We start from the raw sequence: 72,089 nt of genomic DNA on the forward strand, positions 1-72,089 counted from the left end.
GGATGTGCTACTTATTATCTGAGGGGTGAAGCTGACCTTTGGTGGCAGCAAAGCCACCATTAGGGCATTATCTGGATTCAATTAGACTAAGTTCCAGGAGAAAGTGAGAGATAAGTTTTACCGTATCTTCTTACAGAAGCAGAAGGCTGAGGAGTTTTCAAACCTCAAGATGGAGGAGGTGTCAGTCACTGAATAATACACAAAGTTTATCAAGCTGTCTTGTTTTGCTGAAAAGTCTATTGCTACAGAGAAAGCAAAGGCTAGAAATTTTGAGAGTGGTTTGACTACTGATTTGCAACTGAAGTTGTGTGGGCAAGTGTTTGAAACCTTAGATGAAGTGTATGGGAGAGCTGCACACCTTTATGCACCAGAAGTGAAAAAGAAGAAAGAACTAGCTAAGATAGAAGGGAAGGAGAAGAGGAAAAAGGTGAGACAAAGTTCTGGAAACCAACAGGGTAACCAGAACAACTCTAAGAAGTAGAAGTACCACCATAACAACAATAACTTCCACAACAATAATAATTCCCAAGGTAACAATCGTTAAGGAGGACGAAACTTCAATGGAGGAGCTAGAAACTATAACCAAGGGAATACCAAGAATGAGAAGCGTTATTTTTGCAAGAGGTGCAAGAATAACCACCCTGGGAGGGATTGTGAAGGCAATCTGGTTACTTGTCGTGCTTGTAATAAGGTGGGGCATAGGGAGTACGAGTGTTTCTCCAAAAATCCTAATGGGAATAAGTAGAATAATAATTTCGGAGGAACCCAAAGGAACTTTCAAGGGAACATCAACTTTTCTGGGAGTAAAGGAGTGCAGCAGAATGGAGCGAAGAGCAACAACAATAGTAGTGGGAATAATCAATAGAAAGGTGGAGCTACAGGGAAACTGAATGTGTTGAGTAGGCATGAGGCCGATTCCACGAAAGATGTCATCACTGGTACTTTTCTATCAACTCTATTCCTGTTAAAGTTTTGTTTGATTCTGGTGTAACTTTTTCTTTCATTTCAAAGGGTATTGTTTCGAAACTTAAAGACTGTTTGAAAACAATAGAAGTAGTAGACCTACCTATAACCATTCATACGGGTGGAGTAGTGAAATGTACCAAAACCTTTAGAGACGTGCCTATAGAAATTAAAAAGAAAGTGTTCCCGTCTGACCTCATCGAGTTTGGGTTGAGTGACTTTGATCTCATTCTGGGAATGGATTGGTTGAGCAAGTACAGTGCAGAAATCAGTTGTCGATTGCAGAAGGTGAAAATGAAAAGAAGTGAGAATGAGTCAGTGACTTATTGGATGCATGGTGAAACCAAGTACCCAAGGTTGATATCCGTGCTAAAGTGGGCAAAGCACATTAAGAAGGGACATCCAATGTACTTCTGTAGTGTGAGAAACATGGATCATGAGGAGGCAACTAAACCAGAGGATATAGAAGTGGTGAATGAGTTCTTAAATGTATTTCCAGAGGAGATTCCTGAAATGCCACCTAAGAGAGCAATTGATTTCATAATAGATTTAGTCCCAGGGACAGCACCAATATCCAAAGCACCATATCGTATGGCTCCTGCAGAAATGAGTGAGTTAAAGGAGCAACTGCAGGATTTATTGGAAAAAGGGATACATTAGACCGAGCGCATCTCCTTGGGGAGCGCCAGTCTTATTTGTTAAGAAGAAAGATGGAAGTATGAGACTGGGTATTGATTACAGGGAACTGAATAAGGTAACAATAAAGAACAAATATCCATTACCAAGGATTGATGACTTGTTTGATCGGCTAAAAGGTGCAACGGTGTTCTCTAAGATTGATTTGAGGTCTGGATATCACCAATTGAGGATTGCAGATGAGGACATTCCTAAACTGCATTTAGGACAAGATGTAGACATTATGAGTTTACAGTGATGCCATTTGGATTGACAAATGCACCAGCAATCTTTATGGATTTGATGAATAGGGTGTTTCATCAATTTATGGAAAAGTTCCTCGTAATGTTCATAGATGATATATTGGTGTATTCAAAGAACAAAGAAGAGCATGAAGAATACCTAAGGGCAATTCTACAAACACTAAGAGAAAACAAACTTTATACAAAGTTCTCTAAGTGTGAATTCTGGTTGGAGAAGCATTCCTAGGTCATTTTGTGTCTAAGGAGGGAGTAGAAGTAGATCCAGCAAAGATCGAGGCAGTGAAAGGTTGGCTTACGCCCAAAACAGTATCTGATGTTTGGAGTTTCTTAGGTTTAACAGGGTATTATAGGCGTTTCGTGAAGGATTTCTCAAATATTGCTAAACCTATGACTACTCAAATGAAGAAAGACAAAAATTTCGAGTAGGATGATAAGTGTGAAGAAGCATTCCAACTCTTAAAACAGAAGCTGATTACAGCACCAGTGCTTACACTGCCAGACGATAGTGGAATCTATGATGTGTATAGTGATGCATGTAAGAATGGATTGAGATGTGTGCTTATGAAAAATGGAAATGTAATTGCATATGCATCAAGGCAATTAAAGACTCATGAAGTAAATTACCCAATTCATGACTTGGAAGTAGCTGCAATCATATTTGCACTAAAGATTTGGCAGCATTACTTGTATGGAGTGAAATTTAGGATTTATACAGACCATAAGAGCTTGAAATATATTTTCACTCAAAAGGATTTAAACTCACGCCAAAGGAGATGGTTGGAGTATACGACGGATTATGACTTGGACATACAATATTATGAAGGGAAAGCAAATGTAGTTGTGGATGCTCTAAGTCGTAAGACCAGTCATGGATTGAATATTTTAGTAGTGGCTAATGAGTTATGTAGAGATATGAGGAAAATGAATCTAGAAGTTGTAGAATGGGGAGTGCCAGCAGGTATACTTGCGAACCTAACCATCCAACCGACAATATTCGATGAAATAAGGGAGAATCGGGCAGGAGATGTGAAGTTGGATAGGATTTGTGAGAAAATAAAACAAGGCAAAGCTAAAGATTTCAAAATTCATGAACATGGGAGTTTAAGATATAAAGGTCGATGGTGTGTACCACATAATTGTGAGGAAGTTAAAAGAAAACTAATGGAAGAGGGTCACAATACACCATACTCGGTGCACCCAAGAGGGGGTAAACTATACAAGGATTTGAAAAAGGTGTATTGGTGGCCTAGGATGAAGAATGAAGTTGCGAAATTTGTAGCAAAGTGTTTGACTTGTCAAAAGGTGAAGATAGAGCATAAGAGACCCCAAGGGACTGTGCAATCATTGGAAATTCTTGGATGGAAGTGGGATTGTATCTCAATGGACTTTGTGACTTGCCTCCCAAAGTCAAAGAGTGGAAATGACACCATTTGGGTAGTAGTGGACATACTTACAAAATCTGCACTGTTCATACTAATGAAGGAGACTTGGATGATGGAACAACTTGCAAAAGCTTACATCAAAAATGTTGTGAGGTTACATAGAGTTCCAAAGGATATTGTGTCTGATAGAGATTCCAGGTTTCTTTCAAAATTCTGGAAAAGTGTACAGGAAAACTTTGGTACAACACTTAAGATGAGTACAGCGTTTCACCCTGCCATAGATGGACAAACTGAGAGAACCATTCAAACCTTGAAGGACATGTTGAGAGCTTGTGTTATAGACTTCCAAGGGGGATAGGAAGATAGCTTGGATTTAATTGAATTTTCCTATAATAATAGTTATCATGTGAGCATAGGTATGGCTCCATTTGAGGCTTTGTATGGAAGAAAGTGTCGTAGTCCCATTTGTTGGAACGACATAAGTGAAACAATGATTCTAGGGCCTCAAATGATCGAAGATACAGTGAAGCAATTAAAGGAAATTCAAGCAAAAATTCAAGCAGCTCAAGATCGCCAAAAGAGCTACGCAGATTTGAAGTGTAGAGAAGAGGAATTTGAAGTTGGTGATAAAGTGTTGCTAAATGTGTCACCAATGAAGGGAGTGATGAGGATCAGAAAGAAGGGAAAGCTTAGTCCAAAGTATATTGGCCCATATGAGATACTGCAAAAGATAGGCAAAGTAGCTTATAGGTTGGCCTTACCTATGGAGCTAAGTAAAGTGCATGATGTATTTCATGTGTCTCAATTGAGAAGATATATCCGTAATAAGTCTCATGTGTTACAACCTGAAACCATTGAGTTATATCAAAGCTTAACCTATGAGGAAAGACCCGTCAAGATTCTTGACAGTAAAGTGCGTAGTATACGCAATAAGAATGTTAAGATTGTGAAAGTGCTATGGTCTAACCAAGAATATGAGGAAGTCACTTAGGAAGCTGAGGATGAAATGAAAAAGAAATACCCAGAGTTGTTTCAGGTATGTTGAGTTACGGGGACGTAACTCGTTTTTTTTAAGGAGGGTAGAATGCGGTAGAATTTCGCGCTATTTCTCTATATTTTTTAGTTATTTTTGTGCTTTTTGCACAATTTTAATGAGTATTTTGAGTAACTTTGTTCTCAAATAGACACAAAAAGGTAAAGGTATAACAAAAAGTACAGCAATATTATACAAAGTGAGGAAAAAGTTTTAATTTCGTTTCCCAAGTTTCAAGACGAAACTTCTTTTATGGGGGTAGACTGTAATATCCCGTATTTTTTTACGTATTTTATTTTAAATAAGTATTTTGTGAGGTATTTAAATAATTTAAAATGAATTATTTATGGCATTTTAATTATTTATTTTAAATAAGTTTGGAAATATTTTATAAAAGGAAAGTTTTATTTAATTAATTATTTTATTAAGTTGGAATTTAATTTAGGAAAGTTTTATTTTAGTTAAGTTTTATTAAGAAAGGGATTAGGAAAGATTAAAAAAGGAAATTTTAGGTAAGAAGGGTTTCTAGAGAAAGGGGTATAAATATTCAACACTTGGGCAAATTAAACTTTGCCCAGAGTGTAAAATACCCAAGGTAAACTTTCTCTCCCTTCTCTTTTATTTCTTTTTCTTTTTCTTTCTTTTCCCCTTCCCCTTTTTGCACGGTCGGCCACCACCACACACCATCGGCCACCACCACAGCCACCGGCGCAACGACCAGCAGCCGCGGCGGCACCAGCAGGGCGCGACATCAGCCCAGCCATGTCGTGGTGGCTGCTGCTGTTCAGCCTCCCTTTCGAAAAAAAAATTTATTCTATTTATTTTTCTTTTGTTTATTCCTAGATCTAATTATAAATTATGAGTTTTATGATGATTGATTTTAAGTATGATGTGAATTAATTTTCAGATTTTAAATTTAATTAAAAAGCCCCAATTTTGAAACCCTAGATTTATAAATAATTGGTCATTGAAGGAGTATGATTTAGGGTGGTTTAAACCTTTAATTTGGGGGTTTTAAAGTATAATTACAGCAAGTTTTCATGAATTAATATTGCTGGAATTTTTGTTAATAAGCTAAAATTTAAGTTTCTTGAAGGAATTTTGACTACCCATTAATTGGGACTAAAGTATGAGGTTTTAAATTAATTTTCAGCTTGTTTTAATTAAATTATGAGTGGTTTAATAAGAGTATATATTGCTGGAAATTTGTGTGGAGTAGATTGTAATGCCATATTATGATTTTGGATTGTAGGAGATTTTGAAGTGAATGATTTCTATTAGTCGTGGAGATTTTAAGATCGTATTCAAGGTACGTTCGCGTACTTAGCATATTTTTGATGATGTAGTAACATGCTAGGCTTGATTAATTAATCCCAAGTAGTATCATGCTAGATTATAATTGGAAATTGTGATTTGGTTAATATTGGTGATTGAATTATGAAGCATGGTTTATTTGTGATGGATTAATGATTGAAAAATAATTGTTTGGCATGTTGTATATGAACCACACTTTTATTTATGGCATGACAGAAAGCATGTTTAATTAAACTACATGTTTAATTGAGTTTGGAATATTGAGAAGGAATTTTATTATGGTTCATATAATTTTTATTGATGCTTTAACCATGAGAAAAGAGCTATTTAAGTGTCTTTGAAAACGAGGAATAAATTATATTTTGGTGCCTTAGTGCACTTAAGGTGTTTTCAACACCGATGGATAGGATTTGTGGTGTATTATGTGTTTAAGTTGTCTTTGACACCAAGGTATATTTAGAAAGGGTTCAACATTAAATATTATGTGATCACTAATTATTCAAGAATTAAATTGGTATGTTTGATTGTTTGAATAATTATTATGATTGAATGATTATGGTTTGAGAGTCATCACCAAGTCTAATAATATATAAATAACGTAAAGTGAAAGAGATTACGCACCAAAACTCTTGGAACGTATATACCTTGAGTATGAACATATGGGGGGAGTTATGCGACTTTATATTTGACCATAACTTCTATTGGGAGTACAGGACGCTGTATTTTCCTTTTATTATTATGCGCAGGAATTCCTCCACTTACGAGTGGTTCTTTTATACTGGCACGGTTAGCTCTCGTGTTAGTACCCATTTATTGGGGCAGGTTAGGGGAAAACCCGTCCGATGCGTAATCAATACTAAATTAATTATTTAGTTACTTAGTTGAGAAGTCTTGTTGTATGTTTTGAGCTTGTAAACAGGTGCAACGAGGTAAGTTGTGTGTTGATAGGTGAAAGCATGTTAGTGTGTTTAATTACGCTTATGTACTCAGCTTTGCTGATTGTGTGTTTGTGAGTTTGTTGGCCTTGTCTTTACCTTGGCCCTATGATGACCCATTTTTAATGGAGAGTAGTGGAAACAAGTAGAGAGAAGCTTTTCGGGTGATGAAGCATATTCATGATGGGCATGAGTGAAGAGCGAATCATGCTAGTTTCCATAAGTTTATGATATGTTTATTGCTTTTATTATTTTATTATATTATGATTGTAAGACTAACGCAAATGTTTTGAATTGGTTCGGTTTTGTTAAGGGCCTACAATGGTTCCAAGTTGTAGGTTGACTTTGTTTTACTTTGGTTTGACTTTACTTTCGTTGGTTGACTTTTTAAGTTGAGTCGTTTTGAAGGTTTTTAAAAGTAGTCTTCCGCTGTGTGTCTTTGATAGTTGCCTTAGCCGTTTTCACGATGGCGGTAATATATTAGATTTTCCTATTTCGAGTTTTAAACAGAGCAAAACAGGTATTTTAAAGGAAAGGAATTTCTAGGGTGTTACAACAAAGCATTGCAAATCAGCTGCCTGATGCATTTATAGATACAAAGAAAGTGACAAAATCACATATACTAGCTGAAAATGCTCCAGTACGTATTGAAATTCCATCTAGTGATAAGATTTTCGTTGAAAATGAATCTCTAGCATGCCAAAAGCGTGGAAGACCACTTGGTTCAAAAGATTCTAAACCAAGAAAACTAAAAAGACATTATGAGGTTAACAATATTCCCTTTACTAAAGGTCAAGAAATACAAAATACCGATGAGAATCCGAAAGGGAGTGAACAAGATGATCATGACATCGATAACAATGAAATTTCAATGAATTATGTTTCTAACAAGAATTATTATTGAAATAGAAATGATGTTATCGTAAACGAAACATTTGCATATTCCATTGCAATTGAAGTGGCATCTAATGAAAATGATATTGAACCAAGAACAGTGGAAGAATGTCGTTGCAGGCATGATTGGCCAAAATGGAAAGAGGCAATGCAGACAGAGTTAAAGTCACTTGAAAAACAAGAAGTATTTGGCAAAATAAATCTTACAGCAGAAGGTGTAAAGCCAGTTGGATACAAATGGGTATTTGTGAGAAAAAGAAATGAGAAAAATGAAATTGTTAGATACAAGGCAAGACTTGTAGCCCAAGGTTGTTTTTTCAAATTCCTGGGATTGATTATGAGGAGACATATTCTCCCGTAGTTGATGCAACTACGTTAAGATTTCTGGTAAGTTTACTAAAGATGAGATTGATGGATGTAGTGACCGCATATTTACATGAGTCACTTGATACAAACATTTATATGAAAGTCCTAGATGGACTAAAATTACCAGAAAACCACAAGCCTAGACATTTACTTTCCATAAAATTAAAAAGGTCACTTTAGGGGTTGAAACAGTCTGGAAGGATGTGGTATAATCGTCTTAGTGAATACCTTATGAAAGAAGGGTTCAAGAATAATAAAATCAGTCCTTGTGTTTTCATTAAGAGATCACAATCAGGATTTGCAATTATAACAGTTTATGATGACTTGAATATCATTGGAACTCCAAATGAACTTGAAAGAACTGCAAAATACTTGATGAAAGAATTTGAGATGAAAGATTTTAGACAAACTAAATTCTGTCTTGGGTTGGAAATTGAGCACTTAAATAATGGTATTTTTGTCCGCAGGTCTAACTACACTGAAAAAGTGTTAAAAAGTTTTTTCATGGACAAAGCAACCTCAATGAACACCCCAATGATCGTTCGGTCTTTGAACATGAAAAATGATCCATTTAGACCTCGAGAAGTAAACGAGGAAGTTCTTGGTCCTGAAGCACCATATTTAAGTGCAATTGGCGCTTTAATGCATCTACATAGCTTTTTTTTGTGAATTTGTTAGCTAGGCATAGTAACGCACCAACGAATAGACACTGGAAAGGAGTAAGACACTTACTACGAGATCTACGAGGAACGAAAGATCTTGGTTTGTTTTACCAATCAAGGCAAGATGCCATCCTCATCAGATATGCAGATGCCGGATATCTATCAGATCTGCAAAATGCCAAGTCACGAACTTGATTTGGCTCACTTATGGAGGAACCGCAATTTCTTGGAAATCAACAAAGCAGACCCTGACAGTAACATCATCAAATCATGCTGAGTTGATTGCCCTCTATGAAGCCGAACGCGAATATGTATGGCTAAGGTTAATGTTCGGCAATATCCAAGAAGAATGTGGGATGAGAAGAGTAACTGAGGATTTAACTATCATTTACGAAGACAATACTGCATGTGTTGCACAAGTACCGAAAGGATACATCAAAGGTTATAGGACTAAACATCCATCCCCAAAATTGTTCTTTACATACGATTTGCAAAAGGAAGGGAAAATAAATGTCCAACAGATCCAATCAATCTTGCAAACTTATTTACAAAGTCCCTACCTTCGAAGAGTTTTGAGCGGTTGGTCCACAAGATTGGGATGCGTCGTCTTCGTGAGCTACTTTAAAATCAGGAGGAGTATTATATGCACTGCACTCTTTTTCCTTCGATCAGGTTTTTATCCTAATGGGTTTTTCCTGACAAGGTTTTTAATGAGGCAATACACTAAAGCATATAATAAATTATTGTTGTACTCTTTTCCATTAGCTATGCCTTTTATCCCAAAGGGTTTTACTTAGTAAGGTTTTAATGAGGCAACAAATACCATATTTTGTATGGACATTCAAGGAGGAGTGTTAAGAGTTAATTAATTTGATGATCAATTATGGTGTGAATGTGCACACTCTAAATTTTTTCATGCCATTAAATGTAGTAGCCAACCTTGTTGCACCTTGTATGTTTGTAGCTCACAATGTAATAGTAGTTTTCACTACTATAAATACCCATGCATGTTCACTTGTATGATGCACACAAAAAATATTACCAAGAGTAATATATACAAGTAATAATTCTACTTCTCTTATTACCTTCTTCTCTTAATCCTCTAATTTCTATATATTTCATAACATTATGTTCATTTTTGCTTTGCATTTATCACATCTTTTTGAGTTTCTTATGTTCATCATTGCATGATTCTACTTACAGTATGAAAGGTTGACAATAATATTAAGTTACCTAAGAACTATGTCTCTATTTATATGTGTATTGGAAAAAATAATACTATTGTGCGTTCAATGGCTAAACTAACCGATGCATGTTTTAAAAAAAAAAAAAAACCGATGCATTTATATATAAAAAAAATTGATAGTTACTATTTATCACAATATAATTAAATGGATGACAACTTTCACATTTAATTTCTCAAAATCAAAACAAAAGAATAAAGACAACATTTATATAAAAAAAGTTGATAGTTACTATTTATCAAAATATAATTAAATGGATGACCACTTTCACATTTAATTTCTCAAAATCAAAATAAAAGAATAAAGACAAAATTAAAGGATGCTAAGTTATAGCAAAATGCTTGTATATATATAACATCAAAAAAGTCCTCTTAATGTTTTTCTTTTTTCATACCTTATAAAAAAATACAATAATAAAAAAAAAAAAAAACTTTCAACTAATATTTAAAAATCATTTTTTTTTTTCATCACAGCCTCACAATCTTAAGTAAAATAATAACAACCTCTAAATGAAACTAACCAAAATTATCGCGAAAATTTCCTTTTCTCAAACAGCATCATCAAGAACTAAGCTTTATCATCGCCAAAATCCATTTGGTTTTGAGTTTCTTTATCTTTCAATTTATGGTTATACCCAAAAAAAAAAAAAAAAAAAAAATATTGATGCTTAATCAATCAAAAGGTTTTACATATCAATAACAAGATGTTTAAACCCAAATTTTGTAAGTCATCTCCAAATTTAACATTAAATTGTCCGATCCCAACCTTAGGGATCGAAAACACAAAAAATGTAAACCCGGCGGAAATTATCATGTTTGAAGAGGATAACTTTATGATTTTTACTCCAAAAGAAGGCAAAGACATTATTCATGATTTAAAGGTTTTGATAGAATCACTTGGATTAATGGATGATTATAGAGTTACTCAAAGGAAGGAAAGCCAAAACCTTGTTCGACGAATCAAGATTATGCACGTTCTATTGGAGGAGATTAGGGACATTAATGATCCTCTTTCAAATTCAGCTCATGCCTCTTTTTGTAATCTGCGAAGGGCTCTTTTATCTGCTAAAAAATTGTTGAAAACTTGTTCCGAGGGTAGCAAGATTTATTTGGTTAGAACTAATTCCAATTAATTATCTTTCTACATATATACATGCACGTGTGTGCACATACACTTTATATTGTTATAAGAGGGGGTCTCGTAATATATGATTCATAATAATGCATGTATATTTATTTATTGATTGATCTATTTAAAACTGTTTTCTTTTAATTTGAAATGTGGATCTTGTACGTTAGGCCCTTGAACGTGAGGCAATTACAGGAATATTTCATTCAGTGAATTCGAAATTAAGTCAAGCTTTGGATGACATTCCTTACCAAGATCTAAATATATCAGAAGAGGTGAAAGAACAGGTAAATTTTGTACTATCACAAAAAGTTAAATTTTCTTTTCTGTACCAACATTTGACCATAAATTATCAATTGTCAAGGTTAAGCATAATATAATACTCTATATAATCATATTTGTAACAAGAATTTTGTTATTGTAACTTTGCATGATTTAGTACGGTAGTAAAAACATTGATAAAATATTAACAAGAAAAAAATTGAATATGTACAAAATATATCCTAAATTTGCGACAAATATTAAATTATCATAATATAGTATCTATCATGTTTGTGAACAGACAGAATTAATGGGTCACCAACTAAGGAGAGCCAAAAGAAGAACAGACACACAAGACTTGGAGTTGTCCATGGATATGATGATTGTGTTTAGCAAAGAAGATGAACGAAACGCGGACATTGCAATCTTAGAGAGGCTAGCAAAAAAGCTCGAATTAGGGACATCCGAGGAATTAAGGGCAGAAACTAAAGCTATTAGAAGACTTGCAAAAGATAAAAGAGCTGAAGAACATATGCAAATTATCTTAGATGTGCTTAATAAATTCAAACAAATTGCTGGAATTGAAGAAACCAATCTAATGCTTGAAGATCAAACTATAAATAAGCCCTTAGAACAACAACAAATTATCAAGAGTCCTACTACAGAAATTCCCCAAGAATTTCTTTGTCCAATCACTTTAGAAATTATGACAGATCCTGTTATTGTTGCCACTGGACAGGTAATCCTATCTTTTTGTTAGTTTCATTTTGTTTGCTTTTCATTTAAAACATAAATTTTTCTCTACCTTGTATAATATATACTTCGTACGTGATGATTTTCTTGCAAGAAAAAGACGGTCATGTATGTGTGATCTTTCTAGATTCATCTAATTGAGTATATTAAAATATATCATTGTTTAAAACAATTTTACTTGTATACATGTAACTAAATATATGGATGGTCTTAGATATGGTTCAATTGGTATATTGTTGATTGGACTAATACAATACAGGAAACAGGGTTTTATGTTTTAATCTGAAGTCTTATTTCGACACAATATATAGTAATAATCAATCAAAATATAGTGCTTTTACATATATTTATGAAAAAAAATCCTGTGTTTTTGTTTGTACTATATAATTAATCAAAATGATGTGTTACAGTTAAATATAAAATCTCTAAATACAATGTGTAATATTAGTTTTAGTTATTGTTATTTTTGTCTAAGCTATTTTTTTTCACTTCTTGTGAAAAATGTAGACATATGAAAGGGAAAGCATCCAGAAATGGCTAGACTCAAATCACAGAACATGCCCAAAATCAGGACAAGTATTGGAGCACCTATCCTTAGCCCCAAACTATGCACTTAAGAATCTCATCATACAATGGTGTGACAAGTACAAGGTTCAACTACTGCGAAAAAAAGATCAATCCTCCCCTGACATAGCAACCGATGACCCTTCCTCACCCGAACACAAATCCACCATAATTCCACTCATCCAAGATCTCTCCTCGACTCATCTAGATGTTCAACGGGAAGCTGTCCACAAGCTCCGATTGCTCTCCAAGGAAAGCCCTGAAAACAGGATCCTTATTGCCGAGAGTTCAGGGATCCCTCCCTTAGTCCAACTCCTGTCAAACCCGGATTCAAAGACCAAAGAACACGCAGTTACAACACTACTTAATTTATCAATCGATAACACGAACAAGCAGCTTATAACTAAACACGGTGCAATCCCTACAGTCATAGAAGTCCTGAAAAATGGTAACGTAGGATCTAAGGAAAATGCAGCAGCTACTTTGTTTAGTCTCTCAATGTTAGATGAAAATAAAGTGACTATTGGATTATCAGATGGGATACCTCCGTTGGTAAACATGTTAGCTAATGGTACAATTAGAGGGAAAAGAGATGCAGCAACCGCGCTCTTTAACTTAAGCTTAAACGCAATGAATAAAGCTCGAGCTGTCGAGGCAGGGATTGTTAAGCCCTTATTAAATTTGCTTGAAGATAATGAGCTAGGCATGATCGATGAGGCCCTCTCGATTTTGTTGCTTCTTGTTTCACACCCTCAAGGGAGGCAAGAAATCGGACAACTTTCGTTTATACAGGAATTGGTTGATTTTATGGGGGGTGATGGTACACCTAAAAATAAAGAAGGGGCTGCAGCTATATTGCTCGAGTTGGGGTTGAATGGTGGATCATCATTCTTGCTCGCGGCGCTTCAATTCGGAGTTTATGAGTGTTTGGTTGATATCTCACAGAATGGAACTAATAGAGGCCAAAGGAAGGCTTGTTCCATTTTGCAACTTATGCGCCAGTATGAACAAATTCCTTGATTATAAATATGCAATTATGCATGTTAGGTAATTTTGAAAAAAAAAAACATACATTCTAGCTATTGTAAGTATTAGTATATCATAATGTTTGATCCTATAATAGTTAGTCATTGTACATTTCAATTATCTTATAATTTTTCCTTCTTTTTGTATAGTATATAGAATGCATTCCTTGTATATTGTAATGCTCAATGATTATTGAATAATACGGAGTACTGTACTAATTTTGGACAAATAAATTAAAGGTAATATTACTAATATTTCTTGAGATTTATAAGTCAACTTGACATACATTATTAATGGGTCAAATCGAACTTCATTTAAAGGTAATTAAGGGCCTATTCATTTCAACTTAATTTCAGTTCAGTTTAGCTCCGCTTCAATCAGTTCAGTTCAGTAAATGTGAACAGACCCTAAGCTAAACACCTTTTGTAAAAAAAAAAAAAAAAAAAAAAAAAGCTAAAATCCTTGAAAAAAAATTATTTCAATTACGTATGCTAATTTCTAAACCTGACGAATTTATTGTATAATAATATACTACCTTGAATTAAAAATCATTGAAGAGCCTTAAATGTTTTATGTCTAGTTTCATTATCAAAATATCTTAAATTGTTGAAGCAAACTTGTACGTAAACGGTGTTATTAACAACTAACAAGCAAAACAAGGTAGAAGAGGAAAATAATTAAACAAGGTCATATAATAAGGGGTAAATCGTTGTTACTCAATACTTGACTCATTTATTGTAATATTTCCCTCTATAAATTGGTACCACATTCAACAGTTTCAAGAAGACACTACTACCACTTATATTTTTGACAATGAGCTTTATTCATGGTTGGGTTTTGTTGGAAAATAAAATCTATTTTCTCTTATTTTAGTTAAAAAATTTAAAGGTATATTTATCATTAACTTTGGATTCTAGCCGTTATTAATTTTTTTGATTGTTGAGTACTTCTCCTACAATAAAGGAAGCAGCAACTAAGTTAATGTTAGTGGGTTGTTTTGCATGACATGAATAGTGGAATAGTTAGTGGAAATATTCAAGGAGAATAACCTCCATCTTGTAACAACCACAACATACTTCAAACGGTTATCTATTATTTTCTTCTATATATACATGATGTTTTAGTCAAGAAGAACATGGAAGAAAACAAATAAAATATTTTTACAAAATACTGATTACAAAATCCTCCTTTAAAAGCAATATTATAATTATTACAGAGCATTATTGGTGTAATTTGGTTCGGGGGTTTTTTGCTACACACAATTGATCCGACGGGTTGTCGTATCTTGGGAGAGGAGCGCATAAATACATTCTACCAGTGCAGTGGGGCATTTTCTCTCTAAGGATAGCGCATTGCGTGCTAGGCTATTTTAAACTCATTCTTCTACTATTGTTTTACTACAACTTGCTTGTTATTTTAAGTGTTGTGCTTTTTGACTATTAAGAAATACTACTACTGCCTCATATTTAAATTTATTATTTTTGTTTTTATTTTCTAACAATTTTAGAGAGAAAAATCTACTTTAATTTTAGTATTAGTATATCCACTAGTCAAGATGTCAGCCATGGATATGATTAAATCCTTGTCTAGCAAGTCCAAAAAGTTTAATGGTGAAAACTTTTTTTGTTGGCAACAACAAATGAAATTTTGTCTTACGGAATTAGGCTTAATATCTGTTATTCTTGATCCTTAGACCAAAGTAAAACCAACTAGCTCCTCTAAAGATATCGCCCAAGAAGTAGCTGTCAAAACTCCTAGTACCAATTCTATAAGTGATAATGATATCTTGTCATGGTCGTATTTTGAGTGCTCTATCTGATAGTGTGTATAAAATATTTTGTCACACTAAAACTGCTGTGGAACTATGGGAAGCACTTGAAATGAAATATGGTTCGGCCTAAAAGGGTCTTAAGCATTATTCTTTTGAAAAAATGATTGAGTTTCAAATGGTTGATCAAAAATCAATTTCTAGTCAAATTCATGAGTTTTAAAGTATTATTTATGATATGAAATTAAAAGGAGTTAGTTTACTTGATATTATGCTTGTTACTTTTATGATTGCAAAATTACCTCCTTCATGGTCTGAGTTTGCTAGGAGTTTAAAACATAAGCCTTAAATTTTTTTTTTTTTGATGATTTTCTTGTTTGCTTACGTATTGAGGAAAAACATTGTCTTTCTCAAAAGAATTTGCAAAAATCTGAATTTCAGGCTACGGCTAATGTTGTTGAGAAATCCAACAAGCCTAAGTCTAAACCTTTTAAGAAAAATAGTTTTAAGAAAAACAAGTTTGGTAAAAATAATTTTAAAAATAAAAACAATGCTCATAATAACAAGGCAAATGGTAAGAGTCAGGGGAATGAGTTCTTTTGTTATGTTTGTGGGAGAACCAATCACTTTTCCAAGGATTGCTACCAACGTTGTAAGCAAGCTAAAGATAATAATGCATCAAGTTCTGCCCCAAAGTTATCTTATAAGCCCCAAGCCAATGCTGTTACTATGAGTAGTACAAGCTCCGATCTCCCATCTAACAGGACTCCAGCACACGTACCGTGAGTATGGGAAATGGGAGTTTGGCTCGTGTTATTGGACAAGGCCAAGTAGTATTAAATTTATCGTCCAGAAAAAGTCTAGTATTAGATGGAGTCTTTCATGTTTCTGATATTAGAAAAAATCTTATTAGTGCTTCTTTATTAGTGCAACAAGGTTATAAAGTTGTATTTGAGTCTAATCGAGTTGTAATTTCTAGACATGGTGTTTTTGTTGGTAAAGGATACGTTTGTGATGGTTTATTTAAGCTTAATCTTATGTCTTCTTCTGTGAATAATATTTCTATTAATGCTACTTCATCTATCTCCAATGTCGAATGTTGTGATACTTGGCATGCAAGGCTTGGATATGTGAATTTAAATTCTGTTAAAAGAATGAGGGTGCTTGATCTTATTCTCAAGTCTTCTGTTGATTTAAAACAAAAATATGGTGTATGTGTTCAAGCCAAGCAACCAAGAAAGCCTTTTAATAAAATAATTGAAAAGGAAACCAACTTGCTTGAATTAATTCATAGTGATGTTTGTGATAGTAATGGCTTGTTAACTTGTGGAGGTAAAAGATATTTCATTACTTTTATTGATGACTTCTCAAAATATTGCTATGTGTATTTGATTAGTCACAAAAGTGAGTTGTTTGATAAATTTAAGATTTATAAAGCGGAGGTGGAAAATCAATTGAATAGGAAAATAAAAATACTTCGTTCCGATGGAAGTGGGGAATATGCTCCTACCGAAATGGGTGAATTTTGTGAAATGCATGGTGTTATTCATGAAGTGTCTCCGCCTAATGCTCCTCAATCAAATGGGGTGGCCGAAAGGAAAAATCGTACTTTGTTAGATGTGATTAATGTTGTGCTTGTTAGCTCCAGTTTGCATGATAATTTGTGGGGTGAGACTTTACTTACGGCATGTCATATTCTAAATAGAATACCCTACAAGAATTCTGACAAAACCCCGTATGAAATGTGGAAAAATAGAAAACCCAATTTGAAATATCTCAAAGTGTGGGGGTGTCTTGCGAAGGTAAATATTCCTATAAATAAGAAAAGGAAAATTGGGGCTAAAACCGTTGATTGTGTGTTTATTGGTTATTCTTTGCATAGTACTACTTATAGTTTTCTTGTTATTAATTCGGAGATAGTCGATATTTCTAATAATACTATTATGGAATCTAGAGATGTCGTTTTCTTTGAAATTGTTTTTCCTTTAAAGAATGATGTGCCTAAACCTGTTGGTAATGTTTCTCATTCTCATTTACCTTCTAGTAGCATACTAATTTAGAAATTGACTCTGAACCTAGAAGGAGTAAGAGGTCAAAGAAGGCTAAAGATTTTGGTCTTGACTTTTGTACTTTTCTACTTGAAAATGATCCTAAATCCTATAGTGAGGCCATGAGGTCTATAGATGCACCTTTTTGGAAGGAAGTCATTAATGATGAAATGAATTCCTTAAAATCCAATAAAACTTGGTTTCTAACTGATCTTCCTCCCGGATGCAAAAGTATAGGATGTAAATGGGTTTTTAGGAAAAAGCTAAGAACCGATGGATCTATAGAAAAGTATAACGCTAGACTTGTTGTTATTGGATATAAGCAAGTAGAAGGTGTGGATTTCTTTGATACGTATTCTCCCGTTTCTAAAATTACTACTATTAGAGTATTGATTGCACTTGCTTGTGTGTTTAATTTGGAAATTCACCAAATGGATGTTAAAACCGCTTTTTTAAACGCTGACTTAGAGGAAAACATTTACAAGGACCAACCGGAAGGTTTTGTAGAACCCAGAAAGGAAAAGAAAGTGTGCAAGCTTGCTAAGTCTTTGTATGGTTTAAAACAAGCACCAAAGCAATGGCATGATAAATTTGATCAAGTTGTACTTTCATATGGGTTTGAAATAAATAATACTGATAAATGTGTGTATGTTAAAAAAGAAGATAATGGCTCTTGTGTGATTCTTTGTCTTTATGTAGATGATATTCTTATATTTGGTAGCAATTTATAAATGATGTGAAATCCTTCTTGTCTAGCAACTTTAATATGAAAGACCTTGGTCCTGTGGATGTTATCTTGGGCATAAAGTTGATTAAAAATAAAGATGGCATAGTGTTGACACAATCTCATTATGTGGAGAAGTTATTGAGAAAATTTAATTATTTTGATGTAAAACCTGTTTCGACACCGTATGACCCATCTTTTAAGTTAAATAAAAATACGGGTGAAGGTGTTTCTCCACTTAAATACTCTCAAATTATTGGTTCTTTGTTGCATTTTCCAAATTACTCTAGACCCGATATTGCATATACGGTAAGTAGATTGGGAAAATACACTCATAATCCTAATCTTTCTCATTGGAGTGCTTTAGAGAGAGTATTAAAATACCTCAAAGGAACTATTAATTATGGTATTCATTATATTCGTTTTCCTTCCGTTATTAAGGGGTTTAGTGATGCAAATTGGATTTTTGATTCGAATGAAACAAAATCCACTACTGGATATGTATTTACATTGGCAGGTGGTGCAATTTGTTGGAAATATTCTAAACAAACTATTATTTTTTGTTCTACTATGGAGGCTGAAACAATAGCCTTAGACCCTGCTAGTAATGAAGCTGAATTTCTAAAAAATCTTTTATGTGATTTGCCTATGCTTAATAAACCTATTCCTGCCATTTCTATGCATTGTTATAGTCAAGTTGCTATAGCTAAAGTTACTAGCAAAGATTTTAATGAGAAAAGAAGGCACTTAAGAGTAAGACATAAATCTATTAGAAATTTAATTTCTCATGGTGTTATTTCTCTTGACTTTGTCAGGTCAGAAAATAATCTCGCGGATCCGCTCACAAAAGGTTTGGCGCGTCAACAAGTTATCGAGTCGTCGAGGGGAATGGGACTAAAGCCCATAATATAGTCACAACAATGGACACCCAACTCCTAATAATTGGCGATCCCATGAAAGGAGTTCAATGGGTAACAACGAAGTTGTTAGTTGACTAAAATACACCACATTATAACTTTATATGTCCCTTTCCTATGGCAAGGTGTATTTTAAACCGCGACAATATTGAGGTTGAGGTATATATGTAAATAGTGTTTAATGAAATACCTCTTAATGATCCCGACGATTGTAAATTGTGGGGGTGGAGGTCACGGACCACCCTTTGAGGGCTCTCCTAGTGAGTGTGGTAGTGGGGCCGCTACTGTGAGACATGGAGCTAGTCTCTAAGTGACACTCACGATACAAGATACATGCGCATGGTCGTAACGCGCAACCACTGGTTAGAGCCTAATTGAACACCTATGTTGTATGTGTTGTGCACTAAAACTCGGTTAATGAAGGTATAGCTCAAGGCTACCATGTCTCTATATCTTCTCAGGTGGAAGTTCATGTACACTAGGTATAAGGCTCATACCCGGAAGGTTCCTTGTACCGAAAATGCAACATTATATGCCCCGTCTTAATTATTATTATTATTTATGTTACATCTTGAGATTTTACAATGTTTTAAATTTTAAATTATGTGGGGGATTGTTGGAAAATAAAATCTATTTTCTCTTATTTTAGTTAAAAATTTAAAGGTATATTTATCATTAACTTTGGATTCTAGCCGTTATTAATTTTTTTGATTGTTGAGTACTTCTCTTACAATAAAGGAAGCAACAACTAAGTTAATGTTAGTGGGTTGTTTTGCATGACATGAATAGTGGAATAGTTAGTGGAAATATTCAAGGAGAATAACCTCCATCTTATAACAACCACAACATACTTCAAACGGTTATCTATTATTTTCTTCTATATATACATGATGTTTTAGTCAAGAAGAACATGGAAGAAAACAAGTAAAATATTTTTACAAAATACTGATTACAAAATCCTCCTTTAAAAGCAATATTATAATTATTACGGAGCATTATTGGTGTAATTTGGTTTGGGGGTCTTTTGCTGCACACAATTGATCCGACAGGTTGTCGTATCTTGGGAGAGGAGCGCATAAATACATTCTACCAGTGTAGTGGGGCGTTTTCTCTCTAAGGATAGCGCATTGCGTGCTACAACCCAGGCTATTTTAAACTCATTCTTCTACTATTGTTTTACCTTTGTACAACTTGTTTGTTATTTAAGTGTTGTGCTTTTTGACTATTAATAAATACTACTACTGCCTCATATTTAAATTTATTATTTTTGGTTTTATTTTCTAACAGGTTTTTTGCTTTAATAATAGTTATAGATCAATTACAAAATACACATTTTCTTAAATTATATCAAATTACAGAGTATCAAATTATATAATTTTCTAAATCTTTATTTGTTTATTAGTTTATTACTTTGCATAATGTTATACACTTATATTGTGTACTTGACGTTTTCTAAAACGAGAATCTCTTCTAAAACTATGTGTTTCGGGTGAAACTAATGGGACCTTCGGACAGGTCCTTTCTGGTGAGCTGAAGTCTGGGCTCGGTCCAAGTGATGGTTGGGTCGAGGATTTCTTGCACAACAAACACACGTAAGTTGGTCTGGGGGGTTGTGCCGAGGAAGGCCCCTCCGATACCGAAGTCAGTACGGTGGTTTTAGAGAGAGAAAGTTATGCAAGAGCATTAATTGCTTGAGGCTCTAATTGAATGAATGTAAGGAGAGAGGAATGAATGTATTTATATCTTGACATAAGGGAGAACATGGGCCTTAAATCAAGTGGGCTTGCCACATTGACTGGACCTTTGACTGACTTGGCTTGAATTGAAAGGTTAAACCTTGACCTTGGGCTTTGTAATTGAATCATTTATGGTTGGCCCAATTGAAGTAAATTGGACCCAAATACTATATTATCAAAAGATGGGTCAAATTTCTAGTCAAAATCCATAAAATAATGAAAAAAAAACCATTAACCACAACCTCACGTTGTTCATCCCCACGGACTGATTCACCAACATCACGTTGTTCATGATGATGATTCCCCCATGGAAGAAATCCATGGAAGCTTCTGGTAGCTTTCCTCTCCAAATAGACCTCCCTCAACTTAAATGCAAATTAATGAATTTATTCATCCTTACCATCAACGTTAAATTCATCAATTATACATCCAAATCCAATCCAATCCAACCTCGTTTATTGTTTTTGTTTAACATTGATTCAACTATAAATGCAGCAATAATTCAGCTCATTTCAATTCCAATTTAATCACTAATCACACATTCAAATTCATTGCATACAATAATCAAGACTACAAATAAACATTGCTAAAGAAAATAAAAATGGTGATACAATCAGAGAGATTGAGGACATTTTTCAACAACAGATGGCTGGTATTTGTAGCCTCAATGTGGATCCAATCGTTTGCAGGAGTTGGTTATTTGTTTGGAAGCATTTCACCAATGATCAAGAGTACAATGAAGTATAACCAAAAACAACTTTCTTACTTGGGTGTTGCTAAAAATTTAGGTGACTGCGTCGGATTCTTAGCTGGTGCAGTCTGTGAGATTCTGCCGTTTTGGGGTGTTTTGACTGTTGGGGTGCTCCATACTTTTCTTGGATATGGATTTCTTTGGCTAATTATCGCCAAACGTTTGACTTATTTGCCTCTGTGGGTGGTAAGTTGCTGGTTTTTTCTGCATTTTAATGACTAATTTGGTTCATTTGGTACTTAGGCTTAAATGCACCTGTTTCTTTATCAATTTTGTCCTGCTATTTATTCAATTCAGTAATCTAATGATGTTTTGCTCAAATTTAATTTGATGTGATCAAATGTCACAAATCCTGACAATGAAACTAAGATGTTTGCTGAAATCTAATGTTATGATATACAAGTACTGTATTTCTATTTTTTATTTCTTTCCTCTTATTCCCCTCCTGGGTTGTAGCTTTAGTTCTTGATGATAAGTCAACTTTTAAACTCTTCAATACTGGTTTCGTCAAGTACTTTAGGCCTTGTTTGGTAACTAACTTTTCTTACGGAGTAATACGTATGGTAAAGCCCAACAAAACGAGTTAGTCAAATAAGTGAAGTGAACTAGTCAATAAAACTGATTGACGAATAACTGAACAAGACAATAATAACAGATTTTGTCATAATTTATTTGATGTTCAAGATTTGATTATGAGCATGTCATAAGTATAGTTTATGACTATGATGTATGACATATGGTCTTCCTCCCAATTGTTGCAGCTATTCATTGCCATATTTGTGGGAACAAATGGTGAGACTTATTATAACACAGCTGCTCTAGTATCATGTCTGCTAAACTTCCCTGATAGCCGAGGCCCTGTCGTGGGGATACTAAAAGGATTTAATGGCCTGAGTGGAGCGATTTTAAGCCAAATTTATCACTTCTTCAGCACTACTAATCGTGATTTCCTCATATTAACTATAGCTATTGTTCCCTCGATTGTTGTTCTTTCTCTTATGTTTGCTGTAAGGTACGTTGAGGGTCATCGACAAAAAAGGCCTTCTGACAGTTTAAGCTTCTCTTTTGTCTATGGTGTTTGCCTCATCTTGGCTGCTTATTTGATGGGTTTTTTGCTCTTTGAAGAGTACTTGAACCAATCTTTGATCATAATTTGCTCTGTAATCTTGCTCATTATCTTGCTACTTCCATCAATAGTGCCCATTCTGCTGTCATTCTCTCCACAAGTGAATGATCCAGTCAAAGAGAGCCTGCTACCTGTTGAAACTATCATTAGCGAGGATGAAAGTGAAGCTGAAGGTAAAAGAAAAGATCCTCAACTAGGGGAGAATTTTACCTTGCTACAAGCTTTAGGAAAAGCGGAGCTTTGGCTTACGTTTGTATCCCTAATCTTGGGTTCTGGATCTGGTATTACAATCATTGATAATATGGGTCAGATATCTGAGTCTGTTGGGTATTCCAGTCCAAGAATCTTCGTCTCAATCATCAGCGTCTGCAACTTTCTTGGCCGTGTTGGTGGTGGATACTTCTCAGAGATAGTTGTCAGGTTCAGTAATCTATCATCATAAAAATCATATAATCACGCACTCATGCTAATGCCACTTGATATTTATTTGATTCATCTTAGGTAGTAATTAACCAGTTTATTTCAGTTTTTCATCAAGTTCATAATTACTGCTGATATAAATATAACGCTACTGATTTTGGCTTAAGCATTTAGGCTCAAAATCAGAATTTCCTGCTGATATAATGCTACTGATTTTGCTGCTGTTATCAGAAAATACGCATATCCTAGGCTTTTGGCTTTGGCGATTGTTCAAGCCATCATAGCAATCGGGCTCTTATACTATGCTTTCGGATGGCCTGCAGCAATTTATACATTAACTGTGTTGACTTCATTTGGCTACGGAGCACATTGGGGGATCGCCCCTGCAGCAGTTTCAGAGATGTTTGGCTTAAAATGCTTTGGTTCTTTATACAACTTTATTATACTTTCAATGCCTACTGGATCATTTATTTTCTCCAGCATCCTTGCTAGTCGCATCTACGACTACTATGCAGAGACACAAGGTGGGATTGTAGATCCCAAACTCGATTTGCAACTAGGAGATGAAGGTTCACATACTTGTATAGGTAGAATATGTTATTCCATCACTTGTGCTATATTGACAGGAGTTGTTTGCATTGGTGTTGTACTTAGTTTGATTGTTGTTCGACGGACTAGGAGTGTTTATACTCATCTTTATGCGAAGTCACAAGCTTAATTAAAGGCTTGTGGTTGTAATTGAAGAAGACTTGAAAGTACAAAAATTCACTAGTGGGTTCATCCTCTCTCTTTATTTTATTAGTTGAGATAATTAACTAAGGAATATTAAGGCTTGTTCTCCAAGTACTGTAATGTTGTACTTATATTGTAACGTGGTCGAATATTAGGAATGAGATTCACATCGAGAATTATTGAGACTTAAATTTAATTTATTAGAACTTATTTGAATATATTAGATCTAGAATAAGTGAAAATAAAGTGAATAAAATATGTTTGTAGTCTAATAATGAGTGGTGTTGAGTGTGTGGCTAAGTTCACACACAGGAAGGCCCATTGTGATTATAAAAAATCTTATCGAATGGGTATATTCAAGGTTTCACACTAGTCAGCAACAACTTCCAAAAATATGGTGTAAAATGTGCACACAATTCACACAACATTGTTTTACGTGGAGTTAGTGTAATGGTTCATTTTAGTTCTAACAATGAGTGATAAGTGGCTCTCGTTTTCTTCTCAGTTTTTTTGGCAGAGATCTTCGCATAAACCTCCATGGCTCAATGCCTTAGGGCCCATAGGAAACATCCTTCTCGATGTTCTCATGTTATTTTTCAGTCAAAATCATTATCGTCAAAAAAAAAAAAAAAAAAAAAAAAATAGAAGTTTTGTGAATGTAAAATTTACTAAATTAATTTTTTTATTTCCAAATAATTTATTTGGAAATCAATTTTGTCAAAACTACTATACTCATGAAGACAACATATATTCAAGCATCACTTCACTTGTATATCTTAATTATTGCAAATAATCACAAGGGTAACTTGAACCGATCAAAGTGGAGTAATGTAAATTGGTGTAACTAGTAAATTAAACCTCTAATAACCACCATTAGTATTAGTATATGATAGAATTCTCAGTGATGTAATTTGGTGTAAGTGTCTAACTAATAATGTAATTTGGTATACCATACATTCGAAAATATAACGAATGTTTGTATATGGGTTCATTTTTTTTAATCTTGATAATTCTTCGATCAATTCGTTTGCTTATTAAGGAATTTCAATTATAACAATAACATGTGTAGATTGATCTATTTAATTTTTCATTATTCAATCAGTTTATCCTTTTTTTTAACTTCCTATATATCATTCTTAAGTTAAACATTTTTTAATATAAGAAATTTAAATTAGATCAAAGTTAATAAAAATTAGATAAGATTAGAAAATTAACATTATACTCTATACCAAATAAACAAAAAATAACAAAAGTTTAATATAAATTAAATAAAAACATGTTTATAGCTAATCAAATAAAACATACTCCGTAGTAATATACTACGTATAAGTTTAGACAAGATCAGATAATGAAGATTACGGAAACTAAACATAAGCTAATCCAAATAGATATAATCGTGAGGGGAAAGTAATAACAACCCTATATTAATAGGCTTCGATCTGTCTTATTATTCAAAAAATGAGTAACAGCTAACTTGTCAGATTATTATTCAGAAATTTAGTAGCGGCGACGATAATTTCGGAAATAAAAATATTTACTCTTCCTTATCAATATTATCCACCTCTGACTCATTTTACGTCACACTTTTTTTTATTTATATATTTATACACCTATTTTTATTTCCTAATTAAAATTTGTGTGTTCATCACATTCCCTTCTCCTTCATCTTTATCTCTTCAATCTATCTCTTTCTCTCTCCTCGGCAAGATCAACTCTTCGTTTCTCTCTCTACCGCCATGGATCCTTACAAGGTTACCACTCAATTACTGCTTCAATACTCAATTTGAGACGCTTTCTATTTCATTGATTTATTGTATTTGGAGTATATTTTTTTTTTATTTTGATTTGGTTTTCTTGTTTGATTTAGTTTTTGAATTTGATGTTTGATTGAATTTGTTTGATTTCAAGATTGATTTTGAATTTGTTGTTTGATTGAATTTGAATTTGAATTTGTATTTGTGGTGTAGTTTCGGCCATCAAGTGCGCACAATTCATCACACTTCACCACAAATTCTGGTGCTCCTGTTTGGAACAACAACTCTTCTTTGACTGTTGGCAACAGAGGTTATTTCTTTTCTATTGATTTTATTTTCATTAAAGATTCATTATTAGTTTTAGACTGGATATTTTTTGCTTTAATTTTTCTTTAAATGTTGTAGTTGATTGCTTTAATTTTTGATGATTTTAGCATCTGAGTTTCAGTTTTAGGAATTTTTTTATTTTTATTGTGATTATTAAAAATTATTCATTTAAAATTAGTTTTAGTTTTTTTTTTTGTTTTTTATTTGAACCAATCATCTAAAATTAGTTGAATCAATAGGAAAGGTTCGAAATTGGTATTGGCTCGAAGTTGTTGAAACTAGTTCAAATTGGTGGGAACTTGGAACCGCCATAAAGTGTGGAAATAAATTTTTCGAAAATTTTAATTGAAATCACAGTTAGATGTATCTGATGATTTCTTCAAATTATAGATGTATCTAATGATGTTTGCTCTCAAATTAAAAAAAAAAAGTTGGCAAATGATGTTTGTAGGAGTATTTGTTAGAGTGACTAGCTGTATCATAGTTAGAGTGACTAACTTCTCATTGCTAACTAAATGAATTCATATTTGTAGAAGTATTCACAATTATGGAGTAAAGTTAGCTTTTTTCATAATTTAGATAATTATAGAAATTATGCAATCTACTAACAACTTACGGAGTAGTAGATATCATAATAGGGTGTAAGATTCTACAAGAAGCAATTTAGTTCTACTTAATAAAGGAGAAGAAGAAAACAAAGATAGTTTAAACAGTTTTAGCTTAGTTTGTTGCATACTGATAATGGATGCCATTGTTTACGCATTGCTATTGACTAATATATAACAAAGTTAATATGAATGGTTGATATCTTCCTGCTTTATTACTAATTGCAAAACTTAATCAGGATGTGACCTAGATGAGTTTGTTAATGGTTGCGTATCGAGTAGTGAAAGGGTTGAAGTAGTTGGGATATATAGATAAGAGTCATGAGTTTGGTGGAGAGAATTGAGGGAAGAAATAAGCTGACAATGCTGTTACCAAGAAAAGGCTATTGAAGAGAGAGAAGGTATTAAGTTCCCGGGTTGACTAAGTGTTATCAGTGTAAAGGAGGTGTCTTACTAACAAAGGATATATGAGTTATTGAAAGATGGATTTAGGAGTTGTCAATTTTAACTAAAAAGCAAGTCTATTAAGTTGCTTAAGGGAAGTGAGTTCAAAAACAATTCTTTGCCATATGTAATTTGTGCATCTCATGCTTAATGTTGGATTACCCTTTGTCGTACTAAATTTGTTAGGAAATGAGATGAAGTTGAGCATGTAAAAAAAATTATATAGTGCAATGTTTTGATTTCTAATGTATAAAGATACTATTTGACCTCAGAGACTAGATCTCATTTTAGGCATGTATGTCAGAACATATTCTGCAACTTACAAAGTGGTCAACTTTTCCAAATGTTTTTTTTCTATTGACCATATTACTAGATGTGTAAAGATGTTTACTATAGAATTAGTAATATAGTTTCCTGTAAAATTAGAGCTAGTGATATAGCTTGGATGAAGTGAGATTGATTAGGGGCTTAGGCGCCTCCATGTAATTTGTTTTTTTTGTGATTAATAAATTTTTTTTACCTTTTCTCAAAAAAAAATATTACTAGATGTGAATTAGTTTTAGCCAATCGAAGTATAGTGAATTTAGTGATTGCTAAACTGCGTGGTAGAGTTGTTTATTGGATCCACAATAACATGAGAAGACATGTATAATTTACCAGTAATAAGGCTATGTTCTGCTCAACTTAATTGGACTTTTTGAAAAACTACATATAGGGAATTCGAGATTGAATTATAAAGAAATTCGTGCCCTGTATTTAGTTTAATCTAGCTTCATTAGTTATTTAGGTACACTACCTAGACCCCAAAACCAACATAACCAATTACTTCAATTAGGATAAGTAGCTGAGTGAGACTGCTATCAGCTTAGGCACTTCTAATTTTTCCTTTTTTTTTTTTTGTTGGTCTAACCTCAGCACATTAGTGATGTATTTGTACTGTGATGACATAGTTTATAGAGGATGTGTCTGTAATGGGTATGGGCTATGCTGATGTATCTTTCTGAACAGGCCCCATTCTTTTGGAGGACTATCATCTTGTGGAAAAGCTTGCTAACTTTGACCGAGAGCGTATACCAGAACGTGTTGTTCATGCCAGGGGAGCGAGTGCTAAGGGATTTTTTGAAGTTACTCATGATATTACACACCTCACATGTGCTGATTTCCTGCGTGCTCCTGGTGTCCAGACACCTGTGATCGTTCGGTTCTCTACTGTTATTCATGAACGTGGAAGTCCTGAAACCCTCAGGGACCCTCGTGGTTTTGCTGTGAAGTTCTACACCAGAGAGGTAAGGGCCAACTCTATACCAAAGTTATAATGGCCTATATTCTGTTACTTTTTTCATTCTTGGTAGCGTTTATCCATGCTAGTGTTGGTCGCATTATTACACTTACTACGCTGTTAATATCTACTATATGCTGATACTAACGGAATTATGCCATCTACCTAGTTTATTTTATACGCTCTTGATCATTAAAAATTTACGAAGCTTTTCTAGTTTCAAATATAACTTTAAAAAGTACCTGGAAAGATGGCCTTGTCCATAATGCTGAATATAACCTCTTTGCTGTATGTAGCTCATTGATTAAGCGTTGTGATTGTTCAGCTCTTATCATGACTAGATCATAAATCTTTTTAGCTTTGTTTTGATGCTGAAGCTTTAGTCTCGTTTTTGCTCAACAGCTTATATTATATTCTAAAATTCTGTTTATCACAGGGTAACTTCGATCTAGTGGGGAACAATTTCCCTGTGTTTTTCATTCGTGATGGTATGAAATTCCCTGATATGGTGCATGCCCTCAAGCCCAATCCTAAAACCCACATTCAAGAGAACTGGAGGATCATGGATTTCTTCTCTCACCATCCTGAGAGTTTACACATGTTCACTTTCCTCTTTGATGATATTGGTGTTCCTGCAAATTACAGACATATGGAAGGCTCTGGAGTTAACACATATACTCTGGTCAACAAGGCTGGCAAAGCATACTATGTGAAGTTCCACTGGAAGCCAACATGTGGAGTTAAGTGCCTGTTGGAGGATGAATGCGTTAAAGTTGGAGGAGCTAACCACAGCCATGCTACTCAGGATCTTACTGACTCGATTGCAGCTGGAAACTATCCTGAATGGAAGCTGTTTGTCCAGACAATTGACCCAGCTGATGAAGATAAATTCGACTTTGACCCCCTAGATGTTACCAAAACATGGCCCGAGGACATTTTGCCTCTTCAGCCAGTGGGTCGTATGGTCTTGAACAAGAACATTGACAACTTCTTTGCAGAAAATGAGCAGCTGGCTTTTTGCCCTGCTATTGTTGTTCCTGGGGTCCACTACTCAGATGACAAGCTGCTTCAGACCCGAATTTTCTCATATGCTGATACCCAAAGGCACCGTCTTGGTCCCAACTACCTGCAACTTCCAGTCAACGCTCCCAAGTGTGCTCACCACAACAATCACTATGATGGTTCCATGAACTTTATGCACAGAGATGAGGAGGTAATTGCTGCGGTTTCAGTTTTTATTTCTTGCTAGTAATATATCTTCTTATATTGTGCTCCCATGTCTTACTTTATGCTGTTTCTCAGGTGGACTACTTTCCATCAAGATATGATCCCGTTCGTCATGCTGAGAGATACCCCATTCCTGCAAATATCTTGAATGGAAGGCGTGAAAGGGTTAGTTCTTTTAATTGTCTGCTGCTTGTTTGATGATGCTTCATGTGTCATGACCCCTCTTTTTTGGGTTAACTTAATCATATTATTTTGATGATTTGGGTTTAGAAATGAATATTAACTGAATGAAAATCTGGACTACTGTTATCCTATTAATGCAGCAAATCATTACAAAAGAAAACAACTTCAAGCAGCCTGGAGAGCGATACAGATCAATGGACCCAGCCAGGTTGGACTCTTTCCTAGCTGCACTTGCAGAATTCATTCTTATTTTTGGCTTTCTTTTGATATGTGTATTGTTTGTGTGCTCATATATCTGTCTCATGGTGCATCCAGGCAAGAGAGATTTATCTGCAGAGTGGTTGATGCTTTATCCGACCCTCGTGTCACTCATGAGATACGCAGTATCTGGGTTTCATACTGGACCCAAGTAAGGGTCATTATTTCAAATTATCAGTTGGCATAGTTGCAATTCTTGCTGCAATACTATATATCGAATATCAATAACACTTTTTTTTTGCATCTGTACTACAGGCCGACAAATCTCTGGGTATGAAAGTTGCAAGCCGACTTAATGTGAGACCAACCATGTAAAGATGGTCAACATGAATACATGATCTGATGATTGTTCCATATGGGGAGATCGAGATGAGGATTGCATTGCAAAAAATTGTAATATCTAGTTACTTTGTTAAATACTTATAAACTGTCAGTAATCGGATTATAGAACATAAGTTTTTTCTATAAGTTTCTGTTGTTCGTGTTACAGACTTGCAGTACAATGAGCTTGTGGTCCTGTAATCTCATTTTGATTTCTACTATTATTGATGTGTAACCCTATTGGATTACTAAATATGGTTCCGTATCTGCTACGGAGCGAGAATATTATACATCTTATTTATGAACATAATTCACTACTCTTATCTTCAATAATTCTGCAGCTTAATCGATTTTTGTAGGTCGTCGTATTTGTTGGGATATTAACTTGGACCCAACTTTGTAATACAAGTGAAAATTATCAAAAGACGGTAGATTTGTTTAATAGGAGGTTTTATTACCAATATTCTTCGGTTTTACTTATGTAAACACTTCCATTTTTTGTTATCCCCAGCAATTATTTATTAGTACTATCATCTTACCAAGGAAATTTTGTCTGGAATTACCCTAAAAATAGGGTTATTTGTGAATAACTACCCATTTTTTTATAATTTGTTTAGAAATACCCGCAAGTTATGAAACGTTTGGGTAGCAATATCCACTAACGTTTTCCGCAATTAAGACATTATTAGGGTAACTTTTTCACTTTTCTCACCTAACTAACTCTCCAATTACCTTCTCTCCTCTTCTTTCCTCCCTAATTAATTTTCCCTCCATTCTCACTCACAAAATCTAAGATCAAGAAGATAATCAAGTAATTAAACGCAAATTATCAATAATTTAGGTAATGTTTCACACTTTAATTTTAATTCATTGTTTGTTGTATTTGTTTACAAGTTTTAATTGAATGCTATTAACATAATTAGGGTTTAAATTAGTGATTCAGATTAGGGTTTATAAGTTCAAATAAATTTGGAGATTTTGATTTCTAGGGTTTGGGGGTTTAATTGAGTTCTGGGTTTCAGTTATTTTGGCTTTGAGATCAATTGAATTCAATAAAATTAGTGATTCACATTAGGGTTTATGGGTTCAAATTAATTTGGGGTATTTGAGTTCAAGGTGAAATGAGGAAGGTGAAAGAAGGGAGTGAGAATGGAGGGAAATTAATTAGGAGGAGAGAAGATAGTTAGGGGAGTTAATTAAGTGGAAAAAGTGAAAATTAGGCCCATTAATGTCTTAATTGGACGAAAAACGTTAGTGAGTAGTGTTACCCAAATGTTTCATAAAAAAAAAAAAAAAAAAGTAATTATTCATAAATGACCCTATCGTTAAAGTAATTCTAAATAAAATTTCCTTTTACCAAAGTTACTATATATTTTTATTTTTTATTGTTATTATCCGAAAATGTTAGGAACGAAATTTAGCACTATGTAGGAACGAAATTTAGCACTATGTTACTGTGTCGGTTACTTTTGACAACTTATTTTCATTTGACACAAAATAGTCTCCCTCAAAGTTATTACATATCAACATATCGAAGCAAAATGATCAGGCATTGGCCGTATTATCTGAACTTAGCATTATTGCATCAGTGGATATAGTTGTTTATAAACACTCCATATCAATTTGTGACCAACACTGGGACCATGACTAGCTCCATAAGTCATGGTCTTATGGACCCACGGATCCACCATTATGCAAATTGTTAAGCTCTCATCCTCATCATCAAAGTCATTAGAAATTTAGATTTTATTTGTACATGTTTTATGACTTTCTATTACTGAATTAATTTTATTAAAAAAAAATATTTTTATCATTAAAGTCATTAAAAATTTAAAACTATTTTATTTTCAAATTGATTACAAATTATACTCCATATTATGAATTCTGAGGGATGTAGTAACCGTGGTAAAAGGCAAAATAATTATAATGGATAAAAGTATAACCTTGAGTATTTGGATGGACGTGTGAAAAACATTGTCTTAGAAGCAAATGATCTTCCTTTTCCAGTATTTATACTCATTTATTAAAAAAAAAAGGTTATACTATTCTTATTCGTCTAAGTTAAACCAAAATCTATCCAATCCGATTATTTTCTAAATTCAAATCTTTTTAACCAAAAGGAGGCAAAGTAAAAATCATACGTAGTATATTAGATGGTCACAAGGTTGACAAATTACATCATTTAATTCAATTGATTTATGAGGATGTTCCCAAACTAATGTTGGATTTGGGCTCTTTCAAAAACAAGGTTGACAACCAAGGCACCAATTTTATCAAAAGTGTACTATAACTATATTGATGAACATGAACAACTATAATAACAATAAAGTCATTAATAAAGCAATCATAAAAGTTTTAGTGTTTTACCCACTTGAAGTTTAGCTTAGATTAGAACATGTACATATTAGCTAGAATACTCCAGATTTAGTTGTCATGCATTCTAGAAAGAAGAACGGAAAATATATGCATAACATGGGAAGATATTTACCTTTTGTTACTACACTTCTTGTAGCTAGTGATCTGAATTAAGGTCTTTCAGCTAGCTAGATCGATCTCCCTTTTCTATGATATCGCTTGCTGCGTGCGCTTCCTTGAAAATACAGGTAAAGTTCGCGGTGTCGTGGTGGTGGTGAAGCCTTGAGGGCCGGGCTTGCGGTTGTGAAGGAAAAGAGAGACGAAGCACTATAGGGACAAAGGGATCGGAGAAACGGGATCAAGAAAGCAGTCATGACATAGTGAAATAGGGAAGATACAAAGAAGGATCAAAGTTGGTGTAATAACTTGTCAACTTTGTCGCCCACTCAAATTATTGTCACTTGAATGAATCTATAATTCTGTAAATATATATTTATTTTATTCAAAAAAGTCACTATTTCTTCAAAATAAAATGAATACTACTCCCTATGTATTTTAATAAGTGTTACAGTATGATTATTTTCACTATTCACATAACGAATTTTTTTTTTTCTTTTTTTTTGAAAGATAATGGTTTTGACTTAATTAATTCACTAATATATAAAAAAAAACAAATGATGTTGCATAATACGTTGTTGGATTCGTTATAATGTATACTTTCATAATATGAATTTTCCTATAATTTTATTAACATATGATAGGATAAATTAATGATCAAAGTCATGTCTCTATATGCGTGTTTGGTCAAACTATACACTTATTAAAACACGAAGGGAGTAAACAAATTCGGTGAGTAAGACCCCATTTACTTCACCTTATTTTTGCTTAATTGAAATTATTTTTACTGAACTTAAATATCTTTACTAAACTGATTATATTTTTACTGAACTTAAATTATTTTTACTAAACTAAAATTAATTTTACTGAACTGAAATTATTTTTGTTGAGCTGAAATCACTTTTACTGATTTTCTATTATATTTATTCTTTATAATTACTGAATTTTACTGAACTGGACTTATTTTTACTGAACTGAAATTATTTTTACTGAATTGAAATCAATTATACTGAATTGAAATTATTTTTATTTAATATCATTTTTTTATGTGAAGTACAAGGCCTAAACAAGTAATATTGTAATAGAGAGAGGGCGAGTTTTATCTAAATTTTAAGGTAATTTGTTTTTTGGTAAATTTTTTATGTTGAAGAATAGATCTCTTAAAAATCACCACATGTAACGTAATTGTCCCATATTGGTTGAAAAAGAGAGAGTTAATCACTTTATAAGGCTAAGGGACTACTCCTCCTGTTGCCATATGGTTTTTGCGACGGAACCTCATTTGAACTTGTTATAAAGTGGGCTCTTTCTCTTAGTTTGCGAGTGCGGACCTAACACATATTTAACAAATTTTAAGATCATTATTACTTATTCATCCCTACATAAAAGTCACATTTCCTCAATGCATGTAATATATATAGGATGGAGAAGTGAATACAAATATACGAAGTACTACCTCCGTTAATTACACATAATAATTAACGGAGGTAGTATATGATTGTAGTGTTTGATTATTGATTTGAGGTAAAATGAAAAACATGTATGAAAAAAAAATAGTGAAATATTGTTGATTAAATTTTAAATGAGAAAAATATATGCTACCTCCGATTTTTAGATAAAATGGGATTTATAAATAAGGATTACTTCCTTTATCTTGTTTTACTTGCAACATGTGAATTACTTTTAGGAATGCATAACTTTAATCTTTAATTTATGCAGTAAAAGAAATTTTTTAATTATTAACATATACTTTCTCCGTTGATTTTTTATTGCACTATAATGGATTTCACCCTTGTCAATGTATTATTATAGCTATTAATATCTTCTATTATACTTTGTAAAAATTATAAAAAAAATTGATATTTGAAAAGAAGATTTTGAGACGAGTCTAATTAGATCCCACATGACTATGTTTTTCCAAATGGATGTATCACAAATGATGGTCAAAGAAGATTAAGTGAATAGTGTAAAAGTCCTTATCTATTTAACTATTACTAAAACAGAAGATGCTGACCTCACCAATGCCTACATGTCGTTTTCTCAATAAAAAATTTCCCGCCTAAATGCAACGATGATGTCATTTTTTTTTTTTTATAAAGCTATCATATTTAACATTTTTGAAATTTAAATATTGAAAGCTTCTACATTATAACTAAAACCTATCAATTTATCAAGGAAATTGAAACAATACTAAATAGCACACTAATAAATGACCTCCTACATTGAATTATAAATTAGACAACGTTGAACAGATTCTATATCATAATTTTAATGAAAATAAAAAAATTTAAAATTACAAAATTTACGTAATTCTTATTTATATTCATGTATAATAGCGATTTATTTTTAAAATATATAAATTAAAAATAGGTTTTATATAAACCGTGCATCGCACGGGTTCTAACCTAGTGATGTAATAAAAGAAAAACAGAGGAAGTACATTTAATTTTTATTTGAAAATTATAAAAAGTGATATTTTAAAAAGGAAAAAGATATGTGCAGCTCTAAGGACTGCATATAAGAAGATAAAAGTGAAAAGAATTGACAATAGATAAACATTTATTACACCGATTTACTCATGAATTGTTGATAAATTCCCAACTTGATACTAAAAAGGAAAAGATATTAAATGCTTATATGCATTTTAAAAATATGCACTGAGATGAATCTAACATGTTTAAAATCGACTATATTTTGCCATAAATGTCATTCGTTAAAGATGATCAAACAAAAATTGAGAATAATAGCAAATATTAATACGGTGCAAGTCGGACAGATAAAGTATGATATTTTACATTGTATAATAAAACTTTAATATTTTTACAACAAAACTTTAATTATGAGATAGGAGGTCAACTATTAGTTGGTAGGCTTATCTTATCTAACCTCTCTCTTTCTTGTAGTACTCTTAATTTTTAGGTTTCTGTAGTCGCAAATAGCCATTCTCTATCCTTTCTCTTAATATTTAGCTATCTACTCTAATGAGTTAATAGGTTGTTTTTTATTTATTTGTAACGTGTTTTAGTAGAGTTGATGAGAAATTCTGTCAATATATTTCACTATAGAAAACTTTGTAATTTCCACGATTGATAAATTTTGTTTGATATCTCAAGTATTATGCATATTTCAAAATTAAAATCAATCGACAAAACAAGGAACTCCCCAAATATGTTATACAGCTTATCATAATGCTCTTCTCTATGAAGAGATAACTCATCTGGGATTTATATACTCATAGCAAAAAAAAAAAAAAAAAAAAAAAAAAAAAAAAAAAAAAAAAGATGCTTTCTTTGGATATAAACTCTATTTGATATGAACTATGAACAATATAATTTCACTGCTATATCACTCTTTGTCTCTAAATTACAATTCTAATTCACATAAAAAAATTATTCCTCAACACTTTCATGTATCCCTAATCGCCAATATATATATGCTGTTTTATGAAAATTTTGAGGTATATATATATATATATATATATATATATATATATATACACCACTTGAGTTATTCCTCACTCTCTTATATTCACTTTAAGTTGACAAAAATGCACTATATATATGTAGTATTCACTTTAAACCGGTCAAATCATATTGTTTTTATATTTACCATAAAAAATGATATGATTTCTTATTTTAACCAACTTGTTCCAAAGTCCAAATCCTTAAATTCTGAATTTTTTTTCTGACAAAGTGAAAAAAAAAAAAAAAAAAAAAAAAAAGACTAGATTCTAATTGACTCGAGACACGAGACTACAAGTAAATCAAGAAGATAATTTAACTTTCTTAACTACACTAACACAAGAACTATATTGGGGGTGGGGGGTACAACTTTCATGAGTTGCTAAGCAATGCAAATAAAGGGATTGACAAATTTAATCGCATACACTTGGCAAAAGATGCTCAAAGCTTGTTCATTTACTCAGCAAAAATAACAATGCCTAGAATACATTTTACCTTTCTTGTTCTTCACCCTTAATGTGTGCGGTCTTTCATATTTTCTCATCATAGAAAAAAAAGATCTTAATATATCACATACATTAGCACTGATATATTCTATTTAATCAATTAAAAATGACGATGTGTGCAAATAAAATTCAAATGAGATTTTCAATTAAAGACGGAATACTAGCAAAAGAAATTGGGTGCTGGGTCTCTATTAGTTCTAAAGAAGTTTTACGGCTTTTACCGCCATACTTATGAGACTTGTGACTACCAACTCTTAATACAATAATGAGATTTTATTGGTGAAATAGAAAAGAACAACGTCCACTAATTAGTTACCAAAATTGAGTGTGGGGCATGCAATTACTATAACATAGTTTACTATTTGTAGCAGCCTTATTTGAATAATCATGGTAAGAAATTACTCGTCCAATACTGCCGTATGCTGTATGCTTGATCTTTCCACTTTATATTTTCTTGGCTTTATTATTAGTGATAAAATAATTTTTACTGATTCACTAATACTACTTCTGATTTTTTTTAGTTGCAACTTTGAAATGTTTTATATCTCTCAAATAATACCCTAAAGTTACAACTAAAAAAAATTGGAGGTAGTATATTTGTTTTACAATATTACTAATTCTTACCGATTGAAAATTTCTTTTATATAGAGGTGCAACTGATTGAGTTGTTGGCTTCAGATATTAAGTCAATTCACGTCGAGAAGTATCAGATAATATAAAAATTGCTCGATTTGGTTTTAGGTTCAAATTTATTAGATTAAGTTAGGTCGGATAATTTTAACTCTATTGTCAAGACACTTAAATTTTACTTAATAAAAAAGGTTAAATAAAAGAAATAATAATCAAATAATATTGATATTGTTGACAGAAGCCTGGATAAGGCCCAAGCCCAAAACAGAGAAAGATCTCAGTCCAAGTCAATATTGACAAGTCAGCATTAGTTAGTTAGACAGTTGAAACAAACTTGTTTTTATTATTATTATTTTTTTTTATTAGCTGAAATTAGTTGGCTATAAATGCTGAAGCTAGCTGTAATAAAAACAACAATTAATTTTCGCTCAATATTCTTCTCTAATTCTCTCTTCTCTGTCAATAAAATTTCTCCAGTTTCTTCTTCTTCTTCTTCGATGTTTTCAATCACATTTCTCAAGTTTTGACATGGTATCAGATCAACGACCACGATTCCTTGGAGTTCTTCGATTTGAAGATGTTTTTTATTCTTCCGCAATTATATTTCTGGTTTGATAATTTCTCATCCTATTTTTTTTTCTTGAATTTCGAATTTGATCTGAGATTTTGTGATTGAGGTTTTTTTTTGTTCTGGTGATTAGTTCAAGAATTTGATACGAAGTTGTTGAATTCGTTTTGTTTTGACGTTACTGGAGATTGGTTTGTTGAATCTTGAATTGAATATTCTGTTTAGAGATTGATTGTTGAAGTTTGATTGGAATTTGTTTTTTGATTGAAGATTCTTGAATTTTTTGGATATCGTAGTATATTGAATTTTGTTTTGAGGTGTTAGTTGTTTGGTGAACAGTTTTGAGGTTGATTGAGGACTTTTTTCTGGTAATTGACTTGATAAAATGGCTGGAGCTTCAAACAGTAGTTCTAGGGTTCTTGAACTCACACAAGATCCTAACATTATTAATTACATACATCCTTCTAACAATAACAATCATAAGTTCATTTCTGAAGTATTTGATGGAGAAAACTATTCTTCATGGAAAAGGTCAATGGTGATTGGTTTATCAACCAAGAACAAATTGAGTTTTGTTGATGGTACTCTATTTGTTCCTTCCTCTACTGTTGATACTTACAAGGCATGGGTTAGATGTAATGATTTGGTGATAGGATGGATTCTAGGAGTTCGAGGACCTATTACCAAGAAGAGTGTATTCTTCTATAGGACTGCAAGAGAAATGTGGAAAGATTTGGAAGAAAGGTATGGGCAGGTTTCTTCCACTGCACCAAGTTGTATGGAATACAGGAAGAGATTTCAGCAGTACATCAGGGAACTAAGGAGATTGTAGAATTTTTTGCTAAAATCAAAGTTTTATGGGATCAACTTGATGATGTGAACCTTATACATGTTTGTACTTGTAGTGGATGTACTTGTAATGTGACTGGAAAGTTTGTCAAGATTCAACAAGATTATAGGTTATTGCAATTTTTGATGAAGCTTAAGGATGAGTATAAGCTAGTCAAAAGTAATATTTTGATGATGCAGCCACTTTCTTCTTTGGCACTAGCATACAAAATGCTTCTACAAGAGCAGAAACACAAGCAAATTAGTGAGCATACTACTGCTAATAATACATCAGAGACTTTTGCTTTTGCTGCAAATAGAAGAAAGTTTTATGAGAAGCCTAGTTCTTAGAATTTTGGGAACATATCTAACTCTCAGAGTTATAATTCTATAGGAGGTTTTCAAGGAAGGAATGGAACAAATTACAAAGGAAATAATCCTTTCTATATATTGTGATCACTGTAAGATGGGAGGCCATACTATTGACAGATGCTTTAGACTGTGTGGGTTTCCACCTGATTTCATAGCGATAGGACAAAAGAAATTTGCTAATATGGTACAAGGGGAGACCTCTCTTTCTGCTGATCAATCCTGCAATACTGATGAAGATGATCATGTGAGTGCAACCTTCACAAGAAGCTAGTACAATAGACTATGAATTTCCTGGAGGCATCTGGTGATGAGGCAGGACCAAATACAAACACAAAAGAAGAAAGCAAGCCTGATGCATACTTTGTAGGTAATCTGTGTCTTTTTTCAACTTTTAAAAATGGATGGATCATTGATAGTGGTGCTACTGACCATATTTGCCATGATTTATCTTTATTTGATTCATATTCTTCTTTGCTTGGAACTGGAAACACTATAACTATTATTGATGGTAGTGAAGTTTCTATTTCAAAAATAGGCACAGTTACCTTAGAGCAGGGCATAGTTTTAAAAAATGTTTTGTTTGTACTCGAGTTTCAATTTAATTTCATATATGTTCATAAACTTTGTAAGTTTGAGATGTGTAGTGTTAAGTTTACACCTGATTCTTGGATCATACAAGGTCCTACCTTGACAAGGGAAATTGTTCTTGGTAGACAGAAATCTGGACTTTATCATGCTGGTGATTGGATAGCTCCAATACCCTTTGAAGTTCCTGATTCTCCTACTGATCCTTCTCTTGCTTTTGTAAGCCATACTGTTACTTATGCAAGCACAGAAAGTAATAATGCTAAGCTTTGGCACTTAAGATTAGGACATCTTCCTTTTAAACAATTAGGCTATGTCTTACCTGATGTAAAGAATAAAACATTATGTGACAATATTTGTCAGATTTGTCCTAAGGCTAGACAGACTAGATCTTCTATTCCTATTAGTCATATTAAGACTTCAGCTCCTTTTGAAATGTTGCATATTGGTATTTGAGGACCTAATCGTTTCAAAACTCATAATAAATGTTCAATGTTCTTGACTATTGTAGATGATTTTACTAGAATGACTTGGATGCATATGTTACAGCTTAAGTCTGATTATGTGAAGATTTTGTTTGACTTTGTTGCTTTTGCTGAAAAACAACATAATTGTTTTATGAAATGTATTAGATCAGATAATGCTAAAGAATTTTGTGAAGGAAAGATTCTTGAGTTATATACAAGTAAAGGTATTCAGCATCAAATTAGCCATGTTGATACACCACAACAAAATGGCATTATAGAAAGAAAACATAAGCACATGTTGGAAATTGCAAGAGCATTTTATTTTCAGTCAAAAGTTCCAGAAAGGTTTTGGGGAGAATGTGTTCTATGTGCAGTTCATCTCATAAACAGGATGCCATTATCAGTTCTAAACAATGTCACACCACATCAGAAACTTTATAGAATTCCACCTGACCTTTCCCATGTCAGAGCCTTTGGCTGCCTTTGTTATGTTTCTACTTCTAAAGTTGGAAGGAGAACAAATTTGATCCAAGGGCAAATCCTTGTGCTTTCTTAGGATATTCCCCAACCTAGAAAGGCTATAAGGTTCTGCACCTAGATACTAATGTCATTTCTGTTAGCAAGGATGTTTATTTTCATGAACATCACTTCCCCTTTCACATTTCAAAATAAAAAAAAATTTCTCCATTCCAAATTTTTTTGCCAAATACAAACAATGATCACATTTTTTCTGATCCTTTCTTAACCTTTATTGAGGGATATCCAAAAGTTACAGTTCCTAACAGCACTATAGTTCAAGATACTACTTATATTCCGATTTCTTCTAATTCATCTTCCTCTAACAACACTATAGACATTTCTACTTCTAATTCTTCCTCTTCTTCCATATCATATCCATACCCCAACTTCTTCTATTTCCTCTGGTTCTGAAACCACAGATTTCCTGTCCAATTCGATACCTAAAGATGAGACAGAACAAAGAAAGTCAACTAGACCTAGACAAGCACCTAATTGGATGATTGATTATGACTGCAGAATGTCAAACAAAACTTCTAAGAAGGCAAATTTTTCACATTGGTGTAATCTAGTATGTTTTACTAGCATTCCTCCTTCTAAGAAAGTATTGGTAACTATTGCTTCCAATATGAAAGAGCCTACTACTTACAAAGAAGCTGCAAAATATTCAGAATGGGTTGATGCCATGGGAAGGAGTTAGAAGCTCTTGAAAAGAATCATACATGAGAGATAGTAGATCTACCTAAAGGAAATAAGCCCATAGGATGTAAATGGGTGTCCAAAATTAAGCTTAGAGCTAATGGAACCATAAAGAGATTCAAAGCCAAACTAGTTGCAAAAGGCTATACATAGATTTTTGGGATTGACTAAGAAGAAACATTCTCACCAGTGATCAAAATGACTACAATTAGATCTGTGATAACTCTGGCTGCAAGCAAAGGATGGAATATGTATCAGCTAGATGTTAACAATGCTTTTTTTCATGGGAATCTACATGAAGATATATACATGACCTTGCCTGAAGGGTTGCAGGGTTATTCTGAAATAGTTTGCAAGCTCAAAAAGTCCTTATATGGACTCAAGCAAGCTTCAGGGCAATGGTTTGCCAGACTGCTTGTTGAACTTAAGCAAAAAGGTTTTACTCAGAGTCATAGTGATACATCTTTATTCATCAAGAAGAATAATGGGAAGATTACTATTGCAGCCATATATGTGGATGATATCATCCTAACTGGTGATGATATGACATCAATTTCTGAACTGAAGCGGCATCTTGGCAGAGTGTTCAGCATCAAAGACCTAGGAAAACTAAGTTTTTTCCTTGGTATAGAAGTAAGCTATCTTGATTAGGGTGTTGTCCTGACTCAAAAGAAGTTCACTCAGGAACTCTTATCTGAGTGTAATTTTTCTATGGAAAAGAATGTTGTTACTCCTCTACCTCAGAATATGAAGCTGTCAGCAAGAGAGGGAGAATTGCTGCCTGATGCTACTCTATACAGGAGTCTAGTAGGGAAGCTTAAATTTTTGACTAATACTAGACCAGATCTTTCCTATACAGTGCAAACTTTAAGCCAATTCATGCAGAATCCGAGGTCATCTCATATGGAAGCATTGCAACACACTTTAAGATATGTTGCTCACTCTCCACAACAAGGTATTCTATTAAAGGGTTTAGATGCTCTGACTTCACAGGCTTTTAGTGACTCTGATTGGGGTTCATGTTTGGACTCAAGGAGGAGTGTCACTTATGTGTTACAGTTTGGATCTTCACCTATAAGCTAGAAATTGACGAAACAGCCAACTGTCTCCAAGTCTTCATCTGAATCAGAGTATAGAGCAATGGCTTCTGCCGCAGCTGAAGTAACATGGGTTGTCAGACTACTCAAGGAACTTGGTGTCTCAAATCTTCTTCCTGTGACACTACATTGTGATAACCAATTTGCTATATACATAGCAAAGAACCTAGTCTCTCATGAACAGACAAAACACATTGACTGTCATTTCACAAGAGTGAAAGGCTTGATTCAGCTCACCTATCTGCCAACAAAGTCTCAGTTAGCAGATGTTCTTACTAAGATTCTTCCTTATGTTCAATTACGTTCTCAGAATTATTGTCCAAGCTAGGACTGTTCAACCCACAGTCTAGCTTGTGCATGGGGGGGGTGTTGAGAGAAGCCTGGATAAGGCCCATGCCCAAAACAGAGAAAGATCTCAGTCCAAGTCAATATTGACAAGTCAACATTAGTTAGTTAGACAGTTGTAACAAACTTGTTTTTATTATTTTTCTTTTTTTTATTAGCTGAAATAAGTTGTTTATAAATGCTGAAGCTAGCTGTAATAAAAAGGACAATAATTTTTGCTCAATATTCTTCTGTAATTCTCTCTTCTATCTCAATAAAATTTCTCTAGTTTCTTCTTCTTCTTCGATGTTTTGATGTTTTCAATCACATTTCTCAAGTTTTAACTGATATATGCGCTTAAAATTTTTACAGGAAACAATAATCAAATCTACTTGATAAATCTTACGGAGTATTGTTGGACAAATTAATTATACAATCAACCCATAATATCATTTTTCTTAACTTTATAGGTATAGTATTAAGGGATAAAAGATGTTCGCCTAAATTTTAAAATAAAGCAAGAATAAATCTTAATTTTGCTTATATGTATTGAAATTTGATTAGTCACTATTTTATGATTACCCATTCTTTATATAAAACATTTTATTACCTGTATTAAGCTGATTTAGAATGCATAACAAAATTATGGGTTGACCGGTGTAATTAATATTAATTTTGTTTCATTAATATTACTCTTTTAGTTCTCTTATCTAACATGCGCTCCTGGGGCGGTGGCGCTCCAATATTTATATTCGTACATTGACGTACACCATTGTTCAAAAATTATATAGTCGATGGTGTTATGAAATAAGCGGTTCTATGTTTGATTTGTGCGGAACAAGATCAATGAAAATAGAGCTATACCCAGTTAATTCCCCGGAATTGTTTATCTGGGAGTATAATTGTCTTTTTAAGTACCAGTGGAAGGGTAGATGCGTCTTTTCATGTACTAGTTGAAGGGTACATGTGTAATTTCCTTACCAAACAGTAAAAGCAAGTTGCAAATAGTAATTGGATAGCTCACCAAAAGTATTGAATAAATAACCACGTTTTTTCAATATATTTACAGAAATACCAACAGATTAACAAAAATTTGTTTATCTGGCAGATAACTTGTATTTGCCCATGAAAATAATATATGAGAAAGTAATAAAGAAGATAAACAAATACATACAAGGATTTAAGTGGTTCGGTAAATTAGACTTACTCTACAAATGAGGGACTTGAGAGCTTTTCTTTAATTTAATGGAGGAAAGAAGAGGAATATACAAGGAGTCAATAATAGCTTAATGGGCTTATTGTAACCTAAAACTCAATGTTTCTTTTTATATATAACCTAAAAACCCTAATTTTAAAAAAATAAAATAAAATAAAAAAATAAAATAAAATAAAACCCTTAGATTACTCCCCAAAGCAAAACACAAGTAGCCGTCATGACAAAAAATGAATCTTAGCAAAGCACCGAACCGCAGAGAACAAACTACTTGGCAAAAACTAAAACAAGAGAAAGTTTTGCACGAACGTTCCTGTTAATTTACGTGTCCGATCCGGGCAAATGCTAATGCCTCCCCTTTGAATTGACATGTCTAAAACCCTTTTATTTGCACGGTTGCGCAAGTTCTAGCAAACTCGGACGCGCTAATAACCTTTGAGTGGATACGACATACGAGTCACACATAACATATGAAAAAATAAAGTTGATGCTCGAAAACTTTGTAATCTCACTTGAAAATGGAAACTTTGTAATCTCACTTGAAAATGGAGTTAATGTACCTTTTTTTTTTTTCCATCAAATCAAAGTACTAAACTATTAATTCACAAATAAGCTCCAACAAAACATCAACTCGCAATTATTTTATGATCAATAACTTTCTTAATGCATGTGAAACCTCATCCAGCATGATTTATGCGTTCAATTGGAGATGTGTTAATCAGTAGTACTTATCATATGAGCACGATTTGAATAAGACAGATCAATCGTTTTGAAAAAGGGAGATTTCTATTTCTATTTTTGTTTTAGTTTTATTTTTTCAGTTCACTTCCATATTTGTGAGCACCAAAAAAGTCCTATATATACAATAACATTTCTTTGCTAAAGAGATGCAAGAACGTAAGTCACAACTCTTACTATATCTTAGCACGATTATTGCTACTTATCTTGAGTTTAATTTCAAAATGAGGAGTATTTCATTTTTTGTCATCTTCTTTGTTTCAATTTCTCTTAGTCATGCTATAATTGAAGGCGATTATTGTATTGCAGATCGTAGTCTTCCTAGGGAACCTACGGGATATGGTTGCAAAGATCCAGCTAAAGTAACTACAGATGACTTTGTTTTCACTGGATTTCGTGGTGAAAAAGACACCACAAATTTATTTCAAAGCAACACAACTTTTGCTTTTGTAGAGCAATTTTCAGGTGTAAATGGTTTAGGTCTTTCCATGGCAAGGTTAGACTTTGGGGTGGGTGGAATTATCCCTGTACATTCTCACCGAACATCAGAAATGCTCGTTCTTATAAATGGGACGATTATTGCAGGGATTATTGATGCAAACAATGTCGCATACTATAAAAGATTAGAGGCTAGAGATGTAATGATTTTTCCACAAACCTTGCTTCACTTCCAAACGAATGTTGGTGAAACTCCGGCTCTTGCATTTGTTGCCTTGAATGGGGCAAATCCAGGATTTCAAACCACTTCCACTGCCTTGTTCGGTGGTAATTTACCGGTGGACATAGCTTCGCAAATCACCGCTATAAGTCCCGAAGAAGTGAGACGTTTGCAGAATATATTCAGCGAAGTTGACGCAACTTCAACTTCATATGACGCTTAATATCTTTGGGTTTTACATGCATGTCATCATCACCATAGTCTTATAACTTTTGACTACCACTATTCTTACTACAAAGTCTGGATTATATGTATGTCAAATATGTTTGTAATATCTGTATAATAATATAAAACAATGAGTAATGTTTATAATGTTATTACTTCGTACGTACTCTGATCTATGTATAAGAAACATGGCACAAATATCGTGCACTATAATACTACGTATAATGTAATTTGTATGTGGTTGATTTGTATTAATCAAGAGCTTTTGTGATATTTAGGGTCTGTTTTGATTGAGTGAAGGAAATTAAGTACTGGACTTATTAGAGATGAATTGAATTGAGTTAAACTGAATATTTTATGAGAGAAGGAAATTAAGTACTGGACTGAACTGAACTGAACTTATTAGAGCTGAACTAAAAATAAGCCGAAGAGAACAGACCCTTAGAAGAGATATCCACCTAAGATTCTCTACAAGACGAATATCACTCTTTCACTAGTGGCTTTTTAATTGTTCTTCACATTTGCAATTCACACCTGGTCAAAGTTTTAAAATATTGATTGCAATTGGTAGTGTAGATCGATATTATATGTTCCATCCCTTCGGTTTACTCAATATTAAGCTAGATGTATCAAAACCAGTAATCCCTTGTGGCTCTCTTAAGAGCAACAACAAGAACAACAAAATAATAATAATACTAATAATAATAATAATCGATAAAAATAATATACTAGTAATAAGTTTAGAAACATAATTTACATTCTATAAAAGTAATTTAGAATAAGTAGAAATAATTTTGATTCAAAATAAATCAAGTGTCATCCATTTAAAATAAATCAAGTGAGGAGAATATGGTCAAATTTTTTTTTATTATTTTTTCTTAAAATGGTAAGATACAAGGGGATCCCCCTCGTATAATCAGAGGGGAGGATGAGGAGTCGAACACAAGTTAGGACTAACCATCCCTTCACTCTTCACTCCTCATATAGCCAAATATATGGAGTTCGTTTCATGTCATTAATTTTAAAAACAAAATAAAAACAATTTAAATTCATGATTTGCATATGAAGGTAATTTCCATAGAATTCTCAGTCAAAGGTCGATCACAACTTAAACCGATCACCGACCTCCAAACATGATAATAACCCAGGCCAACTCATTTGTATACCAAAACCGTTTAAACTCGACAAAAATTCGATAAACCCGGACAATTCACACATGCCCACCTAGACACCCGCACACCCACACACCTCCACCCACACACACATGCACCAACGTGCACATGCACCAACGTGCACATGCACCTGCACACGCACGCGCACACACATGCGCGCACACACACACAAAGGTTTAAGGTCCAAAACCTATTGTATATATTATGATCAATGTCATCTAAAGTATTCATTATCTATTTAATTTATTTTTTTCCTTAACTCCATTACTAGAGGCGATCATGAGTCAAGCCAGGTTTAGCCCAAACTAGAGGTCTATTTTGGGTTGGGCCAAGCCTTAAAGTCGTGAATTAAAACATGTACCGTACTAAACTAAGAAAATTAAACTTTAACCAAACCCACCATAATGGCACTTACTACACTAAAAATATGTAGTTTCATTTTATCGAAACAAATTAATAGAGTAACTAGTTTAAGGCCCGGGCTATACCCAAGGTTATGTGTTAAATAATAAATAGAAAAAATTACCTTAAGATTTAATTATATCTTGAAATGATGAAAACATTATCTTAAATTTAAAAAATAAAATAAAAAGTAGAAAAAAATTCAGTGATAAAAAAAGATATGGACTAGTAAATGTTTTATAATTAATAAGTAGGGAATCGCATAATATGTTTATTACTCCCTCCGTCCCCAAAACTTTGACCTTTTTGGGTTGATTTCGCGGTTATTAAGAAACTTAAATAAAAAGAAATAAAAAAATATTGAAAAGATAAATTTATATGGGGCTTGTTAGAAAGTAGAGAGATAAATTATTAAAAATACATGAAAAACAAAATTTTATATGAGGAAGCTAATTTTGCACAAATATTGTTGTAAATTGGTAGGTATTTTAATGCAAATGGGTCGATCATTTTGGGACTAAAATCAGGCCAAAAGGGTCGAAGATTTGAGGACGGAGGGAGTAAAAACTTTTGGAATTCAAGTTAATGAAAAGTTACAACTCATAAATGTTAATTAAGTGCTAAAGTGACATTAATTGTGGAATTAAAAAAAATACTATGTACAATGAGTAAAAATAAATTTATTTACAGGGAATCAATGTGATTTTTCCACTTAAAAGAACAAAAATTGGATAAAAATTAAAAATTTCAAGATTTGCGAGGGATAATATATGTTCCAATTATTTACATTTGGTTTCATGTCATCATCCATGTGGTGCCATGCAATAAATCTTACTTTTTTCCGTTTTTAAATACTTGTTTCATTTCTCCATGCGCGGAATTTTAGGAGAAATTGGAGAATATAATAAAATTCGAAGGTAGTGGGGTAAGGGAAGAATAAAAAATTGTAAAAAACAAAAGTAATCGAGAGAATTGGAGAAGACAGAATATGAAATTAATAAAATATGATTTATATTGGGTCCACAAGGTGAGAGAAATAAATTATATATTGTAAAAGATTTCCAAATAAGGAAATGGAGCAAGTAGTTAAAAACAGTCGAAAAAGGAAAGTGGAGATAGTAATTAAAAACAGAGGGAGTATTATGACATGGAGTGACACGTGTCGTTAACGTGTTGTTCCTGTGAGATTTAATAATATTATAGATTTATTGAAATTCAATATGTAACATTCAACTTTTAAAAATTCCACATGGTGGTAGGGCAAAATTTTTCTCTATACATCGACATCAGCTCGTCTTATGCGCGGCTGGCCACACCGTGTGACCACTTGTAAAGTAACAAAATAATCCCTATAATATTGACTGAGTAAGCCTTATAATACTAATCGAATGCCCTACCTTAACACTGAATGAGTAACCCCTATAACATTGACGAAGTGACCTCCATAACATTGACAATGTAACCCCTATAATAGCTGGCCACACCATATACAGTGGCGGATTCAGGATTGGATTAATAGGTTGTCCCATCGTTTATCATTCGCATATAATATACTACCTCTGCTTTTTTAGTTGACACATTTCTTTAATCACGTTTGTCAAGACACTATGTTAACGATTAATATCTCTAATTCTCGACATTATTGTAAAATTATATTAAAAAAATGGGTGATAAAATATACTCCGTACATTGAGATGGTTCAAACAAAATCGCACTTAACTATGTTTTATGGTAACTATAAATCACAAAATTAGTCAAAGGGTAATTTGTGAATAAGGTTAAAATCTATGGTGTCAACAAAAAAAGGGAAAAATATCAAACAATAGTCAAAGCTCTAATAATGAACAAAAAATACTCGAGAATTAAAGATATTTCAAAACTAAAAAGGTTCATTTCATAAAGTAATACAAATTTATATTACAACAAAAAAATACTTAAGTTTGAAACCTTGTACTCCGTAACAAATAATCAATCCAAAGAAAAATCTTCAAATAATCATTTATAAACTAAATAAGAACGACAAATTAACAACAACATAAAGCTTTTAAGCAATTACCAAAGCAAAAAGTCAAGAACAATCACAAAAATTATCTAAATATGAAGTTTCAAAATTAGAGGTTTAAGATTAGTAAATTATCTAAGTTTGTAGAGGAGACAGAGAACAGTAATGGGTTTTATCAGATTACTTTTTTAGGAGAGAGTAAATGATTGACAACTTTTGTTTTTTTTTTCAATAAGTTTAATTTTTTTTTTATTATTTTTGGTTAGGTTTCACGTGAAAGCTAGGAGAGTGGGAGTAGTGTAGTTTGTACTTTGTAGTAATCATCAGATCAATTCTCACTTTGTCAGAGCCTCGAAGGTCGTTACTTTTCTCACATTTACTCCATACAGTAGTTTTTACTCCATATTAAATATTTTTTATAGAAAATACTGTGTCACAGAACCCAGGATGATTAAAGGTGGGTTCGCCTCTGACCGTGTGGCCTATCACATATAACAATTTATGTAACCCTAGTAATTCACTCAAACGGTCAAACCCTTATAAATAATCAATTTTGACACACAAATTGAAGGGCTTGAACCCCCCCCCCCCCCCCACACACACACACACCAATTTTAACCTCAAATTTGACTTTAAAAAAATAAAATAACCCTCCATAGCTTGACTTATCGACTTAAAAATAAAGGCAAGCAAATCAAGGCGTTTCATTATACGCTAATCTCCAACGAAATCTTCATTTGATATTTTTTTTCCCTTGTTATAATTGGTTGTCATTTTCCCATGTTATAATTGTTTGTCATTTGTCATAGATCTCTTAATTTATGTCTGCGTGACAGCTCTTTTATAAACTATTTTATTTAGATGAAATACTACAAGAGGGGGTGAATTGTAGTATGGAGGTTGTTAGTCACTTTTTGCGGAAATAAAAGAAACTAAACAAAAGTAGAGAAATAGTGCAAGAGAGATTTTACGAGGAAAACTTCCTACACCAAATAAGAAATGAAAAACCTCGACCCCAAGGGATTTTAACTCAAAACATTCCTCTAACATAGGCTGACGACTCTGGTACAACCTATAAGGAACTTGAGCCTCTATCGAGTTCCTCAACAAACTTGAGTTCCCCAGTAAACTAATCCCTCAATCAGTTGATTACTTTAACTCTCTCTATACTTTAAAACTTCACTCAAATCCTAACTCTTTATCTTTCTCTCAAGCTTCACTCAAAGCTTTCTCTTTCTCTCAATACAAAGAACTCACTCAGTTCTCACCCCAATACAAGAGTTCACTCAAACCCTTATAAATTCCCGATTACAAGAGTTCACTCAAACCCTCGAACAACTCTCAAATACATATGAAAGATGTACTATATAAAACTAATATGTTGGACACTTTGAGACTTGTAAGGAACTTCGAATTTGAAGTAATTGACTCAAAAACGTAGAGAGAAAATATAATTCTTTTCTACTGCTCTTCCACTTGATACATATGCTATTTTGGAATGACGCACTAAAGTCAGACGAATTGAAACTGAAATTAACTCTCCTTTTATAGCATGCACAAGGCTTAACCACTACGCCCACTTAATCCTCCACTAACAATCAGTTCCCTTATTTTTAGGCAACTGCCAATTACTTGGGCAGTAGAGAAACGTGATAACGTGGTAGTCAAAGTCTTATGCACTAAGTTGAACGTGGAGTAAAATCAGGAATTTGGAAAACTGATTTCTTGGAGGGAAGATAAAGGAAAACAGTTAAAAGTTTGTTTGTTGATAAAGACAATTTTTTTTTTTTTTTGGAAAATAATATCTAAGATATATATTTGCCAAAAATAAATAAAATCTTTTTGTAAAATATTTTCAAAGATTTATTTTCCAAAAATAATTAAAATTTTTTTCCCGAAACAAATTTTATCACATTTTAAAAACTTTATCTTTTTAAAGAAAAATAACTAAACGTAAATTCATTCATTAAACTAACGTTTACTTATTTTTCTTTAACTGACCCGTAAGGAACTGGCTGATCACATAGTTCCTTCCAGACTGTTAGACTCGGTTCCTTCAAGACTAAAGTTCCAATTTAGTTCCTTAGGCTTGTTCCAAACAATTTCTTTTGTCCAACATACTTACATGATTCTTAGTAAAATATACTCCTATTTTTCTGTTGTCTTCATGTTTCTCTGATGAAGCTTCTACTCCGAAGCTTCTGTTCCTTCAAAGGAACTTCTCTTCGCTTGTTCCCACTCAGGAACTACTGCTTGTTCCTTTCGAAGAACTAACTTCTAGTGCTTCTTAAGAGCTGCATATAAAGTCTAAAAGAACGTTTGAATGTTTAGACTTATTCTCTTTGTGTTCCCCTCGGGAACTGTTCTTCTCTTTGTCTTCCCCCTTGAGGAATTTAAGCACGATCCATACATTGTACGATGGGAACCATCTTTAATAATGATCTAACCTGTTCTCAACAATCTTCATGACTTGTTCATGCACATCTCAATACACATATTAGTTAGATAATCATCATTTGTTCACAATCATCAAAACCTACAGCAGACTATAGCTAGCATGTTTTCAGAACAATAATCCATTGAAAGTTTGAAACCATATACCAAATTCATAGGCCTCCGAAGGGTTTCACGCTAAATTCCATTCCATTTCATAATGATCCACCAAACACAAACCCTAATTTCAAATTATTGTCTCTATTTGATTTATATTTGTCTCAACATCTCCCCATTTTCAATATATGCGAATAACATAATGTGATTGACTCAAAAAAAGGGATTAGAAACTCCTAATATGTGCATAACTAATATTTTTTTTCTGTCGTGGGGGTTGCTCCATCTAGGCCACGACACAAGGGATATTACATCAAATATTAATTTCTAAAGACTTTAAACACCCATATTTAAACAAGTAAAACTTTTTTCTTTACCAATGTGGGACAAATCTAGTTCATCCAAGATAAAACAAGTAAAACCTTTCATATCCCACCAATGCGGGGTTAATGTGTTTTCCTCCAAAACAAATAACTCTATTCCTTTGCTTATTTCCAACAATTTAAACTAGTTTTTATGGCTTTTATAAATTATTTTATGTGATTAGATGATGGAATGAGTTTAGATATTTATATAAGTATATTCATAAATTGTAAAGTTGCAAGTCATGAATTTAACAAAGAGGAAGTAACAAATTTTAGGTGAAATCGACATGGCTACCTTTTTTTTATTTTTTTATTTTTATTTTATTTTTTTTACAAAGATTACTGATAAAGAAAAACAAAAACAAAGACAACTAATAAACTACACTAAGCAAAAACACAAAAAAGACACTTGCGAGCAAACTAACAAACAAAGACATGGCTACTTGTGTGTATGAGACTATGAGATGCCGAGTTGGTAGGTTGGGAAGCTTCAATATTAGTAGAGACTTCGTTGGAGTATCACATGAATACTTCGTTAAAGATTTCTTAGGAATTTATTGTGCTGATTCAGGGATTAATGGGCTTTCGGTTACTCTGCTTACCAATATCTCTACCCCTACTTGTCCAAAACTATAAAAAAAATCGGCGTGTTTTGCATGCGGCTGGTCATACCGTGATCGATTTTAAAAGAATAAAATAACCCCTATACACTGACATAGTAACTCCTATATTAATGATTGAGTAACGCCTAAAATATTGACCAAATAACCTCTGTAACAGTGTAACACCAACGAAATAACCCCTTTAATATTGACCAAGTAACTCCCGATCCTTTAACAATAATAAATTAACCCCGTGATGTGTAGACAACCACATATAATAATATGTGATTAAAAATTATCTTTTGTGGCAAAATGATGTATCACATCATTCACATGCCTTAGCACAAATAATGAATTGAAAATCACCATCATAATTTCTTTAATATAAGTAATATAACCCTTCTAATGAATTGAAAATGACCATCTTAATTTCTTTTGTATTTTTTTTGACACCTAATTTCTTTTGTATAACCCTTCTATAAACATGATTAATTTCAAATGAGACTTTTATTAAAAGACAAATATTAAATTCATAGCAAAATATCGGATCCAAGGCTTCAGAGATTGTTTACCATAATTGGGTGTGGAACATATTTAACTAATAGTAGTAGCAGCTACCTTAAATCGAATCGTAAGAAATCAAAGAATAATGCCATATATATATGATCTTAACACTTTTTATTTTCGTTCAATTAATAACATAATACTAAAACAAACACCTGGAGTGACACGTATCATTTTCTGGTTCTGTGTTTTCCCTCTAAAATCGCTTTTTTTTTTCTTTTGTTGTTTTTCTATTCATCAAATCTCCTCCAAAATATATTTACCATATATAATTATAATTAAATCTTCCTATTTGAACACCATATATTTTTTTTTTCAAACAATAAAAATGATTCACGCCATTTATATTATAGAAAATATCTAAATATATCACCAAAATATTATTCCTTAACATATTTTTTCTAAATTATATTTTCAAATCAATAATTTTTATATTACCTCCGTTTCCTTTTAGTTGTGACTAAGAAATTTTTATGTCTCAGAATAATATAATACCCTTTTGTTGCAGCTAAAAAGTAACAAAGATAGTATTAAAAGTGAAACTAGGACTTAAATGTGTCATTTTATGATTAAAAAAAATTTTCTCCATTATTTTTTTGCAAATTTGAAGAAAATAATTTAAAAAATATAATATATTCTTTCCGATTGGACAATAATATTTTTGTCATATACACTTAAGGAACTAGAATATTTTTACCTATCTTCAAATATTTTATTTTATTTATTTTATTTGCAAAAGTGAACAAAGATTAGTAAATATTGAATTAATACTTTTATCTAAAATTATTCTTATAATATTATCATTTTTTTCCCTTTATTTCAACTTTACTACTTTTATTATAATAAAGTTTATTTCAATTAGAAAAAAGTTCATTGTGGTAACATATATATGTACATGTATACATTTATTTTTTACATTTACAAAAGTAGTATTAATAATAGGACGGGCATATCAAACTAGATATTTATTTTATAGATATAAAACCCCACAAACTTAACCTTGACATTGGTATAAGTATAAAAATAATGGTGTACAATTATTGTTGAATCCGTAATGCAATTTTGTCACTATATACTTCATAAAATTTAGTAATAACGAGCCGTGCGATGTACGGGACTTATTCTAGTAACTAATAAAGTGCAATTATAGTATGATTGCAAAAATTTCTATGTGAGGTAGACTTTTATTAAGTTATTGTAAGACGGGTTAAAGTTACTCTAAAAGTATTTAAAGTTACCATTAAAATTTACTCTGTGCCATTTTTCTAACATAAATTTTATCTTTAGAAAAAACACTTCTAATAAATTATATTAATCATATAGTCTTTATAATATGTATTTATTAGAAAAAATACATTAAAATAAAATCAAACCCATTTCAAATTAAAATTTACAGTTTATCCCAGAAAGAGAAGTTACCATAAAACTTACTCCCTCCTTCCTTTAATACAAAGCCTCTTTCTCTTTATTATGTGAGTAATAAATGCTAAAAAGAGGCTTTGTATTAAGGGACGGAGGGAGTATTAAAGTTACTTTCAGATTAACCGTCTTTCAATAAATTAGAATTAAAGTAAGTCTTCCTAGCTTATACATGCAAGACTTAAGGGTCTGTTCTGATTTACTGAACTGAACTGAATTGAATTAATTAGAGCTGAACTGAACTGAACTAAAATTAAGCTGAAGAAAACAAGCCCTTATTGGGTTGACAATTGTAAGTACAATACTTATTACATTTATATATTTCTATAATTATTAATACTTTAGGTTCACTCCATATCAATTTCTACGATTTTAGTCTTCATAAATTTATAAGGTTATTTGTTAATCATTGCATACATGCGTGCACGTAGAGTAGTATATGCGGAAACTACTACGGAGTATTCCACATTTATGGTCTATCAAAAGGGAGAGATACTCAAATGGTTATAGCTTTTCTCCCGATTTCAAGAAATTCTGGGATCGATTTTCACTTTCGTCTTTGTGTGGCCCTCTAAATACCAAAAAAAAATAAAATAAAATAAAAATTTTATTTATGGTCATCATTAGCTTATTCTTAAATGGTTTTTAATAACTTGATTGAGAAATAAAAAAAAATCATTAATTTGTAATAATAAGTTAATATGGAACCTGAACGAAATCGTGAAGTGGCAGTAAAATCTATTTTTTTTTTAGTAAAATAAAATAAAATTTTAAATAGGTAGTAAAGTCAAAGTGCGTGATGCTTTTTAGTGGTAGTAAAAGTCAGATTTTCCGCATAACTTGAGAATAAAAAAAAAATCTGTAATTTGCAATGTATAATGCTTACACTATTTTTTTTTTATATTTTATATTTTTTATTATTGCACCATACAAGTTGGGCACAATAAATTTGGTAGTGGGACTTGGGAAAAAGGAAGCGAGAAAAAGGTAAAATACAAAAGTGTCCATGTAATGTAACATAGAGTAGGCCCTGTTCACTTCACCTTGAAAAATAATATTCAGTGAAAATAATTTCAGTTAAGTAAAAATAATTTCAGTTCAGCAAAAATAATTTCGGTTCAGTAAAAATAAGGAGAAATAAACGGGGCCTAAATAATAAGTGTAAAAAAATAAGGACATGGTTGGTATTTGCAGTGTGAATAAAGATATTTTTTGTCTTAAAATAGAAATAGTGCAATATTTGTGAAACTTCCCTTGCTAAAAGACAAGTGTCATAATATTAAAAAGACGGAGGAAGTAGTTGATTCTAAGAATTCCCTTTACTTTACATATGTGAAGCTTTAATGTGTATATCAGTATAAGTCATGTAGAGTTGCGCATGGGCCAGGCAAGCACTCGGGCGACACGACACGAGCCTGCTAGCTCCACGACACAACACGAGGAACGAGGGGTGGGCACGAGCCAGGCACGAGCCGCGGGCACGAACTTTTGAACAAAAAAATAAAAATTCGGCACGAACCAGGCACGAGCCGCGGGCGGCACGAACTTTTGGCCTGTCGGCACGGCCCGCCAGCACGACCTACAATAATAAAAAGTAATTAAAAAAAAACTATAAATAATAAAAATAAAAACAACAAAAAGAAATATTATAAAAATATAAATAAAGCCATAATAATATAAAGAACTATAAATAATAAAACTATTAAAATAAATTAATTAATAATAAAAATAATGAGCTGGCCCGTGGCCCGGCCTGCTAGGTACGTGGGCCATATCGTGGGCTGGGGTGTCATTTGATGGCCCGGCACGACACGGTCCGCCATCACCAAGCCTGGAATGGCACGGGACAAGCCACCTCCTGGCATAGTGATGTATGGCCCGTGACAGTCCAGCACGACACGATGCCCAGCTGATGCCCAGCTCTAATGTTAGGTATGAATCAAATGGAAAATATGTTTAAAGCTCTGCAAGAGATTGGAGAGAATGACATATTTTCTCTGTCTCCGTATAAAGTATTGTTATGTGTATTTTATACACATTTGAAGGGGTATAGAAAAAATGGATTGGCCGAACTGGATCAAACAGAAGAGAATCTCTATGGTCTCCAAGTCGAGAAAATTTGAAGCCAAAACCTCTTAAAAATTTGGTCTTAAATCGAATCGAATTTTTTTATTTACCTTTTTTTATATATATTCTTTAAGTGTTACACGAAACACAACCACATCTATACTTATTATATTATATTTATTATATATTAAAAATCGTTCCTAAAACAGAATATGTTTCACGTGTCACCTTTTTTAAGTTTGACATGTCAGTAATATGCGCCACATGTCATTATAAACATGACATGTCAGCAATATGCGCCACATGTCATTATAAACATGACATATCACTTTCGCATGTATTAAGTTTGCATCTAAAAATGCTTATAACAATACTTAAACTCAACACCAACAAGTCTTTAGTTAAGAGTCTTACCATATTAGCCATTTATTTTGTGTTTTTATATCCAACAAAATTATAGTTAACTTAGATAAGTTAATTTGTGTCTTATTATACTATTTGTTTTCATTATGTAATGATTGAGTTTGACAACTAAAAATGTTTATAGCAAGACTTAGGCCCTGTTCTCATCAAATTATTTTCAGTTCAGTTCAGTTCAGTTTAGCTCAATTCAGCTCTAATAAGTTCAGTTCAGTTCACTTCAGTTTAGCTCTTAATTTCCTTCTCTCATAAAATATTCATTTCTGTTCAGTTGAGTTCAGTTCAGTTCAGCTCTAATAAGTTCCGTTCAGTTCAGTTCAGTTCAGTTAATTTCAGCTCAGTTCAGTCAATGAGAACAGGCCCTAAACTCGAAACCAACAACCCTTATTATCTAAATAGTCGAATTTGATTAGCAAATTAAACAAGTACAAACTAGTAACTAAGGGCACCGCACGGACCACAAACTAGTTTAAATATTATATTTCTCTTTTCATGATACATTAACCACCTAAACTCACTACTATTTTTCTTTTTTTATTTAATTTTTTTTTTTTTTATTTTCTCTCTCATTAGCTCTATCATTAGCCTATTCTAAGATTTTATGATAATATGAAGGCTAAGGCATTTCAAATAAGGAGGTTAGTTGGTCCACAATGCAAACTCGATTCAAGAATGTTCCACACTAAAACCAAATGGTAATAGTAAAAGTAATTATCTACAATGGTTTTAATATACTCTAAGCCAACTTATTCATGTGAGGAAGATTGTAAAAATGCACTCTATTTAATTTGCCCCAATAAAACATTTCATGATCCCGAATTAAAAGGACGTCACATGTGATGAGGAGTGTTGAAGTTTAGTGTGCTTTTTCAAAGAGCACATGTGAATGTCTAATACATTGATAAAAGTAGAGAGTTAAATTACTTTATAACGCTAATTGGGTTGAGGCTACTCTTATCACTTTATGATTTTGAGATATAACCATTTTGAACTTTTGTAGTGAACTCTCTCTCGATATCAAGTGTGAATGTGTGATAGATCCAGACCTATATTTATCAATTATATAATATCATTAGCTTTCCTAATGCATGTGAAATCTCTTCCAGCGTTGCATGCATGGTTTACGTGTAAAACTAGATATGTGTTAATTAGTAGTATTAATAATATGGGTGTACATGTGCACCAAAAAAATAACATATGGTTGTACACTTGTACATGAACATGACTGATGAATTGCCTTGAAAAAGAAATCTTTATTTTTGTCTTTGCTGTATTTTTCAGGCCACTTCCATAATTATGTGGAGCAAAATCCTGTATATATAACGCCATTTCTTTGCTAAGAGATGCAATAACGTAATTAAAAAAATCTAATACTACCATGTTCTAGCAACATTGTTGATTGTAGCAAGCTAGTCATCTTTAGCTTTCAAAATACGTAGTCTTGCGTTTTTTTTTAATCTTCTTTGTTTCAGTTTCACTTAGTTATGCTATTATTGAAGCCGATTATTGTATTGCAGATCTTAGTCTTCCTAGGGGCCCGCTGGATGTCCTTGCAAAGATCCGACTAAAGTCACTATAGATGACTTTGTTTTCACTGGATTTCGTGGTGAAAGAGACACTACAATTTTTTTTGGATACAATGCAACTTTTGCTATAGTAGATCAATTTCCAGGTGTAAATGGTCTAGGCCTTTCCATGGCGAGGTTAGATTTGGGGGTGGGTGGAATTCTCCCTATACATTCTCACCGAACATCAGAAGTGCAAGTTCTTGTACATGGAACAATAATCGCAGGGATAATTGACGCAAACAATGTCGCGTATTATAAAAGATTAGAGGCTGGCGATGTAGTGATATTTCCACAGTACTTGCTACACTTCCAAATAAATGTTGGTGAAACTCCAGCTCTAGCATTTGTTGCCTTGAATGGGGCAAATCCAGGATTTCAAATCACTTCCACTGCCTTGTTCGGTGGTAATTTACCGGCAAAAATAGCTTCGCAAATCACCGCTATAAGTCCTAATGAAGTGAAACGGTTGCAGAACATTTTCAGCAAAATTGACATAGCTTCATAAGATGCTAAAATCTTTGGGTTTTACATACATGGTATCACCTATGCTAGCTATAAAGTTTGGAACATATGCATGTCAAAGATATTTGTAATATCTTGCTTTATAATAAAGAATATTGAGTAATGTGTTTAACATTGCTTATTTGCTTTGTACTCTCATCTACTACGTAAGAGAGAAAGATAGCATGAACATTGTAAAAAAGCAATGGAAAGGGAAGAATGATAAGCAATGAACGGGAAGATTGATCAACAGAAAATTCATGGGTACTGCAAAATTGATTAATATAACCAACATTTTCAATCATTTCTCAAAATAACCATCATTTAACCAAATTTATCCAGAAAAAATGGCGGGTAATACAAAAATGAATGAATTTAAACATTATCTTCAATCCTTTATCAAAATACCAATAACATAACCAAATTCAACCAGGAAAACATGTACATTGCATAAATTAATAAAATTAAACACATTTACAGTCATTTTCGTAAACACCCACAATGAAAAAAAATGAAAAGACAGGAAAAAAAACAAAAAAAAAACTAACATCTTGAGAGGAGATCTTGAGCCAAGTAGGTGGTGTGCGCTTGTAGGGGAGAGCAGAGGAAGAAATACCCTTTGAATTAAACAAAAACAACAAAAATTGACAGAAAACTAAACAAGAGAAAAAACCAACTCTGAATTGGCTGAAAATTAGCAGAAAATTAAACATAAATCAAAATAAAGAAACTCTCAATGCAATCTACTAATTAAAAAAAAAAACAAGCTACAAATCAATTCAGTTACTCATACCAAATTGTCAGATTTAAGCCACAATGAGGACCGAGCTGCTTCAATGGAGAGAGATTGGAGAGGACCGAGCTGCTTCAATGGAGTTGAGGGAGCTGAGGACCGAGCTGCTCCTGAAACATCAATTTCAATTCACTCCCATTTCCCAGCAAAATCAAAAAATCAAATTAAACAAGTAAAATCAATCAATTAATTTGGAAAAAAAATAAAAATTAAACCTATAATTAATTAATTGCAATTAAGCAAATTGAAACAAGGGTTGCGAAATTGGGGCTTATAGGAAGATTTGATTGGAATTTCTCGAGCAGGAAGCTAAGGGCGAGCTTGAGCTGCTTCAATGGAGAGAGCTTGAGCTGTTGCAATGAAGAGAGCTTGGGAGTGAGAAAAGGAGTCGCAAGAAAGCGCAGCTGAGGACCACCGGAGTTTGAGGACCACTAAGCTTGAGGACCACCGGAGTTTGAGGACCACCGAGTTGCTTCAAGAGAGCTTGAGCTGATAACCGAGCTACTTCAATGGAGTTGAGGGAGCTGAGGACGACGACCGAGCTGCTTCAATATTGGAGAGAGAAAGGGGAAATAATATTTTGAGAGAGAGAGTGAAAAAGGGGAAATTAAAAGTTAGGGTTTACTTTGAAACCTATTCGTAACGGGCAAGACTTGTTGGTTACGACTAGTTGGTTATTCGTAACGGGCAAGATTTGTTGGTTACGACTAGTTGGTTATTCGTAACGGCCGGAATAATGCCCGTTACAAATAACTACTCATTCATAACGGACATCAATCTGCCCGTTACAAATATATCTTTTCCTGCTCAAGTCACATATTTTTTGTAACGGACATTGAATTTGCCCGTTACAAATGATGTAATTGTAACGGGAAATCATATGCCCGTTACGAATAGCTTGTTACAAATAAGATTTTTTCCACTAGTGGGCCCCAAACTAACGGCTATATTATCAATTTTACCCCAATTTTCCTAGACTATGTTGTATAAATAAACCCAGGTCCCTCTTTTCGTCAAAAAAATCCATGAATTCAGCTTCGTTTATGCGAATTTGTCCCAAAATCCTCAAATTTGCTCTACCCAAACTATCTTAGAATCCAATTCATCCAGATTTGTGCTCGTATAACATGGTTAAGAAGAAAATTGGAAGAAGGTACTCATTTCTGTTCATTTGCATATACCATGAATTATTATGTATATTTTAGCAATTATTGCCTTAATTATGTTCCAATTGTTATGTTTGATTGTAAGTGTGGATATGACTTATGAATTGAGCCCCAATTTCAGATTTTAAAAATTAGGGTTCATGTTAGTATCATTTAATTTGGTTTTTTTTTTTTAAATTGCAATTGGTTAATGTAATCAGGGTTTAAGAATGATAATTGTGTTCAATTAGAAGTAATGGTTGATGCTAGTGGTTGTCAATTGCAGCAGGAAATGTCCTCAATAAGTGTATCACCATCAGAAAATTTTGTGGTGTCACCTCTTCTCCAGATGCAAAAGATAGTGATGAAATTCAGAGTTAGGGTTTTACTTTACAAAGAGAAAAAAACAAATTGAGTGGAGAGAGGTTAAATTTAATGGAGGAAGGTGACAAATTGATTGCAATTGAATAAGGAAGGTGAGAAAATGAAGAGAGAGAGGAAAATCGGGTTTTTACCTTTTAATTTGGACAGAAATGAAAAATAGTGGGGCCCACAGTAATTTTCCGTCACCGAAGTTAGGTTGTGGTGGTAAAGTCTAACTTTAATTTTTGTATGAGGTAGTAAAATAAAACTTTTGATTGTGGAGGTGGTAAAAGCAATTTTTGGGTTTTTGTCAGGTGGTAAAAGTCAAAATAACCTAAAAATTATTTTATTTTAACAAATACAAGGTGAAGAGAACAAAGTCTAAGCATGCTAAAACGAACACAACTTTGAATATATATTGTGACTAATCCAATGACATATTGAATAATAATAATAATACCATTTATCTTCATATATTAGTCAAAGAATCAAGTCACAACTGTATATATGACGTAAATTATATATGACGTGAATACTAAAAAAATAATCAAATTGTACCACTTAAAAATAATAAACAAAGGAGTATCTCAAAACAAGCAGGTGATTGGCTTATCAATCAAGGAGTATATCAGAATAACAAAGTTGAGTTGGTTCAGTTCCTGACCTTGGAGTTAAGTCATATTTTACATGAGGATAGAGTAGGGATGTCAATGGGGCGGGGCAGGGCGGATGTTGGTCTTCCCATCCCCATCCCCACCTAATATTTTCATCCCCATCCCCATCCCCATCCCCGCGGCGGGTCTAATTTTCATCCCCATCCCCGCCCCACCGGGAACAACTCCAAAACCATCCCCGCCCCACCCCCCACTTGGATATCCATCCCCACCTAATCCCCACCAAAGACCCGCCTAATCCCCACCCAAGATCCACCGAATCTCCGTATCTCAAATACACAATCCTACATAATTAATACGAATTATAAAATAAAACATTCTAAACACATTTTTGTGTTATAATATAAGTGTCATACAAAGTATTATAATTAATATTGTATTTCACGTAATTATTTTATAAATAGTATAAAAGTATGTAATTTTGCTTTAAAAAATATATAGATGTGGGTATGAGGTGGGGATGGGGCGGGTACGAAGTGGGGCGGGTGGGGCGGGTACAACTTAAAATCCACCCTCGCCCCATCACCCATGGCGGGTATGGTTTTTATCCCCATCCCCGCTCCACCACTCGCCAAACCGAGACCCATCCCCGCCCCACTGGGGCGGGGATGGGGCGGGTCTCCTACTTGACCCGCCCCATTGACATCCCTAGGATAGAGTAGGTGTGGTTTTTCCTCGGTTTAGTTCGTTATTCCCTAGTTTTAGTTTTTTTTGTTGGGGCCTAGTCCCTTGTGAGCGCCAAAAAAAATAAATAAATTAATACTACTTCCGTCCCATAATAATTAGGACGTTGGGGTGGACACGTAGTTTAAGAAATCTACGAGTAAGTCCATTTAAAACATTTGTTTATTGTATAAAATATTCTCTTTTATATTTTTATATTGTAAGAAAACAAAAAGTGAAGGAGGTGGGGGTAGTAAGGAGAGAGAAAATGTAGGATTTTTAATTGGATTTTGGGGTTTGTGGTCCCAAAGAGAGTAAGAAAATATTTTTTTATTAGTAGTCTCATTCTATATTTAGTAACGTGTTAATTTAAGTATTTTAATTTGAAACGGACGAAAATGAGAACTGTGTCAAGTATTATTATGAGATGAGGGAGTAATAATACTAACAAATTAAAAAAAGGGAGTAATAATAATAACAAACAAAGGGAGTATCACAATCGCGAAAAACAGCAGGACTACGCAATGCCTACTCTAGAGGTTTTCGAAGGATACTTATTTACTCGGAGTGTGAGTTTCTGTGTCTAATTTTGGCACAAAAACAGCAGGACGAGATCTCTTTATGATGGTTAATTCAGGATATCCAAGCTATTCTGTCTACTATTGAGGCTTGCAAAATTCTAAAGGTTCCAAGGAAATAGGTGTCCTATGCGCATTGATTGGCTGGAAAGGCTCGTGCTCGGGAGTGTCTTTTTTGGTCTTTTTAAGTTGTTTGTTTTTTTCCTTTCTTTGTTCTCATTGTCCGAAAAACAACAACAAAAAAAAGTATCAATATCAGCTAAAGAAAGAAACAAAAAACACGAGTAACTTCGCTTTGTAAGCATATCTCTAGCTTTACCACCATTTTTAATTCCTAGCTATCTCTAGCTTTCAAGATGAATAGTCTTGCAATTTTTATCATGTTCCTTCTTTTAGCCAAGCCTCTCTTCGCTAGTAATGCCAATATTGAAATCGATTATTGTATTGCAGACCGTAGTCTCCGTAGGAGACCTTTGGGATTCCTTGTAAAGATCCTTCTAAAGTCTCACCTGATGACTTTATTTTCACTGAATTTCGTGGTGAAAAAACCATCACAAATATTTTTTGAAACAACGTGACTCTAGCACATCACAATACATTTCCAGCCTTAAATGGTCTAGGTCTTTCCATGGCAAGGTTAGACTTACGCGTGGGTGGAGTTGTTCCAGTACATTCTCACCGAACATCAGAAATGATTGTGGTAATAAACGGGACAATTATTGCAGGAATTATTGACACAAACAACATGGTATACTATAAAACATTAGGGGCGGGTGATGCCATGATTTTTCCACAAACCTTGCTTCACTTCCAAATCAATGTTGGCAAAACTTGAGCTCTTGCATCTGTTGCCTTGAATGGCGCAAACCCAGGAACACAAATCACTTTCACGTCACTATTTAAGGAATTGAGACGCTTGAACAAGATATTTGAAGGAAGTATCATAGCTTCATATACCGCTTATATTTAGAATCTTTTTTATACATGCATGAATCAATGCATGGTATCACCTATGCTTCCATCCTTTAAAGTCTAGTTTATATTTTATGTTGGAAGTTCTTGATATAAAACAAGAGTGCATAGAAGAAAAACAAGAGAGAGAAAAACAAATGAAAACGAAAAAGTCCCACATTGGTCAGGAAAGAGTGTCTTGCCTTGTTTTTATATTGTAGTGCTTTAGCACTACTTAGTTGAGTGAATGGGAGGTGGGTGTTATACCACACACACACGCACTTGCCGCACCGAGCTGGGTCGGGCTCGGGACTTAGGGTCTTAAGGAATGCGATGCGTAGGCGTGGGTCCTTCTTGTAGGAGTTTATAGGCACTTTAAAGCGGAAAATCATGAATCATATTCATAAAGCACCTAATCCCAAGATCGCATGCATAACACACAAGACACATAATCATACCTTTGAAGTGTGGTCTCCACGAATCTATTCGACTGGCAAATCAGGGAGAGAAAAGAGCCCCAAGCGTTGGTCCTCTACTTAGTCCACGAGTTTCGAACGAGCCGTCCACCAATACTAGATTGGTCGAGTGAAAGAGGAAAACCGCGATCACCACCTTTAATGGACTAACCGACCACCACGAACCACCACCACCACGAACCAGAACCACCACCACCACAACCGGCGCCTAGGGAGGAGGAGAGTTCCGTGAGAGAGAGAGAGAGAGAGAGAGAGAGAGGAGTTTGAGAGAAGCTGGTTTTGTGTTTGCTAATTAGGGTTTTTACTTAACAGTAAAACTGTTCTGTCGAATAACCTAGGCACCTAGTCTACTTATAATCATATTATAATTAGACTAGGTTAGGAAGCCCGAAACCTCTCTAAACCCTCTTTATAGCCGGCCACTATAGGGGATGAAGCCCATCATGGGCCTCGTCCTCTTGTGCTCGATCTAGGCCCTTTGTGTGACCTTATAGGATCCATCCAAGTGGGCTTTGGCCTATTTACTAGCTCAAAGATCGTTAGTACCTCTAGCTATGATATAACGACGACCCAAATGTACGAACTTCATTATCTCCATAATTTGATCCATTTATATATCTAGTAATTGCACATGACGAAGACATAAATCCTTCAATCTCCCACTTGTATGAGACAAGTGTGCAATATTCAAATTCCTTAAGTCAATGTGTGTCGATTTGATAATATGATTGCATCACATGTCGAGATTATATTAATCTACAAATAGTTTCTTGAAATCTGAGTTTGAATTATAAAACCAAATGATTACTGAGTAATGCATTTGAACACGGCCACGATTTTTTTGAATTCTCCCTCTTCAAGCGGCCATGACACATTCCCCAATTTATAATCTCCAATTACGGGTAGACGTTTGAATGTACCACAGTTAAATCAATCATTGAATGAAATCAATGTTCCACTCATGTTAAAGTAATCCACTAATATATCTGGAAGGTCTATACTTGAAATTCAAAGTAGGTCATTAGTTCGATCATGCATCATTCATGCATATCCAAGTGATTGACCGAGCATCATCATGCCCCTATAGCCCATGAAACTGCCCTATCCAATCAATCTTACATGCTAGTCCATTTATTGAAATCATTTATGTCCACTTTAATGATTTCGAACTAGGAACTTAAATAATATATGAATTTTGTTCACCTGTGGGGTTTCAATCACTAGGTCATTGTAGACACCCAAATGTGTCTCCCCAAAACTAAACCCAGTGATGAATACTTTTCACGTCGCTTGATTATCGAACAAAGGTGAAAGTGTGGAAAGTCTTGGGATACGGTTGTTTTAATAAAAATCTTTCTTTATGTTTTTAAAAACTTCTCTATTTTATGAAAATAGCCAGTCCAATTTAGTTTGGTCCATGATAAGGGTCCAATAATAGTGTAGTTAAGTCGGGCTCGTAAAGAGCTTTTCAACGATATATTATAAGCCCAATTCTGATGAATAATGAGGAAGTTATGGTTCAAATGTTAATTTGGGTCTGAAATGGTTTTATGGCCCAATGATCTAGTGGAGGGCCCATTAATTATTATTCCTAAAATTATTAGGATTAATTATAGTCTTCTAAGAATAGTCTAGAAGGATGTTTGGAGTTCTAATAACATTAGGATTGGTAATTAATATCTTTGATAATTGATGAATTTGGTTTGAAATAAAACAAGTGTTTTGTTTTGATAAAATCTGATTTGAAATTGATTAAAACGGAGTTTTAATTGCTTAATTATATTAAGAAAATGATTATGTACAAAGAGAGTTTTATTTTTTAATTGTCGCAAAACAACAAGCCTGTCGCCATGCGTGATTCCTGTCACATGGCGACAGACTCTGTCGCTCACGACAGGAAGCAGTTTTATTCCAATTTAAATTCTGATTTATTTCGATCGATTCCAGACTATTTTCTTATAAATAAGGGTCGTATTTCCCCATTTTTATTCATTGACAATTATCAACAATCATCTAATTCTATTCTTTTCTCTCTAAAAGCTAGAAGCTTGTTCTTTCTCCCTCTTTCTAAACCTTCCCCTTTACAAAATTCCACATTCACAAGTTCTAGACACACCTAGCCAAGTTCGAAGTTGTCTTTGCCCTAGACGTGAAAGGTTGATAATTTCTGAGGGTTTGGTCCCAAATCCCTATTTCAATTATTTAATTGTTTGATTTAATATTTTCATTGAAGTTACTAACGTGTGTATTCTGTTATTAGAAAGAGGTACGAGGCATCCAAGTAAGCTGTCTTTGTTACTTTTGATATAGAAGTCATGCTTATATTATATTGATTCCAAGTATCATGTTAGGATGTTTTTATTGCTTTCTAGTATCATGTTTAGGTTGCTTCCTATTCCTTCTAATATCATGTTAGTACCATGTTAGGGATAAAGATTTGATCTTTAATGTTTAGTGACATGCTAGGATTCGTTATTAATCTTGTTAGTATCATGCCTAGGATCTTGCTATTGTTATTATGCTTTCATGAGATTGAGAATATTATGATGACGGTGATTGTTATTATTGTTGCTTGATATATATTATTGTTATTGCTTGATCACGCCTATTATGCATGTTTTAAGGGAATTTGTACTTGTAATCACGCTTAATAAGATAATTAATAATCTTGTTTAGGCTAATATGGTTATAATTCAAGTGATCGCCAATAATAGATTTATTTGTGCATTAATGTTCAACCAACATAGATTAAACAGGTTTAGGGTTAACCTATTGATTGTATGTTAGTCAGAAAGCGCACATGAATATGAGAAGAATAAAGTAGAGACCTATTTTTAGGGCAGGTTCTATCTTTTTTAGGTTGGATTTGTACCTTCATCCCCGAATATCCAGTCATGGTTCCAGACCACTATGGAGTTAGCGATCTCATGGATGGTGAAGGGGTGTAACCTTTACCCTGTGAACGGTTTACAAGTTCCTAAAATTTGTTGGCGACTCTTTTACTCTAGCTTCCTACCCTTTGGACGCCACCATACTTAAGTGTATGATCATAGTGGGGCTCAAGTGTGGGATGCTTGAAATATTCCCTATAGTTTTTTGGCGGCTCCAATGGGGAGGATTTCTATTTTAATTCCTAAAATTTATTTTGGAAATAATTTAGAATGAGTGGTGAGACTCGAAACGTTCTAAGTATTCATGTGCGTAATTTTGATTGACATTATTGACTCATGCATAAAAAAGGTCCACATTGGAAAGACCATCCGTAATGCGTCAAAAACATAGGATTTTTACACGTAGGAAATATGGGAAATATCTTTCTCAACTAGGATCGAAAAAACGCTACGAAAAATCGGAAAATTCAAAGAATAGAAAGCTGGTGAGGTATGTAGGTTCCGGCACCGAGAAAATAGAGCCAGCGCCATGCGACGGCTCTGTCGCTGTGCGACAGCAATGTCGTTTGGCGACAGAGCTATCTTTTGGCGATGGGCTCTATCGTCTCGTGCCATGTTCTTCCAATACCGAGCCAGAAATCTACCTTCTTTGTTTCGACCGATTCTAGTACTGTTCGCTCGGTTCTACTTCCTGATTGAGTTTTTCTCACTTTTCTGAACCCATATGTGTTCTACATATGGCCATAAACCCCTGGGAATTCACGCTCCATCTACCCAATCGAACGCTCATGGCAACGAAGGGTACATCCGAGTTTGTTGAATTCACCAAACCGTGGAAGAGAGTTTAACTTGCGGGGTCCCATCCACTCGTGCCAACCCTTCCAAAGGTAAGGCTTTCGCGCGGTGCATCTGGACTCATAACCATGGACCCTCTTTGACCAACCCATATCCTGAACTTTAGAGAACTAGAGCCATGGTTAGGTTGCAAACTCATTGCATCATATTGTGACTACTTGACTACTTGTGCATTCTTACTTGTGCATAGCCTATGTGTGCTCACACTAACCGTTTGTTTGACTTGTGAATGAGTTTACATAAACTAATTAATGACTAAAGGACTTTTCTTAATAATTAATTAATTAATATGAGTCTAAATAATTTAATTAAACCAGACTTAGTACGACTATAGGCCATCCTTTTAGGGTAAAGCACTGAAACAGACCCAGACGACTGCTCCAGTAATGGCACGGGAATTTGGACTGTGGCGCAACACGCTAGTGTTCAGCGCTATGCGATAACTCTGTCGCATGGCACTGGGTCTTAGCGTGTGGCGACAGTCCATTTTCTTGCTCGGGTCCTCACGCTGAGTCTAATTAATCGATTTTCAGAATATATATTTAGTTCTTAATTGATTCTAAGCACATAGTCCCATGGTCTTACACAAGTGTCAAAGAATACCACTTTCACTCACTATTAAGAGCACACACTTTATATTTCACATTGACCATGTCTAGAGAGTTCTGTGTGCGCGTGTTTTTCCATCATTTTTTTTAGGGGGGTAAGTCAGATATTAATCCTCCAATTAAACCATTCTTGTTGAACCTTAAACTTGATTCTCAAAAATATGCACCCTATTTTGCCTTTTCTTTAAAAAAAACAAATAAAATCAAAGTCAATCTAGTCAAGTCATTAAAACAAATGGTTTAATTTACAGTACTTGGTCAAGAAGAGAAGGTCGACTAATCAAAGACAACGCTTTTGTTCAAATCTCCCTTTTTGATAAATCGATTCGTCAAAAGAGAAAGGCTAAGTGGATAATGGCAACTCAAGAAGAAGTCAATCAACTTAGGCAAGACTTGGCTAATCTGACTGAAATGATGAAGACTATGGCTCTTCAAGTCAATGACCCTGCGAGACAACTACAAATGCAACGAATGGAGGAAAGTTTGAACCAACTCTCCAACGACTACAAGTTCCAGGGCATTAGCTCACAAAAGGTCTCGATGGACAAGGAGCTTCTTCCACAGAAGTTCAATGCCAATGACATCCCTGGGTTCAAACCTACTAACAATCCTTACTTCCACTTAAGAGCTTTTGAAACTATAATGAATATTAAGGGGATAGATAGGAAAGTCTTTCACTCTTTGTTCTCTCTATCTCTTGAAACTGCTTGCAACAATGGTTCTTTTCTCTTGACAAAGAAAAGATTTCTACTTGGGATGGGATAGTGAACGCTTTCATTGATAGGTACAAGTGTAACATTCAAGTTGAGACTAATCATAGAGAGCTTTAAATGCTAAAGTAAAAAGAGAACGAAGGTTTCACCTCCTTCAATAAGTGGAGGGAAACTTCTGCCAAAATGGTTGAGGTGCCTAGTGAGAAAGAATCTGTAAGGATGTTTATTAAGAACCTCCAAGAAAAATATTCTAAGCATCTCAAGTACCAAAGCAATTTGAGTACTTTAAGGTCGTTTACGACGTAGGAATCAACATTGAAGACGACCTTGCAAAACAAAAAGCTGCCAATAACTCCAACAGTGGCTGGAAAGGAAAGAAGAACGACAATCCTTCTTCTTCCAAAACCACCCACTCAAACAATGTTAGCACCTTTAATCTGAATGAAGTCCTTGCTATGAATAACCAAGGACAAAGGAAGCCACTAAGAAAGAACTATACTCCTATTGGCATGAGTTATGACACCGTATTTGATCGTCTTCATGCAAAAGGCCTTATTACTCCCATTGGACCATTTGAAGATCCATCGGTCGAAAAGAGGACGGCTAGTTGGAACCCCAATGCACATTGCAAGTACAATCAAGGTAGGGGTCACCTTACTGAAAACTATTGGAAATTAAAGGAAGCTATTCAAGATCTGATTGATAGCAACAAGATTCCATTGCCTCTTGCAAGCAAGAAGCCAAGTATCAACAACACTCCACTTTTAGATTCCTTAGCTATTTCCGATGGGGAAAATGATATTGACCCATCATCCCTCATTGAACCAATTAAAGAAACTCATGCCCTTGAAGAAGAGGAGGAAACCTTTTTTGACACCATGAGTGATCTTCCCTCAACTCAACAACTTGCCACAAAGGAGGAAGTAAGGGCCCTTAATCAACTTATGAAGGAAGTAATGGTCGTTTGTAGCGAAGCCCTTGATTACATAAAGACGACTTAAAATAAACACAAGTCCAAAAGGCGACACCTACAAAGGCTATCAAGAGAAAACCATTTTCTCTACAAGTATTTGAAACACCTAAAAAGAGTGACAAGTCTCACACTCCTATTGGGACCTCCTATGCTAACATGTTCCAAATGCTCTTCGAGAGTGGGAAGATTAAACCTCTCGAGCCAAGACCATTTGAATCATTGAAGAGAACATACAGATTCTATTGTCCATACCATCAATCAGGAGGACATACCATAGAACACTGTTTCAAATTCAAAGATCTCATCCAGAAATTAATCGACAATAAGAAGTTGGTCCAAATCCCACTAGAAAAGGGTGTTAGCATCAACGAAATATGGGAGAGTGATGATGAGGATGTTTACCTCAAAGATATAGAGGAAACCCCACTTTCCACAATATACCCAGTAGGTGACATTTGGGATAAAGAAGATTCACCCATAGATGTCCTCACAAGATCAGGGAGAGTACAACCTCCCATCACTACACAACCTATCCCTACCGCTCAACAAGTTCCTATACCGATTATAGAAGACAATGACGTTGTCAAACAACTAAAAAAAACTAAAGTCAAAATGAACGTATGGAAGCTATTAGCCACATCTCACGAACATAGAGTCGCGGCAATGGATGCTTTGGCTAAGATAGGGATAGATTCAGAAACCACTCCTGAGGGTTTAGCTAATTTTCTCACGAGTGATCTTCCAAGTCCCATTAATCTAATCACCTTTTCTGACAAAGACTTACCTCCAAAAGGTGATAAACACAATAAAGCCTTGAACCTCACAGTAGTCTGGAAGAGAATGAATGTCCCAATGACTCTTGTAGATAATGGGTCAGCAATTAATGTCTATCCACTACGAACTGCGAGGATGTTGGGGATAAGAGATGAACATTTGTCTCCATCAACACAAGGAATAAGAGCTTATGACAACACTCGTCGCCAAGCTCTTAGGATCATTACCATGAACGTCACCGCGGGAGTTATAGAGCACACTAAAACTTTCCAGGTGGTTGACATCAAAGCCTCTTTCAACTTATTGTTGGGACGCCCTTGGCTCCATGACCTTAAGGTCGTCCCTTCAACACTTCATCAACAAGTAAAGGCCATAGTTGGAGGAATCCCTATCACAATTGATGCCTCCCAATTGAGAATCAAAGCAAGTGATAAACCTCTCATAAACATGGAGCACGATGAAAACGATGAAGACTTATGGGGCTTTAACGCAGAAGAGGTCTCCTTAATCGAGGAAGATGAAGGGACCCCCTCCTTATCATGATCCCCATTCAAACAT

General features: G+C 33.7%; 5 protein-coding genes, 1 long non-coding RNA gene and 2 pseudogenes across 6 annotated transcripts; 7 read left to right on the forward strand and 1 right to left on the reverse strand.

Moving 5' to 3' along the window:
- The first annotated feature begins 10,542 nt into the window (after window positions 1-10,542).
- Window positions 10,543-13,457, forward strand: LOC145592292 (U-box domain-containing protein 15-like). Its single transcript, XM_081648738.1, has 4 exons — window positions 10,543-10,842; window positions 11,030-11,146; window positions 11,422-11,859; window positions 12,381-13,457. The coding sequence occupies exons 1-4, from the start codon at window positions 10,543-10,545 to the stop codon at window positions 13,455-13,457; spliced, it is 1,932 nt and encodes a 643-aa protein (XP_081504864.1).
- Window positions 13,458-20,880: 7,423 nt separating this feature from the next.
- On the forward strand, window positions 20,881-23,746 carry LOC145592488 (protein NUCLEAR FUSION DEFECTIVE 4-like). Its single transcript, XM_081648957.1, has 3 exons — window positions 20,881-21,593; window positions 22,169-22,953; window positions 23,185-23,746. The coding sequence occupies exons 1-3, from the start codon at window positions 21,258-21,260 to the stop codon at window positions 23,669-23,671; spliced, it is 1,608 nt and encodes a 535-aa protein (XP_081505083.1). The 5' UTR covers window positions 20,881-21,257; the 3' UTR covers window positions 23,672-23,746.
- On the reverse strand, window positions 22,528-28,535 carry LOC145592490 (uncharacterized). Its single transcript, XR_014102427.1, has 3 exons — window positions 28,337-28,535; window positions 22,744-22,963; window positions 22,528-22,664 (listed from the first exon to the last, which is right to left on the reverse strand). It is a non-coding gene; the product is annotated as an uncharacterized LOC145592490 (long non-coding RNA).
- LOC145592489 (catalase-like) lies at window positions 25,279-30,400 on the forward strand. Its single transcript, XM_081648958.1, has 8 exons — window positions 25,279-25,436; window positions 25,653-25,749; window positions 27,824-28,101; window positions 28,531-29,307; window positions 29,397-29,486; window positions 29,645-29,712; window positions 29,820-29,913; window positions 30,018-30,400. Exons 1-8 carry the CDS (start codon window positions 25,422-25,424, stop codon window positions 30,075-30,077), a joined length of 1,479 nt encoding a protein of 492 aa, XP_081505084.1. The 5' UTR covers window positions 25,279-25,421; the 3' UTR covers window positions 30,078-30,400.
- A 7,705-nt stretch (window positions 30,401-38,105) lies between these two features.
- On the forward strand, window positions 38,106-38,899 carry LOC145592293 (uncharacterized). The gene is made up of 2 exons (XM_081648739.1): window positions 38,106-38,524; window positions 38,626-38,899. Exons 1-2 carry the CDS (start codon window positions 38,106-38,108, stop codon window positions 38,897-38,899), a joined length of 693 nt encoding a protein of 230 aa, XP_081504865.1.
- Window positions 38,900-44,708: 5,809 nt separating this feature from the next.
- On the forward strand, window positions 44,709-45,440 carry LOC145592294 (auxin-binding protein ABP19a-like). The gene has a single exon (XM_081648740.1). The coding sequence runs from the start codon at window positions 44,709-44,711 to the stop codon at window positions 45,438-45,440; it is 732 nt and encodes a 243-aa protein (XP_081504866.1).
- Window positions 45,441-57,725: 12,285 nt separating this feature from the next.
- LOC145592295 (auxin-binding protein ABP19a-like) lies at window positions 57,726-59,078 on the forward strand (annotated as a pseudogene).
- Window positions 59,079-63,646: 4,568 nt separating this feature from the next.
- On the forward strand, window positions 63,647-64,260 carry LOC145592296 (germin-like protein; annotated as a pseudogene).
- The last annotated feature ends 7,829 nt before the right edge of the window (window positions 64,261-72,089 follow it).

The sequence above is a fragment of the Chenopodium album genome, chromosome 18, assembly GCF_948465745.1.
Source record: "Chenopodium album chromosome 18, dcCheAlbu1.1, whole genome shotgun sequence".
Classification (NCBI taxonomy): domain Eukaryota; kingdom Viridiplantae; phylum Streptophyta; class Magnoliopsida; order Caryophyllales; family Amaranthaceae; genus Chenopodium; species Chenopodium album.

Coding starts and splice junctions, on each gene's coding strand:
- LOC145592488 (XM_081648957.1), top strand. CDS start 21,258: ATGGTGATACAATCAGAGAGATTGAGGACATTTTTCAACAACAGATGG. Junction 21,594..22,168: donor CTTATTTGCCTCTGTGGGTG/GTAAGTTGCTGG, acceptor CAATTGTTGCAG/CTATTCATTGCCATATTTGT. Junction 22,954..23,184: donor TTCTCAGAGATAGTTGTCAG/GTTCAGTAATCT, acceptor TGCTGTTATCAG/AAAATACGCATATCCTAGGC.
- LOC145592489 (XM_081648958.1), top strand. Junction 28,102..28,530: donor TGAAGTTCTACACCAGAGAG/GTAAGGGCCAAC, acceptor TGTTTATCACAG/GGTAACTTCGATCTAGTGGG. Junction 29,487..29,644: donor TGAATGGAAGGCGTGAAAGG/GTTAGTTCTTTT, acceptor CTATTAATGCAG/CAAATCATTACAAAAGAAAA.
- LOC145592292 (XM_081648738.1), top strand. CDS start 10,543: ATGTTTGAAGAGGATAACTTTATGATTTTTACTCCAAAAGAAGGCAAA. Junction 10,843..11,029: donor AGGGTAGCAAGATTTATTTG/GTTAGAACTAAT, acceptor CTTGTACGTTAG/GCCCTTGAACGTGAGGCAAT. Junction 11,860..12,380: donor TTATTGTTGCCACTGGACAG/GTAATCCTATCT, acceptor TGAAAAATGTAG/ACATATGAAAGGGAAAGCAT.
- LOC145592294 (XM_081648740.1), top strand. CDS start 44,709: ATGCAAGAACGTAAGTCACAACTCTTACTATATCTTAGCACGATTATT.
- LOC145592293 (XM_081648739.1), top strand. CDS start 38,106: ATGGCTGGAGCTTCAAACAGTAGTTCTAGGGTTCTTGAACTCACACAA. Junction 38,525..38,625: donor TACAGGAAGAGATTTCAGCA/GTACATCAGGGA, acceptor TTGTACTTGTAG/TGGATGTACTTGTAATGTGA.